Source organism: Rhinichthys klamathensis, unplaced genomic scaffold (assembly GCF_029890125.1).
Source record: "Rhinichthys klamathensis goyatoka isolate OS25496 unplaced genomic scaffold, OSU_Roscu_1.1 h1tg000330l_1, whole genome shotgun sequence".
In the NCBI taxonomy this organism is placed as follows: Eukaryota; Metazoa; Chordata; class Actinopteri; order Cypriniformes; family Leuciscidae; genus Rhinichthys; species Rhinichthys klamathensis.
This window is the reverse complement of record NW_026606845.1, coordinates 2,527,379-2,581,168: the sequence shown is the minus strand read 5'-3', so window position 1 is coordinate 2,581,168 and position 53,790 is coordinate 2,527,379. Positions and strand designations below refer to the sequence as shown.

At 38.4% G+C, this 53,790-nt stretch overlaps 1 protein-coding gene across 1 annotated transcript; it reads right to left on the bottom strand.

The window, feature by feature from the left end:
* Positions 1-5,240: 5,240 nt before the first annotated feature.
* LOC130105878 (complement C3) lies at positions 5,241-48,844 on the bottom strand. The gene is made up of 41 exons (XM_056272077.1): positions 48,681-48,844; positions 48,401-48,596; positions 48,155-48,323; positions 47,707-47,780; positions 47,493-47,581; positions 47,302-47,384; positions 47,129-47,216; positions 46,870-46,972; positions 45,939-46,059; positions 45,691-45,806; positions 45,431-45,577; positions 45,141-45,344; positions 44,463-44,654; positions 44,222-44,374; positions 44,021-44,150; positions 43,861-43,932; positions 42,153-42,350; positions 40,171-40,285; positions 36,710-36,801; positions 36,485-36,624; positions 35,470-35,679; positions 35,284-35,347; positions 34,744-34,830; positions 20,866-21,069; positions 20,697-20,772; positions 20,287-20,446; positions 19,949-20,044; positions 19,002-19,158; positions 18,074-18,237; positions 16,131-16,286; positions 14,195-14,254; positions 14,025-14,115; positions 13,885-13,933; positions 12,728-12,818; positions 12,443-12,532; positions 12,177-12,282; positions 9,542-9,631; positions 9,352-9,432; positions 6,028-6,111; positions 5,734-5,869; positions 5,241-5,588 (listed from the first exon to the last, which is right to left on the bottom strand). Exons 1-41 carry the CDS (start codon positions 48,809-48,811, stop codon positions 5,447-5,449), a joined length of 5,007 nt encoding a protein of 1,668 aa, XP_056128052.1. The 5' UTR covers positions 48,812-48,844; the 3' UTR covers positions 5,241-5,446.
* Between the last annotated feature and the right edge of the window lie 4,946 nt (positions 48,845-53,790).

The window sequence follows — 53,790 nt, the reverse complement described above, 5'->3', positions numbered from 1 at the left end:
CACACACACACACAGTCCAGCATTTCAATCTTGACATCGCAGCCTTCATTATGCGGTCACACCAAACACGAATAGAGCGTCAAATTCGCTTCTAGTTCGACGCTAGTCCAAATCGAATAGGACGCGCGTATAAAGCCAACGTTTGAAGTGAACGCGCGTTCAGAGCTAAGCCGATGGTAGCCTACAGATTATGTGTCCCTAAAGAACCCGCGTAATCTAACGGTAGTTCCGCATTAGGCTACATTAATTAATTTGCACGCGAGTTTTATTTATTTTTATACCGTGTATTCTCCGTGTAAATTCGTGCACCGAACCGTGACGCCCGTACCGTTTCGGTTCGATATGAATACATGTACCGTTCCACCCCTATTCATGAATATTGAATGTAGTTCCAAAATCGCTCATCTAGAAGAAATTTCTATTTTGTTGTTGTGGAAATATAAATATGCAAACACTAGGGGTGGAACGGTACATCGGATCGGTGTGTGTGTGTGTGTGTTGTGTGTGTGTGTGTGTGTGTGTGTGTGTGTGTGAGTGTGTGAGTGTGTGAGTGAGTGAGTGGGTGGGTGGGTGGGTGAGTGAGTGGGATAAATGCCTAATACATTTTTGTTTTGCACCAAAATCGTACCGAACCATGATGTCTGAACCATACCGTGACTTCTGTGTACCGTTCCACCACTAGTAAACACCACAGGACCTACTCCAGTTTTTCAGTATAATTTAAAATAAATATATATTAAGATTACTATTCCATAATTCTATTTATTTCAGTGAAAAACGACTCACCTTGGATGATATGGACGTAAAGTTATTTTCTCATCGTTTCATCAAGAAGTAAAAATATTAGTAAAAATACCTACAAAATAGACAATTATTTATTTCTCATAAGTAATATTAATTGATGATTATGTTATTTATCATTTACAATTTATAATTTACAAATCAATAAATGCATCGCATGTATGTTGAATTTTGTTTAAGAATAAACATCAGTAGGCCAAAGAAATTCATTCTCACAACACACAGCTATGAGGCCTTCAAGTACTACAGAGATTTGGTTGTTTTTTCTGCTTTGATTTACTTTTGAAAAAAAAGAAGACATTTCAGTAATTGTGCAAATAATTAAATTTTACCAACTCTGTGCAGAATAATACAGCACACATGGGCTGAAATGTTTGTAAGATTCGGCCAATCAGCTTGCTAGAAACGGGTCACATGACCTGGCAGGCAGCCAGAAGCACAGTTGTTCCTAAACAAATCTATAACCATCCATGGCATTTATTTATATATTTGACGAAATCATGCCAATAATGTAATCTAGAGATTCTAAACCTTCGTTTTGTATGATTACTTTTAAAAATACTGCACGGATCAATGAAAACTGGGAGAAGTTTTGGAAGCCAATATGATCGAATGGCCGATTCTGCTTTTGACAACAACGTCACTTGCGGATCGTAAAAAAACACATGCGAATGTTACAATCAATCCCAAACTTTACCTAATTCAAGTTAAATGTATAATCTATCAAAAGTATTGGGTTTGAAACAAAAAAAATACTCACCTTCATAGCGGATTTTGATGCCAAACTTGAGAGAAATTTTGCTTTGCTTATAACTTTCTTCTTACTACAGCCATCTTGGAAATTTGAACGTGAGAATCAACGTGATGACGTAATTTACGTCACTATGGGCTTTAGAGGTATTCACAAAGCAAAGATACGACATATTTCCTAAGTCACCAACGCGTCTGGCGCTGATTACCTTCTGGGAACACAGCCGCGGGAACAAAGCGCTCGTGCGTATATAGGTCAGTTTGTCACATACCTAATAATAGGCCCGAATGAGCAGTACATTTTCCTTCATGTTCTCTTTTCAGACTTTCCCCCCAAATCCTCACTCTTTTCATGTTTGTTTTCACACAGATGCTTTAAAATGTAGCCCAATTGTCTCCTCTTTTCACTTCTAATCTCTATAAGCAGTGCTTTCTGAAGCAGGTATACAATATTGTCTGTCAAAAATGTTGAAACTGAAATATCAATCACACAATGTTGCAGTTAATGAAAATTTTTCATATATATATATATATATATATAACTACAGTGTTATTTAACACATCTATAATAGTGTTGTCACGATACTAGAATTTCTAACTTCGATACGATACCTTGAAAAATATCGATATTCGATACCATTTTCGATACCACGGAGAAAAAACTGCCACAATATTAAGGGGGTATTTTTTTAATTTAAAGCTAAATATAACAAGTCTAGAACATGACAATGAGGTATATTTTACATGAACAAAAATGTCCTGAGTTCTTGGAGGATAGAGAGTCAGTAATGTATAATAATAAGATTAAACATTCAATTTTCAGTTAAAGGCATGTCATTATTGAATTCAGAGATGCCATTGTCTAGCTGTTTAGTTTAATTAATATCTGTGTAATCAAATTGATGATAATAGCTAATGAAGGAAAATTGCAGAATTAAATAATATTTTTTGAATAAAGTTAAATAGGCACCAGTTAATTTACATTTGACCACAGTTACAATATTTACTTGTCTAAGATTCCTCAGTCAGATTATGTTAACTTTAAGAATTAAAACGAGACAACACAGACTCTTATCAACAACAATACTAGGCCATCTTGGTTAATGTTTCAGAAAAGTTCAAATGGGAAGAGTTACAGTGTTTCCTTGAGGATTTTTTTTTAGCAGTGGGGGCAGGTCTGTCCAAACAACAAACACCCCTGATGCTGAGCATTTGCTGCTAAATAGTAGCCTACCCCTGGAGCCTGTTCCTTAAGTCTGTTTTCACCTATACAATAATTTAAAAAAATGAGTGATGTGAGGGATTATTGATAGTCAAACAATCTGTTGGGTGCCCGCAGCCCGCTCGCGTGTCCGCGCTATTCTCCGACATGCCCGCTCGCGTCCGCACTATTCTCCGATATGCCCGCTCGCGGTGTGTAGCTCGTGTCCGCGCTATTCTCTGACATGCCCGCTCGCGTCCGCGCTATTCTCCGACATGCCCGCTCGCGGTGTGTAGCGCGTGTCCACGCTATTCTCCGACATGCCCGCTCGCGGTGTGTTTTTTACGCGTGTCCGCGCTATTCTCCGACATGCCCGCTCGTGGTGTTCTTTATCAATCAACCAAAGCCGGTCGCGGGGGCGCGGCCCTCGCCATCTTTCCATTTACTTCTGCTATTTAACCAGAGCGAATGAGACGAGTGCGTCACGTGTGGTGTTTGTCAACGCGCCTTTTGAGAGAAGTGAACGTGACTGCTCGGCTAGTATCGATACTTCGGGAAATTAGTATTGGTACCGTTCAGATATTTCAGTATCGATATTTATCGAAATATCGATATTTTTGACAACACTAATCTATAATATTGCTACGTAAATAATCAGGTTATTCATGGTCTGTTGTAGTAATTTGTTAAAGGGGTCATATAATGCCATTTTTGTACAAGCTAATATGATTCTTTAGGGTCTAAATTAAAACTTTGTAATATACTTTAATTAAAAATTCTCATTAGTATTGTAAGAAAACACTTATTTTACCTGGTCAAAAACAGCTCTGTTTTCAGCACCCCGTTTCAGTGCATATGACTTTAAATGATAATGAGCTTTGCTCACCCCGCCTCTCTGTTCTGTGCGTACACCGTTTGTAACACAATAACACAATAACCATAACGCATTGTTCACAGAGCCATAGAGATTGTTCAGTATAAACGTGGGATTATGAATTATATTGAGAACGTCGTACATAGAAAACATGCCGTAATGTACCCTGAGTGTAAACCTTAGCCGCATTCATTGTGAAGCGTGCAGCTAGCGATTTGCAAAGATATAAATATTAATATAAAGTTTAATAAAACGTTACACTCACTTCAGTTCTTCTGGAGATTCAGCAGGAACACGAATATCTGGTACCGATCCTTTATTCATGGCAGCTTCTTCCTTTATTCGAGCAGCTTCTTAGCAAATCCAGCTTTATACTGATCCTCGTTTATAAAGCAGTCTGGTGTGTGAAATGATTCGCGCAAACATGAAAGCATTGACGTTGCTCGTGGGGAATCTTCCCTTCGAAAACAAACTCAGCCACTGCGTCTTCAGCGGTTCGGATTTAGGAACATTAAAATGACTGTGTTCGTTATTACACCCAAGAACAGAACACCACAATCGCTTAGACGCCATTCTGCTCATAGACAGTGCTCCAGCATATCAACAATGACCGCGCCGGTCCGCGCAGATTGACAGCTCTAACGAGCGAGGGCGGGTCTGTGTTGAAACTCCTGTGCTGACTCCTGTCAATCAACAATCGTGGGAGGGGCCCGTTTGATTGACGTCACAGGCTCGAACGGCTCGATTTGAGGCAGGGGAAAACATATAAGGAGATTAAAACAAAAACACTGGATGGATTTTTATCATTATATGATGGTTGTGTACAGACACTGCCAACACACATTTCAGTACAATCAACTTGTAAAAGTGCATGTACCATTATATGACCCCTTTAATGCTTTTACACTTTTAAATATCTTTTTAATGTCCGATGGTTGAAGGGTGAGTATAATAATGTCATTTTATTGTACCCCGTTTTTGAAAATAGTTATTAGTGTGTTCATATAGGGCGAATCTTTCGCTGACTGTTTACAGTTAATTAATGGTGTTACACTCATAATTCATGCAAATCATCATGGGCCATCAAAGGTGGATACAATACAGCTGTTTGTTTACACTAAAATTCACTTCACTTTTATGTGCTAAAATGCTGACTTGCTGTCCTAGCGTGTATCACATATTTATATAGGGTCCGCTTGCTTGTATGCTTTTCGCCACTTGGCTCGATCCAGGGCATCTTCAGTGGTGATATTTACTGCGCGCATATCCTCCGCCAGACGATCGAGCCACCGCTTTTTCGGCCGGCCACGCGGTCGTCGTCCGGGTGGTGATAGATTATAGGCCGTTTTCACCGTTGTCTCATCGCCACTTCTGATGACATGGCCACACCAGCAGAGTCGGGCTTCACGCATGACTCTAATAGAAAATGCTGAATGCAAAATGCTGACTCTAATAGAAAAATACACTGCCTCAGCCAATCCCTTCTTTCCACAATCAGCACAGGCTTAAGTTCCAATTCAATCCCTCATAAAATTGACTGTGTGAATCTTTAGGAAGTTAACGATGTTATTTCGACATCATCCGATTGGAAGTCTAAAAAAATCAAGAATAAAGTCAGTTGTATGTTTGCAAATTTTATTTGACAAATGGCGATAAATGATTACATTTTAGTTGATAGACATCAGGTTGAACTAATTTAATTAAGCATACTGCATGAACTTAAAAAAAAAGAGGCTGTAAATGCTTGTAAATCTGGGATTATACTAGAATTAAAAGCTTGTTAAGCTGATTAGTAAATTAATTTAAGCTCATAAAAATGCTTATGTGGAGCATCCAAATCGGATGAGCTTGTCGGCGAGCGAGGTCACGCCGATAAACTTTTCTCGATATTCTGCCTTCTGGCCTTCCTTGTTTGTCGGCCAGTATTCAATCCAGGTGTCTTCACCCAAGTGGTACCTCAACCTGAGATGATTGAGAAGAGCGAGAACATTTTTCATTAGGAGTATTTATGCACCAGACATAAGCCATAATAATATTTCTATTCAAAATGCAAATGCATCATCGTCAAACATCTCAAAATTGAAGTATCATCCTCCAAATGTCATACTTTCCGCCAATCTTTGGAAGGGTTTTGGTTTGGCCCATGATCAGGTACGTCTTGCCTTTTTTAAATTTCAGAAAGTCTCTACAGTAAGGATGACCCAAGAACGACCTCATATTCCCTTCCGCATCTGGATCACTGCCTGAAAACAGACACACACACACAAACCTTTGAGGATAAAGCCAGTGCGATGGAGACTGTCTGACCTTCCATGATCAGAAGTCATGAAACTCAGCTGACCTCTTTCATGTCCAGTTTTTCACTGACACAGTAAATCAGAAAGAAACTGGCAAACCGTACCTTCCTTCAGCACTCGTTCAACCGTCATGTTATAGATGTCTGCATGCAGTGAGATGCTCATTTCCAACAACCTGGTTTTATAAACTACAAGACAAAAATGTGTTAAATGATCATCTACAAAACAGCTCAATTGGCAAGAACTGTAGGCCGTACTGGGACTTTATTAAAGGGTCACTCCACCCATTTGCATTAAGCTTTACATTGTTAGAAACCCAGTAATACTATTGAATGGTCCTGAAAAAATCTTTCATTGTCCCCTGAGACGAGAGAAATCCACTATTTACCTTTTTCACTTCCGCCTACAATGACGCAAAAATCGTCAATTTGCGTCATTGTAGGAGGAAGTGTAAGAATGGGGTATTTCTGTAAAGACTACAAGCACTAGTTCCCACCCTTTCCAACCCGCCCATTGGGGGATGGACCTAATGCGCTAACAGACCTATCACAGATCAGTGCCAGTGGCGAAACTTTTTGAAAAAATGGACGCCGAAGGTTCTGAAAACGAAGACGGATAGCTGCTACATTATGGAGGATTGGGATTTTAATATGGCAGAAACAGATGTTCGTGGCTACCTTTATGAGCCTGAGTACAGCGACGAGCAGCTGAGGGCTATGGAGGAACAGGAGGCGGCTGAACCTGCTTCCACCACAGCCGATCTGCCTGCCGCGGACGAGGAGCCCGCAATGCGAGTCAACAGATTGGTGGTGCCTGTGCTCTCACTGTGCGCCAATGGACACAGAAGAAGAGTCAGTCTGCTGCCGCGAATTCCAGCGGTGCGAATTTCTCCTGTATGAAATTATATATTCGGAGGATGACACGGACGTGTGTGTGGTTGATCACCCGAGTTTCGCACCACATATCGATAGCGGCGTCCTGGAGACCTACTTTCGAATCCCTAAGGTCAACTGGAAACGCCAGCCAAAGCCTACAGGGTCCAATGGTCGTCTATCTGTAAAGTAAGTTTATTTTCATTTTGTTAACACACTAACGTTGCAGGTTTATTACACAAATATCTTGCAGTTATGCTAGCTACTGTGGCACGCTAGGTTCAAAGACCATCACTCAATTTGTGCTCAATGTTTTGTCCAGACAATTTCGCCTAACAGCCTACCGGCACTTTCTTGAGTGGGTCCTGCAAGGAGAGAGATTGGGCAGAGGGCGTCGTGTCGTGTTACCAGCTTGTGTTGTGCAGGCTATCCGTCAGAAATATCCAGCTCCAGACGGCCAGTACTGCGGGCACCAAGAAGCGGACGACGCTCAGGAGGAGCTGTAGTTTCTTTTTTTGTATATATACTTTCAATTGTTGTATTTATTGTATATACTAATTCAATAAAAATGTTTAAAATTTACGTTGTTGTACTTCTTTATTAGTATTAGTATTTTTAAATGACCAACTTTTCAAAACTAGAACTACCTAGCTACTGTTGACTTAGATGACAAAGATAACATAATGGTGATCATACCCATAATTTCTATTAATTATAACGTTTTACAAGTAAACATTGCATTTTAATTTAGTTGCAAATCAGTTACCTCCTTACAACTTTATGGGCAGAGTAGTGGGAGTGGCCTGTGGAGCTGAGCATTGCAATGCACTATGGGGATTGTTGTCTACAGGGGCGTCACTAGGCCCTTTTTAGGGGGGCTTCAGGCCCTAAACTTCTGCCAAGCCCCCCTAAAAATGTGAGATTAATGTAGGCTACACAAATTCGTGTTCGCTTCAGTCTTGTTATAATCAGATTCAGCACGTTCTCAATCCACAGCTGCGCCGTGCAGAGAGCACGTCAGAAACAGAGGACAGGGTGTGTGTGTTCATTTGTGTGTTCATCTGAGCCTCATTGGTCTGTCACTGCTCGTCAATGTCAGAGACGACCAATCAAATCAAAGTAGGCGGGCTTTATGTTCACAGACGCTGCTGAGCGCGAATTTTAACAGTGCGACACGACCATTTTTAACAGTCTATGGACTCGACGGTCGGTCAAGTGCGAGATAAGATGTAAGTAGCTAAACTTAACATTTCATATTTTACTTTTTTTAGGTCATAAATGTTAAACGAATGACAAAAAATAATCAGGCAAACTAATATAGTTTTGTCTAATTTCGCCATTTTTAACTGAAAATAGGCCTATACACTCATGTAACTCATGTAATGTAATAATTAGTTTACAAGAAACATTAACAAAGCCGTTTTCATCATGCTAGGCACAAGATTAATAATGAATGTGTACATATTGAGAATATAATACAAATTGTAGCCTTTAGTAAATTAAAAAAATCTCAGCTTTAGGAGGGGAAGAGAAAGGGAGGAAGAGACTGAGAAAAAAAGGAAGAGTGATGGAGATGAGAAGAGAGGAGGTATTGACAAATAATCTGCCCACTGACATGGTTTTAAAGCTATTTCTTATCCTTTTTTTTTGGTCTTCAAACGTCTTGAAATGCACATATCAGAAATAAAAAATTTGAACCCCCTACCAACCTCAAATTTAGGACCTCTGTGATTATAAAGCCCTGTCTACGGCCCTGTATTAGGCATAAGATCAATAATAAATGTGTAGCCTACATATTGTGAATGCATTTAATAAACTTAATTACCTTTAGTAGCTTTCAGTAAATAAACGCGTCTGAGAAAATGATTCATAGGCAAAATCAACCTATCAGTTGACCCTATGTTTACTTTCTTCACTGACAGACAAAAATGAAAAGCCTATATCAGTCAAAGCTCAGCTTTAGGAGGGGAAGAGACAGGACAAGAGAAAAACAAAGAGAAAAAAAGTGATGCTGCTGATGATTAGAGAAAAATTGTCAGCTGCCCACTATCCAAGTTTTTTGGCCTTCAGAACATCTTAAAATGCACATATGTAGATCAGAGAAATCAAAATTTTCTCGGGGAGACCCCGAACCCCCCTATTTGCCCTGCCTCACATTTGGGACCACAGTTATTATAAAACCGTGCCTTTGCATCGTAATGAAAATGGTTAATAGTGATCTTTAGATCCTAAACTAAAGTGTTACCTTTTTTTATAATTTGTTTAAAAATCATATTGGGGGCTTAGCCCCCCTAAAATGAAAATCCTAGTGACGCCCCTGGTTGTCTACAATCCACAAGCACTAAAAAGTCATTTTCGGCATTTTATTGGACAGGAAGGAACAAAATTAAAAATTTCTGCTACTATTCTACTACACATATTACCCACTTTCAATACACATTCATGTCAAAATCGGTGGAGTGACCCTTTAAGGAGAAAACTGTCCTGAGAAGGAACGCTATTGTACAAGACATAATCAAACATTCTCTATTGCTAATTCACAATAAGTTTTCATACCGTATTCCACTTCATGTTCACAGGCCTTTTCTTCACGATTCGCCTCATCGATGTGTTCATTCTTTTGCAAACTGCAGTTCTCTGTCAGGATATTTCATACGTTTACCACATTTACTCTTTCTTTCTCATGGAGACTTCATGAAGTTTTTTGAATGTTCATCTTGCGTTTAATGAATCAAAGTGTACGTACCTTCCGCACACTGGCACAGCTCCTCACGGCAGAGTCTGTTCAGTGCGCCGTCTTTCTTTTGAGGATGGTAGAACTTCACACAACGCTTATCTGTTCAAATATTAAAGTGCAGAAGTTATAATAAAGTGCAGCATATCGAAGCTGTCGGACGGAAACCTTTTATGTCCAAAACCGTTACTTTTCAGGAAATAGAGAAAACACTGTAATTTTTAAATAATTAAACACAGCGTTGTTAAAAGTTGATGTTGTTGTTTTAAATGTGGTCAGACACTTGCATGTGTTATATTCATAACATTTTACCAAAATCAAGCTCAAATGAAGTTACAAGGTTTTTGTCAATAGAACGGCAGGTAATCTGCTAATCTGAGGCAGTAAGCGCATTACATTTTACGTTTTCATCAACTTCAGGTTATATAGTTTAATGTGGTAACTCAGTTTTTTCTGTCATTTGACCAAAATCTCATGTTTGATTGAGTGCTTCGCACATGCTATTTAGGGCACTATTGGCTATGCCTCTACAACAAATGCTATACTAATAATACCTTCACATGCTATTGGAATTATCATACTAGTTTCCTAGTTAAAAGTAAATTGGACATGAACACCCCCTCAAGTCAAAATTTGAATGCGATGGGCTCGTAAACACGACTAAAGAAGTGGGAAGTAGGACATTTCCGATAGCATATTAGACACTCTTCTCCGTTCCTCAAATACATAAGAAAAAATTGCCTTTATAGTGTTTCTTAAGTAAAGAAAATGCTGTACTTATTTAAACAACCAGTTCTTTATTTATCCTTGCATTGCAATCAAGCAGAGACGGTCCAAACTGTGTGCGTATATTTAATTGAATTGCAGCGTTTGAGATTTTACAATAGCACTATATGCTTTATTATGATTTTTAAATGGTCTTAATATATTGCAGTGTTTCCGCTACATTCATTCTGCCGTGGCGGGCCGCCACACCAAAAATCATCCCGCCATCCCACTCTCTTCAAGATCAATGTTCCCATTATTATACTTTATTTGTAGATAAAGGTCTAAAGTTTGGATAACATGACTTTATCTTGCTGGAGTTTATTGCGCTTTCTAAATCATATTCCTTTCTCCCGGGTGTCTGTTAGATTACAGCACTGGAGTAGAGAGCACTATGAATTGTTCTTCATGCTTATTTGTAACTGGAAAAGGCTAGAAAAGGCTCAATAAACTGTTGCATAGATAGAATACACTAAGCAGATAGATATAATCTCTTCGCTTTGTGCTTTGAACTTTTCAATGCGAAGCACTGCACGCTGTGACTTCGCGTTGCTTCAAGTGCATCATTCTGCGCACGGGATGCGCATAATCGCTTTGCCGCTCTTATTGGAGCCTGCCACCACAGCTGGAAAAAATCCTAGAGGAAACACTGTATTGTGCAACCTTAGAAAACAGTCTAATAATATGTGGTTCATGGTTTCTTGTCCGTGAAATGCAACACTTCCGGTATTTTGCAGGTGTCTTGACAAAGAATGCTGCCTATGAATGTCACTTCAGTTCTACTTTCTGAGTATTAATTATCGTAAGCAGCAAAAGACACAAACTCAACTTTGACATGGTGATATTGTGAGACAGTAGGGGTGTAACGATACACGTATTTGTATTGAACCGTTCGACCATTTTTCCTGCCGACCAAAATTTCGTTATTTCAAATGTAGGCGTGTCGCGTGTGGCAAGCGCGCTCATAATGTAAGAGACACTGGCGTGACCACAACATTGCCCAACATCAAATGGCAAATGTAATGTAAGCGGAACGAAACCACTCGTTATTGTGTGGTTGACGGACGGTTTATCAGTCTGGACCAATGCAGCGCGAGCCGATCTTAATCATCAGCACTGTTACTACACAGAGGAATCCAGTAAAGAAAGCATTTGAATTCGCCACTGAAGTAATAACATCGCTGTGAGATCTAGTGAGAAACATTCGCATTTTTCCGTTATTAACGGATCAAACAGCGCTGACGTGGAAACCAGGAAGAAACATTGTGCCTTGAATGAACTATCCAGTGTCCACAGATCAGCAACATTCACCATGGATTTACTGTAGTAACACTACTAACTGTAACCATGTAAGTTTGGCAGGAATATTAGGCTATAATGCTTTCAAGTAACATCACGTCGGTTTTATTTTGACATTATGAATACAATTGCTGCCCTCAAATGTTAATCTGAACTAAAATAAACCTTTGTTTATAACTACTACAATATTACATTTCATTTTGTCCAAGGAGCTGTTTTGTTTTATAAGCTCCTAAGAAAAGTCAAGTATAGCTCCATCATTGCTCAAAGTTAAAAAAATATCATACTTTATGATGTTAGTTTTAATAAAAATATAATAAAAAAAATAAAAATAAAGGAAATTTCTCTGGCATTTCTTTCTTTTTGCTGTATAAGTAACGTACCGAACCGAACCGTGAATTTTGTGAACCGTTACACCCCTATGAGACAGCTTTTCACCTCCATGAGAAATTTGGTCACGTTTTAATGTTGCGAGATCTCGTAGCACATGATCTCGTCACACCCCTAGTTAGATGCTTTTCTTTTCTAGTCCTCTTGACACAGATGTTTGTTGGTATGCTTCATGTGTGCGACTGTAATGTACCTGGAGCGTTGTACTCGTACACAGTGACACCGGCGGGCTGCAGCATTCCCACTTCATTGATCTTGTGAATTCTGAAAGCAATCCTTTCCTTTTCTTTATGAGAAATCTAAAATGACATTTAGTAAAACACTAAAATTAATTATTAGAGCATTCACTGTGCCATACAGCAATTTACCAAATTGCTCACAGCAAAGGAGAAAGAAATCAGTTGCAATCATAAAAAGATAAATTAAACTAATGAATGGGAATAGTGGCATTGATTGTACCTTATCTATGTAGATGATAAGAGATCCTCGCTCTGAAAGCTCCTTGTTCAACTCAAAGCTCTGAATGTACTTATCCTTACCAGAAGATAACTGGTGAAAAAAATCAGGAGGGAAAAAAAAACGGCTGTGATATCAAAGTTTGAGTATAAAATGTCCATTATACGAATTTAATAGCACTTTACCATGGAATAATTCAATATGTTGGACTCGTAAATATTCGGAGTTTACAATTTTACAATCAACTTTCACAATCAACTTTCACAAGCATTGACATGATCTATTTACCTTTGAAAGATCACGTTCATCCACTTTAAACCCTGTCAGCAGGCCAATGTCCAAAATAGACATGGTTGAGCTTCTTAACGGGTCCTTGAAACTGCAAAGGAGGCACACATTTATTTATTTTATTTATTTGGATCCCCATTAGCTTCCACAATGTGGTTGCTAGTCGTCCTGGGGCCCATAAAAGCACTGAAACATATGTACAGTTAAAATGCACAAATATAACATACATAAATATAACATTACCACATGTATACATTTATCCACATATACACATCCACATATACACATTCAAACTCATACAGCATTTGACAATATCAGTACCTATAAACAGTCACAAATTAACTGATGTATTACTATTAATTGTAATCTGTTTTAGAGTCTTCTTAAAATTACATATGTTGGATATATGCCTTGTTTTTAAATCCAATTTATTCCAAGCAGCTGACGATCTAACTACCGGTAATACTGTTCTTGCCATACAACTGGACCTTGCAGATGGAACCACTAACAGACCTGAGCTTATTGTCCGTGACAATACCCACTAAAAACCAATTTATCTACAAAAGATTTTGGATTGTTTTTAAATAGAGCATTGTGCATATAACAGAGAAGACTTATATTAAGTTTGTCCTGAGGCTGACTGATTGTTGACATTGGCACTAACCATCAGTGTCACTTCCTCAAAATGATCACATGTTAATCATCATTTAACATTGCTTCGCCCCATTTGCTAAAAGTATTACAAGGTTAGATAGATGCCACAACATTCTTGATAAATATCTAAATCATCTAGACGTTTTAATTCTGGTCTTTCCATACATTTCAGAAAAAAAGAAGTCAAATTAAATGGGACCTGTAAATCTTGTTTAAAGTTAGAATCTAACACTTTATTTAAGGGTCCAATTCTTATTAACTAGTGGCTCATTAGCATGCATATTACTAGGATATTGGCTGTTTTTTAGTACTTATAATGCCTTATTATGCACAACCATATTCCACATTTCTTAATTCTCCTACCCGATACTTAAACTTAACAACTACCTTACTAACTATTAATAAGCAGTAAAGTAGGAGTTTATTGAGGCAAAAGTTATAGTTAAATGTGAATATGTATTCCCCATATTAAACTGTTACCATTAGAATAGTTGTATACTCACATGTATTCAATGGTGAGTTGATAACTTTCAGTAGCTCCATCATAAGACACTACGTATAGAAAGATAACATCATGATCCAACTTCATTTTACAACACAGGAGTTCAAATTAGTCATGTCACGTTCTCACGATGAATCCTACCGTCAAGCTGTTTTTCCATCTGCACACTTAGATCAAACACTTCACAGTCGCCGTCTTTCTCTTCAGGCAGAGCATAATACACAGAAAAGACCTGTGAGGAAAGTACATGAGCTTTTAACGCAGAACGACACGCTGGAGAAGATTTCATGAGTGCGTTCGTGAACACTCACCGAGAGCATGGCCACCCCAGTTCCTTGAGCGGTGATGTTGAAGCTCTTCGTAATGTCAAACTGTGAAATTCAGTCCATAAAGTAGACAAATAAAGACAACACACTTTTAGGTGAATCAGTTAAAGAGATAGTTCACTTTGAAATAAATTTTTGGTATGTTTTAGCTTACCTCAAGGGCATCAATAATGTAGGTGTCTTTGTTTCCGCAGTATTTTCAATTTTGATATTTTTAGGTCAAACCGTTCTTGTCTGTCAGTCATAGAATGCAGGTCTATGGTCACCACCTCAAAGAGCATGCACAGTTACATTGTACAAAATTACATTGGTGTTCAAGGACAAGCATTAAGCTGGTTCAGGTCATACTTATCTGACCACTACCATTTCGTCTACTTAAATGGAGAAAAATCGATCATAACTTCAGCAAACTATGGAGTGCCGCAGGGATCTGTGTTAGGCCCTTTATTATTCTCAATATATATGCTGCCACTTGGTAATATTCTAAGGAAACATGGAAGTAGTTTCCATTGTTATGCCGATGACACTCAAATATATTTCATCACGGCCAGATGAATACGCTAAATTATCCAAATTGACAGATTGTGTTAAAGATATAAAAGATTGGATGACGCGTAATTTTCTTTTAATAAATCCAGACAAGACAGAAGTAATACTTATCGGTTCTAAAAACCGTCCACAAAACCTTTCACAGCACAACTTTAACATAGTAGGATGCCCTGTTACTTTATCCGCTACAGTAAAAGACCTGGGTGTTACATTAGACTGCAACCTGTCTTTTGAAAAGCATATTTCATGTTACAAAAACAGCCTTTTTCCACCTTAGAAACATTGCTAAGCTACGTAATATGCTATCAGTCTCTGATGCAGAAAAGTTAGTTCATGCATTCATGACCTCGAGACTAGATTACTGTAATGCTTTATTAGCTGGCTGTCCTGCATCTTCAATAAACAAGCTACAGTTAGTCCAAAATGCAGCCGCTAGAGTTCTTACTAGATCAACAAAATATGATCATATAACACCGATTCTATCATCACTTCATTGGTTACCTATAAAGTTCCGTATTAATTACAATGTCTTGCTTTTGACTTATAAAGCTCTGAATGGTTTAGCTCCAGTCTATTTAACGGATCTTCTATCGCCCTATAATCCATCGCGCTCTTTAAGATCACTAAATTCGAGGCTTCTGGTCATTCCTAGGATATCCAGATCCACCAAAGGAGGGAGAGCATTTTCACATTTAGCTCCGAAGCTCTGGAATAGCCTTCCTGATATTGTTCGTTGCTCAGACTCGCTCTCCCAGTTTAAAACTAGACTAAAGACGCATCTCTTCAGCCAGGCATTCATATAAAATTTTTAATCTTACAGTTACTGTAAATTCGGTCTCTACTTCATAAACGCCAGTGGAGAACTGGCCCCGACTGAGCCTGGGTTCTCCCAAGGTTTTTATTTCTCCATTGGGTCATCTGATGGAGTTTTAGGACACCATCGGGTCACTTTATGGAGTTTTTCGGTTCCTTGCCACTGTTGCCTTTGGCTTGCTTAGTTGGGGGGATATTCAAATTAAATGACCCATCATACCACTGATCAGCTCTACCAAACTTGGATGTCTTATCCAGTAATAAACAAACACTGTTAAGTTGATTGATACCGTGAAGCAGCTTTGATACAATCTGTATTGTGAAAAGCGCTATATAAATATATTTGACTTGACTTGACTTGACATCTTGGATGCCCTTGAGGTAAGCTAAAACATACCAAAAATTAATTTCAAAGTGAACTATCCCTTTAACACATAAACATGTGAATCAGACTTTTGTATGCATTTTAATTCTATTTCTCAAAAATACTATTGAAATTTGCTAACTGAGTGCTGTTTTAAGACCACAAACTCTGGTTCATACAGTCATATTTCCAGACCTTGTCTGTGCGTGCAAGACCCATGTTGGAATTTCTTATAGCGATTTTCTTTTTTTCTGATCTCTCCTGCACAGCGAGCTCCAGGTCCAAATTAATGTCTGCCTTCTTAACCTGAATGCGGTACTCAGCCACAGCCTGGAACACCATGATCGTTGCCTAAACAAACGGGTAATTAGACAAGATCATTTTTTCAGTCATTGAATCATTCATTCAAACTTTTTATAAATAATTAATTCAAATTAATTCAACATTTTAAATATACTGCAGCAATTAACATTTTTTTTCAGAACCTCTAGTTAATTACAAGTTATTTTGTTTAGTTGTCTGTTCATAATCGTGGGAGAATCGTGATCTCGGTTCGGTACATTTTCGATACAGCAAAAAAAAAGAAATGACAGAGAAATTTCCTATTTATTAAAAGAAAAAATATTTTTAAATAAGTTTGAGTTTTCCTACATCTTGAAACGTTCAGGTTTATAAATGGGGGTAATCTTTGAAGGATGAACAAATAATGTTTTGGTCATCACATTAAAAATAACATTTAAATATAGGCCTATATTTATTTATATATATATATATATATATATATATATATATATAATATTTAGATAATATTTGAGTTTTGAAGTGCTGGAAAAAGATGTGTGAAATACTTGAAAGCATTTCACTATTCCAGCCAAACTTCTATGGTTACAGTTAGTGTTACTATATTAAATCCATGGTGACTGTTGCTGATCTGTGGACTTAAAGCCTATAAGTAGATCATTCACGGCACAATGTTTCTCCTGGTTTCCACGTCAGCGCTGTTTGATCTGATAGAGATCTACGGTTAATAACGGAGAAATGTGAATGCTTCTCACTAGATCTCGCAGTGATGTTATTACTTCAGTGGCGAATTAAAATGTTTTCTTCACTGGATCTCTTAGCGCTGTGTAGTAACAGTGTCGCTTGATCAAGATTGGCTCGCGCTGCACAGATGTTGCTGGTCCGAACTGATAAACGGTCCGTTAAGCACAATATAATGAGTAGCGCAGTTTCGTTCCGCTTTCATTACGTTTGCCATTTGATGTTGCGCAACGTTGTGGTGGTCGCGCCAGCGCGGATTTTGTCGTCAGGAAAAATGGTCCAAGGAATCGTTCGGTTTGTATGCGTACCGAACCGGAAGCCTCGTACCGAAACGGTTCAATACAAATACATGTACCGTTACATCCCTAACGAGCACATAAGCCATTGTGCAGTGGGGCTTGTATTTATCAACACATTGTCTGCAGCACTTCAGAGGCGATAAGTGGAAGGAGAATTTTTTTTTCATTTATTACACAATATTCAATAACAACAGCTCGTTCTGTGCGTCATACGTCATTATGCCACTTCTACAACATTGCACATGCACAGATCTTTCCAGTTTCGGTTTTTAATCTGGTCAAGTGTTTGCATGTACAACGAATAGATTACAAAAGGTTTAAACCACTCCTTACAATCCGAATTAAATTTCAATCAGATTTGGCCAATTTGTTCCATTTGACTACAAACGGATTATTAGGGTCCATTTAAACACACTGATTTACTAATATCATTTGAAACATGTATTATTTTCTGACACAAAACTTTTTCCCCCAGAATTGGATATTCTGCTGTTCTCTTCCAAGCAAAAGTCTTGCAATTCACACTCAGACATTGAAAACTTCTGGAGGATTTGTCAGTCTGGGTAAAAATGTCCTCACGGGTATGTAGATATAAGCCACTAAAGTGACGTTTTTTTGGTATATCGATAAAATGCAGTTAGTATGCACTATTCCTTTAAGTTAAATAACTCCTAGGGATGAACAAATGTGAACAAATCCAGACACAAGGAACAAAATGAGAAGGACAATGTCAATTGTAATCTATATAAATCAGTTAGTCCACAAGACCTTTCATTCATTTGTTATTTGATGAAATACCTGTGTCGTGCCATAACCTCCGTAAAGGGATTGTTGCTTTCCCAGCCAACGCACTGCCCGTCCGGCTCGCTCAAAATCCTTTGCCATCAACAGGGCAAGGACTGCATAACCTGTGGCCTCGAGAGAGTGATAGTGCTGCCCAGGAACTTGCCAAAATATGGCATCTAAACAAATTGTGATATCGCAGTATCACAGTTGATTTTTGATAAAAATATGCGTCACAATACACATTTTATACAAAAGTGATAAAAAAAAGTTATAACATTTTGAGAACTGTTGGGAAACAATTGACATATACAACTCATTTACTTGAACAATCATGTAAATTGCAATAAAAGTAATATATCAAAATTCATTTAAAATACACATTTTCAAAAAAGACTTGTCTACATCGCAAATGTGACTATCATAAATGCAATTCTTTCTATTTCCTATTTTGGATGTTGAATGAGACCTTACTGGCAACTATATATGATTACCATATGTAAATACATTATGGTTCAGGTATTACTCAAATTTACACAAGAATGGCAAGAAATTTACTGTTTTTAACAGTATTTTATACAACCCAACATTATTTAAGTATAATTTAGTTACTGTTATAGTTTTTATTAATGGTTTGAATAACTTCCATTTACTTTTTAATTTTAGTTAAAGGTTTAGTAATTTTGTTGTTGTTTTTTATACATTTTTATTTCAGTTTTAGTTTAGGTATTTAAGTAAATCAAATTAAAATGAGAAGTGCTTCCTTCACAACTAGCTGAATAAAAAAATATATTTTATTTCAGTTGTTCAATTAACAAATGTTTTTTTTTTATGTTTTTAGTTTTAGTTAACTATAAGAACCCTGGTATAACCAAATTAGAAAGCTTTTGCCATGGAGAAGTTTTTTGTTTTTGTTTTTTTGACAGACTGTAATGTCACTAACCTTTGTTTTCGGTGGAATGACTCATTAGGATGTCTTTATTGAGTTTTCCAGCATGGGCCAAAGCGTAAGAAGTCATAGCGACAGCATAAGTGCTGGTCAGACTGTGAACTCTCAGCGTCAGGTAATTAACGGCTCTGTTTATACTGCCCTGAAGACTCTAGTATGGAGAGAGAGAGACTCAGTGAGACTCAGGGTGCTTTCACACTTGATTCAATTACCTGGTCCAAACCAGAGTTTGATGGACTGTTCACATTACATTATTTGGGTCCGAACCACGGTGTGTTTGCATCAAAGCAGCAGCGTTTTACCCCTGTTGCTTGATAACGAACGACACAGGAGAAGTGTTTGCTCGCGCGTACCCGAGTTCGGAAAACAGTTTTTTTACGTCCTAAATCAGTGTATCCCAACCCTGCTCCTGAAGGACCCCCAACACTGCACGTTTTCTTTGTCTCCCTAATCAAACACACCTGATTCAACTCATCAGCGCATAATCACATATACAGGTGAAACTCGAAAAATTTGAATATCGTGCAAAAGTTCATTTGTTTCAGTAATTCAACTAATATATTATATAGACTCAAACAAAGGCTTGAAATATCTCACTTTGCATGTAATGAGTCTATATAATATATTAGTTTCACCTTTTAAGTTGAATTACTGAAACAAATTAACTTTTGCACGATATTCTAATTTTTTCGAGTTTCACCTGTATCCCCGTGTTATAATGAGCTGATAAGTTGAATCCGGTGTGTTTGGTTAGGGAGATAAAGAAAACGTGTAGTTGTTGGGGGTCCTTCAGGAGCAGGGTTGGTAAACACTGCTCTAAATGAACTAAACTCTTGATGTCCACAGAGCCCGTGTGCACACTAAAAGTGCTAGTGAAAGCACCCTCAGTGAGACTGATGTGACATATTGTAGCACTGTTTGTTTCTAGGAATCACACTTACTTGAACAGATCCAGCACAGATCTTGCGGCCTTCTTGCATGGCGATTAGGACAAATGCAGTTAGAGAGGCATCGGCATCTTTCCCTTGTACGTTACCCTGGAATTAACACACTCAAATAATATGTTGTATAATGATATAATACGAATGTTGGGATCCTTCTGAAGTGCAGAGCAGTAGGTGCTACACAGTCAGAACCAGCCCACAGTTTGGCAGACTTTCTCACATTGTACTTGTTAGTTCTTCTGGACTGGTGTTCAGGATTACATTTATGGGCTATGACTGTTGTACTTGATGTTTGAAGAGGAATTCTTTGGAAAAAAATCACCCATTTAACTTACAACCATCTCGCTGTGATACACAGGTGCGTCCTCTTTAAACGTGCCGTCTGTCAGCTGTTTGTTTATGGCCAGCCACTTGAAGGCGCTGCAGATCACATTCTCCTCTATGACGACTAGATCGCTGGCCATCGCAAACACTTTCGCCACATATGCCGTCAACCTGTAAATGGACACAAGATTAAGTATACTACAAGAAACGCAATCATTATCTCACTATTTTTTCATAATTGATAAGCGTTGCAACATTTACAGTTATTGAACTGAATTGAATCAACACTGAACTGAAGTGATATAAATAATAACACTATTCTCTTCTTAGAGCTGCTTCACAGCTGAAATAGAAGTTGTTTCATCAGTGCTGAAATTTTCAACACTGTTATTTTCAAAGTAATTTAGTAGCATTATTTCACCATGTGCTACTCGGTCTGTGTATCCAGGCAGCATAGGACCCATCAGATTTACGGAAGGTCAACTCCAGCTGATAACCTTCACAAGAACAAAAAATGCATGACATAGTGGCATGTGCTCGGCACTTAAACTCAATTTAACAATTGAGAGCACATTAATGTTGAGGCTGACCTGTGTTGATATGGTTAATGGCTTCATTACGGCGGTCCATGCCAACTGCCTCCCACTGCTTGGTGCTGTCCAGATAATGAGTGGCAATGAGAGGTAGAGTCATAAAGATCATGGTCTGCTCTCCACATCCGCGGGGCTGGACAATGAGCTGACCCATAAAATGTCCACTGATGGCCTGCTCGACTGTGCGCGTTATCTCCTCACCTGCGAACATGGAGGTAAATGGCTGTGATTGGCTTTTGATCGTCATATTGGCATGCATGAACTGATAGATCTAGTGACCTGATTTGTGCAATACGGACAATGCAGACAGAATCCAGTTATAGAATCCACAGTATAATGCAAAATGTCATGGATTGGTCAGGCATGCTTTCCGTATGGCGACGTGGGTATTAATGATCCCATAGCAGCACAATGTAATGACGCAGAGTTCCACTTAACTCTTTAGAACCGGCTGTGTCATCGCCGACACATAACAGCAAGCTGTATTCATTTTGCCGTAACTCTTCAACCGTTTGCCTATCAAAACCATTCAAATTGCCCCTGACAGTAGACAACATGCGCATATCGGCAATATAAACGGCTTATTACTGTAATTTCATGCTTTTCGACAGAAATGAAAGCAGCTTTCTGTCAGAGTGGGAAGGAAGGATTTTTTGCACAGATATGAAGCACGGCAGGTTAGAGTGTTTTGGATTGCATAAAATAATTAAAGAAACGAACAAATACATGGCGAAAGAAGTGGTAGACAGCAGAAGAGGGGATTGGGATGATTTGTAATGAAACCTGGGAGGCGGATGGCCGTTACTCTTTCACGTATCTTAGCATGTGGTGTGTGCATGCGTATGTGTGCGTGCCTTTGAATACATGCATTTGTATGTGTGCGTGTATGAAAAAAAGTGTCTTAAATGAAAACTGTGCAACCCAATGTCACAAAAAAAGAGACTTGTATACAGTATATGTATTATAGTTGATTTTTTTTTTTTACTTTAAAGTTTGTTAGTTTCTTTCGTTCGTGATTTTTCTCATTTTTTTCTAAATAAAAACCAGTAAATTTAATCTCGTTTATTTTTATTTTTGTCTATTTAAATTCTATTTACAAACTCACTGGTCAATAACTGTAATTTGTTGAAAGCTAATCTTTTTTTGAAAAAGATGAAACCTTGCACATGAAGATAGCACATTGTTTTAGAATTTTACAGTCAAAAAATCAAAATGTGAGAAAAACACCTATTTTAGCTTCAGGATCTAAAGCAGTGGTATCAAACTCGCGGCGGCCCCCTACTTGACATTAAAGTTTAATGTTAGTGCGGCCCGTCGTTGCGTGTGCCGCGTTTTTTATTTATTTTATTTTTTATCCCTTATGTTATGGGCTACCATAGATAGTTTCGATCAGCTTACGGTGGGGTTGTTGTCAATAGTTATCATAGACAACCGCAAAGTACAAACACACTGCGCCTGGAAAAAATGAACACGTCGTTTCAATTAAGCGCGCCTTCATTTGAAATAACGAACTTGAGCGCGCAAAATATGTGAGCGCGATATGTGAACAGGCCCAAGGCGAGCTACCACCAATCAGGCCATGAGCTACTGGCAGCTCGCGAACGACGTGTTGGAGACCCCTGCTCTAAAACAATGTGAGAATAATCATTTTGAGCTTGTAATATGTGTCCAACAGGTTGATAAGAAGGTTTGCTTTGATTTGTGCAAAGTCAGTAATTTGCCTGAGACACTGTACATGTGTAGAAAGAATTCAATAAGAAGGGCAGACATGACTGCAAATATTTGTATTTCAAAAGCATTAATTGTTTTTTCTAAGTATAATAAAAGGAAATATGCCTTCCAAAAAAACATTCAATATCATATTGAAAATAAAAAGGACATGAGCAAATATAAGAATCACAAAGATGTGTTATAAGGAAAAGACAAAGAAAGTTTGTAAAATGAACTTCAACTGTCAGAAGGACAGCTCATGAAGAACCAATCATGTACAGAAAGGAATGTTCAAATTCAGAGGAACAGTTCAGAAGAAACGTTAATAATAAAGATTGAGAAGATTGGATCAGTTGTGGTCCTTTTTTGGAATACTTGAATACAATTTTTTTGTGGAATACTTGATGCGGCCCAGCCTGACCCAGACTCTACCTCCAGCGGCCCTCAGTTAAGTTAAGTTTGAGACTCCTGATCTAAAGGGTTAAAAGGGAACGTCTCAAGTTGAGTGAATAGTTCACTTAACCCTCTGGGGTCTAATGTGTTTTTGGGGTCCTTGAGATGTTTTGACATGCCCTGACATTTGTGCTTTTTTTCAGTTGCTTATAAACATATTAATGGCAAAGGTACACTCTATTTAGCACAAACAGGACTATCATAATATGTGAGCAACCTGTATGTACATGTTTGTATTTTTGAGAGAATAATGTTTATGCATGGTTATTGAAAACTAAAAATGAAAGTTTCTGAAATAAGTCCACAAAACACATACTAAATATGACTAATGGATGTTGTCACCTAGATTTTTTGCTTCAAAATGATCTGAAAATCATCCTGCCTAATCATTCACATAAAACAATACATTGATTAAAATTTTGTAAGACACTTTTTGTTTGGAACGACAATATGCGTGGGGCGTGATTCACACCTGAGAAGACAATGACCTGCATAATGACCCGCATAATGAGCTGCATAATGAGCCTTTCATTCAGGTGTGTTACTGAGCCACAAGAAAGAATGTAAGGACAATATATATATATATATATATATATATATATATATATGCATACTACAAAATTGGTTCATAGGTAAACATTTCTAGTAATTGTGTAGTTAATTATCATACTGTATTTTCAGAAAGTTTTGGATATGTATCCTCTCCCCTAATTTGTCACTAATAAAACACAATAAAAATTATTTAAAGAGAAGGCTTATATAGACCTTTAAAGATTTTGTTTACATCTACCTTGTAAATATATTCTTTGCTATTTTATTAAAAAGGTTACAATTACAACAACAATTAAATTTGTAACAAATCTTTCTTTGTAAAAACTAAAGTATACATTTTATCATACGTATTTCAAAGTTAAGGATTCATTAGTTTGAATAAAGCCTACATTGGAACAAACACTGACATCTTTGATTATTTTTGATAAAACATAATATATACCGTAAAACTTCAAATAGTTGCCCGGGCTTTTATTTTCCCAAATCATTGAACTGCACCGGCTTGTATTTTAGACAGGCGTCTATATGAGACAGGCCTTTATAATTTAGTGTTGAGATGTTGTTCATTGAGTGTAGGCCTAGAGTCTCTAATCTCTAAAAATCTCCAAATGCTCCACGTGAAACTTCCGACCTTTTACTAATTGTCAACTGATTTTGATTAATATGCGCGAGGGAGAGAGACCAAGACAGCGCTCGTGTTGTTTGAAGACGCGCTCTCTCTCTCTCTCTCTCTCTCTCTCTCTCTCTCTCTCTCTCTCTCTCTCTCTCTCTCTCTCTCTCTCTCTCTCTCTCTCTCTCTCTCTCTCTCTCTCTCTCTCTCTCTCTCTCTCTCTCTCTCTCTCTCTCTCTCTCTCTCTCTCTCTCTCTCTCTCTCTTCCGGTGCACGCTGGGAGCGTTTGGGGTGGTGAGGGGTTTTACGGAGAGGTACTCTTTTCTATTGGCTTTTTCTTCTAACTTCAAAACTGAGTAAATTTGATATTAATCTAACATTAAATCTAGTAGTACAGTTTTTTTAGTTTGAGGTTAGTTGACGCGTTGTGGGTTTAGTATTCGCGTGGCGAGTACAGGGATGGCATCGCACCAGGATGTGCGAGCTCCGTCGCTGTCGCTTCGTCACGGAATAAGATGCATCACTCAAGTGGGTATAACCGTTGAGGATGTGTTGCTGGATGTAGCTGAGCGAGTGGGATATGAAAACATCATTTCCGCGTCTCGGATGAATAAGGCCGTGGTGGTTTTTTTGAAAGAGGAACTACTGGTTAATCGGTTGGTAGAGAGCGGCATAGTGGTAAGTGGAGCTTTTGTGATTGTTCAACCTTTAGTATCTCCAACTGTAAAGGTAGTAATTTCCAATGTGCCACCATTCATTCCGGATGACGATATACAGCGTGAGCTTTTGAGGTATGGAAAATTTGCGAGTGGAATCAAGATGGTACCGCTTGGATGTAAACATGAGTCTTTGAAGCATGTGTTGTCGTTCAGGCGGCAGGTGTTTATGTTTTTGAATGCCCCGACTTTAAACGTGTCTTTTCGTTGTGTTTATGAAGGAAAATCGTATATGTTGTATGCGAACACTGGGGAAATGCGCTGCTTTGAATGTGGTGCTGTAGGACATGTAAGATTGGCATGCCCGCAAAGAGAAGAAGTGATAAATGAGACAGGTCGAGGTAATGATATGAATGGTAGTGTGGAGAAAATTGTGGAAGAAAGAGTGGAAAATGAGGGTCAAAATGTACATAATAACAAGGATTTAGGCAGTGTTGGGGCTGAGGGGGAGACTAATACTATTGAAGTGTCAAAAGTAGTAGATATTGTTAATGGTGAGAGACAGGTGGTTGAGGAGATGGTGAGGACGGAAACTGAGAGGAGTACAGAGCAAGTGGAGAGGGTGGAAGGTGTTGAGGAAGTGATGTTGGTTGATAGTGATCAAAGGAGAGTGAGTTCAGAGGGTAAGAATTCAGGAGAGATGGTTGAGAATGAAGAAAGTGATGATGATTTGTCAGATGGATCAGATGTGTCAAATCTATCTCAGATGGGAGGTGACCAGTTATACGCTTTGGAGGAAATAGATGCTTTTCTGGATGAGACTTTCGGGAAAGTGGCGGAAGTGAAGGATTACTTTACTGATACCAAGAAATTTGAAAGATCTGTATTATACTGGATGAAAAAAGTTGGAGTGGATAGATTAAGTAGGAGGAAGAGGTTTCGTCTGAAAAAGTTTGTCACGAAAATAAGAGGGGGGAAAACCCAGAAAAGAAGGAAATTTAAATGATGTATAATTCACTAAAGGTGTTTCTATTTCTTCTTTTTTCTCTGTCTTTGTTCTCCCTCCATTGGAACATTATTATGGAGTTTGTAAGAATAGGATCCTTAATCATCAATGGGGGAAGAGATAGGGTCAGAAGAGCAATGATTTCTGAATTTATTAAATTAAATGATGTTAAAGTAACTTTTTTACAAGAAACACACTCTGATAGTAATAATGAATTGGAGTGGTATAGATGGTGGGAAGGAGAGTGTAAATTAAGTCATGGAACAAGTGCTAGTATGGGTGTTGCAATTCTCTTCTCAAAACAGTTGGATTTAAAAATTGTATCAACAATAGAGGTAGAAAAAGGAAGAGTGTTATTAGTTATAGCTGAAATTAAAAGTGTTAAATTTCTTTTTGTTAGTGTGTATGCTCCGAATATAGGATGGCAGCGTGAAATAACATACCAAAAGTTAAATGATGCAATAAAACAGCATGATGATGGCAACACATGTGTTGTAATAGGAGGTGATTGGAATTGTACAACACATTTCGTATTAGATAGGAATGGGGATGAGCCTCACCCGAAATCTAGTAACTTACTACTTGATATCATAAATAATTTAAAGTTGATAGATGTGTGGAGAAGTAGGAACAGTCTGGTGAAGCAATATACATGGATAAGGATATTAGATTCTGTTGTGACAGGAGCGAGATTGGATAGGTTATACATAAGTAAATCAGAAATAAATAGAGTAGCTAACACTAATATATTACCGAATGGATTTTCGGACCATCATATGGTTACTTTAGATTATAATGTTGCAAAAATTTCAAGACCTAAATTTTATTGGCATTTTAATGAAAAATTATTACAGGATACAGATTTTTTTGAGAAATTTTGTAGTTTTTGGGAAATTTGGAAACAGAGGAAAAGTAATTTTGAAAATCTGACTCAATGGTGGGAGGTGGGAAAAGCACAGATTAAAGTATTTTGTCAACAATTTTCTTATAATGCTACTGCTATAATAAAGAAAAACGTGAGAATTTTGGAGATTGAGATTAACGAAATAGAAAAAAAAAATGATTGATGTGAATGATGAAGATGATGATGGTTCAGTGAATGTTTTAAAAAAGAAAAAAATGGAGTTAAAGTCATTGTTGGAACAAAGAGTTAAAGGTGCACTTGTCCGAGCTAGAATTTCATCAATTAAAGAAATGGATGCTCCAACGGCTTATTTTTTTGGACTTGAAAGGAAGGAAGCACAAAAGAAATGCATGCTTCATCTTAAAAGGAAAAATGGAACTATCACTTCGGATCCAATGGAAATGAGAACAATGGGCATTGACTTTTATAAAGAACTGTTTGGTAAAATGGACTGTGATGTTGGATCTATGGACCAATTCTTAAGAGATCTTCCTAAATTAAGACCTGAGGATAAAGATTCATTGGACGTAATGATTTCTTTTGATGAACTTTCAAAGGCGGTCAAACAGCTCTCTACAGGAAAGTCACCAGGAATTGATGGGTTAACAGCGGAGTTTTACAAAGCCTTTTGGGGTGTCTTAGGAGAAGATTTGTATAATGTATTTTGTGAATGTTTTAAAAGAGGTCGTCTACCAAATAGCTGTCAAAGAGCTGTGCTATCACTCTTGCCAAAAAATGGAGATCTGGGCTTGTTGAAAAATTGGCGACCAGTGTCTTTAATGTGTCTAGATTATAAAATTTTGTCTAAATGTCTAGCTAACAGACTAAAAAATGTTTTGCATGTTGTGGTGGAGAGTGAACAAACTTATTGTATTCCTGGGCGGACAATCATGGATAATTTGTTTCTTATGAGAGATCTGATTGATTTATCTATTACAAATAATCTTGATGTGGGTTTTTTATCTATTGACCAAGAGAAAGCTTTTGACCGGGTAGGTCATGAATACCTTTTTAATGTGTTGAAGACCTTTGGATTTGGGGAGAATATTATTTCTTGGATAAAAATGCTTTATGAAGATGCTTCAGTTATGCTTAAGATAGGAGGAGGTCTGAGTTGTCCAATCCCTGTTAAAAGAGGAATTAGGCAGGGATGTCCTTTATCAGGACAACTTTATAGTTTAGCCATAGAACCCTTACTGTGTAAGCTAAGAAATGAGTTACAAGGTATAATGATACCAGGAGATAATTCGGGGCTAAGGTATTTTGTGTCTGCTTATGCAGATGATGTAAATATTTTTATTTCTGGTCAAAATGATATTCGGACACTTTGTAAAAATTTAAACCTTTATGAAAAGTCTTCTTCAGCCAAGGTGAACTGGGCGAAGTGTGAAGGGTTTGCTGTGGGGTCTTGGGTTGATAAGGGGCCACCTCAACTTCCCGAAAGACTGAAATGGGGAAAGGAAGGTTTTAAAGTTTTGGGGGTGTATTTGGGTACTGAAAAGTATAAAGAAAAGAACTGGGAGGGTCTGCTTGGAAAGGTTGTCGCTAAGTTGTCTAAGTGGAACTGGCTATTGCCCGAACTATCATATAGAGGTAGAGTCCTAATCATAAATAACTTGACTGCCTCTATGTTATGGCACAAACTGACTGTGCTGGAGCCACCGGATGACATCATTAAGGAGATTCAGAGGAAGTTGGTGGATTTTTTCTGGTCTGGTCAAAAATGGATTCCCCGGCCTGCACTTTATCTACCAGTGATTGAAGGAGGGCAAAGCCTAATAGATGTACGAAGCCGCATAAATGCGTTTCGATTGCAAGCAGCCCAGAGACTGTTGTACGAGGAGAACGTTGGGTGGATTAATGTTGCTTGTGCTCTTCTGCGGAAAACAGCTGGTTTATTGTATGATAAGCAGCTTTTTTTATTGCAAAGTGATGAAGTGGATTTGAAAGAGTTGACACCTTTTTATAAGTCAATGATAACAGCTTGGAAAAAGACATTTATTGTACACAGAGATATTTTACAACCTGAGGACTGGATAATGGGGGAACCACTGTTCCATAATCCATTAATAAGAACAAGGATTTTGTCCTCTAAATCTGTGGAAAGCTGTTTTGTGAAGGCTGGGTATGTCAAGTTGGGGGATCTGAGAAGCGGTGATGACTGGAAAACAGCGGAGTCTTTGCAGAGTGTTACGGGGTTGAGATCTCTTCGACTTCTGAGACGAATAATGGAGGAGGTGTGGGCAGCTCTACCTGGAGCTTGCAGAGAGGCACTGTCACAGGAAGGGAATGGGCACTACACATTTCCACCCATTAAAGTATCTGCTGCGGTCCAAGAGGAGATGGAGGAAACTGGACATTCGATTTTAACATTTGAGTACCCTAAGTTGGGGAGTTTTCAAGATATTAAGAAGAAAGAACTCTATGTAACGTGTGTAAAGGTTACTCATCAGACTGTGCTAAGAGGAGTGAAGACTTGGAGGTGGTCAGAAGTGTTTGGGACAAACTTTAAGGCAGGTTGGAGGTCTCTATATAAGTCTCCTGTTGAAAAGCGTACTGCTGATTTGCAGTGGAGATTGATGTTCGGGGCTATAGCTACAAACAGACACGTGGCACACCTGAATCCGGCAGTGGGGACAGAGTGTTTATTTTGTGGCTTAGAAGAAACGGTTAATCATTTATTTATTGATTGTTTTAGATTGGAGGGAATGTTTAATTTTTTAACACAAATTTTTATAAAGTTTGGGGAGAATTTTTCTTATCAGAATTTTATAAGTGGTCCAATTTATAACTTTCAAGAAAGGAGGAAAAAGTGTTTACTGAATTTTTTGTTGGGATCAGCTAAGTTGTCCATATGGAAAACCAGAAAAAATAAAAGGTTAGGTACAGGTCCAATCAATGCTGAAATGGTACTAAAAGGGATGATAACAGCAAGAATCAAGATAGAGTATACATATTATAAATTGGTTAGTGACATTGTAATGTTTTCTGAAATTTGGTCAGTGGGGGGAGTACTTTGTGAAGTTGAAGAAAATGAAATGTTGTTTTTAAATGTGTAGAAATAGGTATTTAATTTATGAAATGACATTTTTTGTAAGAAAATTGTATTGAGGTAAAAGGACAAATGGTCTAATAAAGATATTGTTAAGCCTCTCTCTCTCTCTCTCTCTCTCTCTCTCTCTCTCTCTCTCTCTCTCTCTCTCTCTCTCTCTCTCTCTCTCTCTCTCTCTCTCTCTCTCTCTCTCTCTCTCTCTCTCTCTCTCTCTCTCTCTCTCTCTCTCTCTCTCTCTCTCTCTCTCTCTCTCTCTCTCTCTCTCTCTCTCTCTCTCTCTCTCTCTCTCTGCTCGTAACGCGCCCTGTCAAGCGCAGCAGTCATTCTATTCTACATCACTTACCGATCAAAAAAGGCTTTGGCGGCCGCCAAACATCGGCCGATCTGACGGTTTTAGAAGATTAAATACAACCCCAAACTAAAAAACAGACCCGGCCTCTATTTGAGACCGACCTTTATTTACCCAAACCTGCAGCCACACCAGGCGTGTAAAAGAGACAGGCGTCTATTTGGGACTCAGCTATTATTTGAAGTATTACGGTATATATATTTAACAAATGAGCAGAAATTGGCGAACAAAAGCTTATTTGATGTGGCTGTAGTCTATTTTACAGTAAAAACGTTATAATCGATCCAAAACTAGTCAACGAAATGTTGTCTTTCATATTTCGTCTGTAACATAGGCATATTGTTTCGCCCGATCTCATGAAATTGCGTATCTATATCACACATTTTATTTCTTGTCCCATTTATACGCCCAAAATAGTTGCGTGCATATGATACGCACTTTGTCACGAATCACACAAGGGAAGCAGAAAATCCATTTGCGGTATATTTAGTAATAAGGGCAATCCAAAATCATAGTCATCCAGGCAGGGGTCAAATATCCAAAATCAATCAAAACATAAGAACAAAAACAAACAGGAAAACAGACCTCAGAAGTGGTGACATAAAACAACGACTCCGTACACATACTAACACAGACAGGGAATATACAGGTCCTTCTCAAATTAGCATATTGTGATAGTTTATTATTTTTCATAATGGTAATGATAAAAATTCAACTTTCATATATTTTAGATTAATTGCACACCAACTGAAATATTTCAGGTCTTTTATTGTTTTAATACTGATGATTTTGGCATACAGCTCATGAAAACCCCAAATTCCTGTCTCAAAAAATTAGCATATCATGAAAAGGGTCTCTAAACGAGCTATTAACCTAATCATCTGAATCAACTAATTAACTCTAAACACCTGCAGAAGATTCCTGAGGCTTTTAAAAACTCCCAGCCTGTTTCATTACTCAAAACCGCAATCATGGGTAAGACTGTCGACCTGACTGCTCTCCAGAAGGGCATCATTGACATCCTCAAGCAAGAGGGTAAGAAAGAAAGAAATTTCTGAACAAATAGGCTGTTCCCAGAGTGCTGTATCAAGGCACCTCAGTGGGAAGTCTGTGGGAAGGAAAAAGTGTGACAAAAAACGCTGCACAACGAGAAGAGGTGACCGGACCCTGAGGAAGATTGTGGAGAAGGACCGATTCCAGACCTTGGGGGACCTGCGGAAGCAGTGGACTGAGTCTGGAGTAGAAACATCCAGAGCCACCGTGCACAGGCGTGTGCAGGAAATGGGCTACAGGTGCCGCATTCCCCAGGTCAAGCCACTTTTGAACCAGAAACAGCGGCAGAAGCGCCTGACCTGGGCTACAGAGAAGCAGCACTGGACTGTTGCTCAGTTTTGCATGTCATTCGGAAATCAAGGTGCCAGAGTCTGGAGGAAGACTGGGGAGAAGGAAATGCCAAAATGCCTGAAGTCCAGTGTCAAGTACCCACAGTCAGTGATGGTCTGGGGTGCCATGTCAGCTGCTGGTGTTGGTCCACTGTGTTTTATCAAGGGCAGGGTCAATGCAGCTAGCTATCAGGAGATTTTGGAGCACTTCATGCTTCCATCTGCTGAAAAGCTTTATGGAGATGAAGATTTCATTTTTCTGCACGACCTGGCACCTGCTCACAGTGCCAAAACCACTGGTAAATGGTTTACTGACCATGGTATTACTGTGCTCAATTGGCCTGCCAACTCTCCTGACCTGAACCCCATAGATAATCTGTGGGATATTGTGAAGAGAAAGTTGAGAGACGCAAGACCCAACACTCTGGATGAGCTTAAGGCCGCTATCGAAGCATCCTGGGCCTCCATAACACCTCAGCAGTGCCACAGGCTGATTGCCTCCATGCCACGCCACATTGAAGCAGTCATTTCTGCAAAAGGATTCCCGACCAAGTATTGACTATTGAGTGCATAACTGAACATAATTATTTGAATGTTGACTTTTTTTTATTATTTTTATTAAAAACACTTCTTTTATTGGTCGGAAGAAATATGCTAATTTTTTTAGACAGGAATTTTGGGTTTCCATGAGCTGTATGCCAAAATCATCAGTATTAAAGGAGAACTCCGGCGCCAAATAAACCTTTGGTCTAATAAAACATTGGTACCTAGTCAACCGTTCTCTGAGATTTGTTTTCATGATAATCGAATGTAAAGAGTTTTATCTCTAAAAACTGTTTAGCGTATAACACTAGTAATGGGGGCATTTAATAAGTAAAAAGAAATCGCTAGTTTATACCACTAACAAGGCTCAAAATAGCCCCACACTAACACAGTAACATAATGAGAGTCTCTACATGCAAAACGAAGCATTGAGAACTTTGTAAGTGTACAGACCGTTTAATAAGAAGATAAAGATAAAGACAGTCCACTTCGTGTATACAGACAGGAGCCATCTTTGGAAAACAGACTCGACTAATCAAACCACGAACGCCATTCATACAGTTCAGAAGTTCACTGAACTTCATACAGTTCAGCTCACTTTGCACGTCGTTCGTGGTTTGATTAGTCGAGTCTGTTTTCCAAAGATGGCTCCTGTCTGTATACACAAAGTGGACTGTCTTTATCTTTATCTTCTTATTAAACGGTCTGTACACTTACAAAGTTCTCAATGCTTCGTTTTGCATGTAGGGACCCTCATTATGTTACTGTGTTAGTGTGGGGCTATTTTGAGTCTTGTTAGCGGTATAAACTAGCGATTTCTTTTTACTTATTATATGCCCCCATTACTAGCATTATACGCTAAACAGTTTTTAGAGATAAAACTCTTTACATTCGATTATCATGAAAACAAATCTCAGAGACCGGTTGACTAGGTACCAATATTTTATTAGACCAAAGGTTCATTTTGCGCCGGAGTTCTCCTTTAAAACAATAAAAGACCTGAAATATTTCAGTTGGTGTGCAATGAATCTAAAATATATGAAAGTTTAATTTTTATCATTACATTATGGAAAATAATGAACTTTACCACAATATGCTAATTTTTTGAGAAGGACCTGTATACACATATCTAACAAGACTAACACAGAACAGCTGGGAACAATGATTACGGGGAACAGCTGAGTGCAATGAACTGATGAGTGACAGTGACAGACAGAATGCTGGGAAATGAAGTCAAATGTGAAGGACACCGTTATAGACAAGGGAACACAACCAGACACTGACATTTATGGCGTGTAATACACACGTACTCCACATTCCTAATTCTACCCAAGGGGTTTACAGTGCGTATCATTAGCATTTTCTGCCGTATAAATGGTACGAGAAATTAAATTTGTGCTATAGATGCGCACTCTCATAAGATCGTTGTTTTTTTGATATATTAGGACATATAAATGTTAATTTGCAGTTTAATACGTTGCTTATACAAAGACATTTTATTTCAACATATTTCAGTCGATTTTTACTTATTTCAGTATAGCAATATAGTTTGGTAAAAGTTGTTAAATTATTCACACACAGATGCGATTCATATTTAAACAGTCTTTTTGCGGTTTACATACACTATTCCATATCACGATTAGAACAAAGCACTTAATAATAAAAAAATTAATATTCACAATTCTCAGATGGATCCTTTGCTCCTTGAAATTAATTTAAACCAGAACTTCTGATGTAAATTTCCCAGGATTATTCCTCACAGCCTCGCAAGACAACGTAAAGTACTGTAATCTTATTAAATTTGTTGTGTTCTATCGAGTTGATGTGGGCGTTGACACGTTTGCATGGATCGCCTCAGATCATTTGCGTTTGAATAGCATGCGCTCTCCGTGGGCGTGTTCACATTAAAAGATAATAAGCTATAATGAGCTGAAATGAGAACGACTGACATCTCTCTCTTTTCATACATAAACAGAGAATATTTGTTTTTGTTATGAATTAGATCATTTAAAAGTACACACCTAAATGATTATAAAGATATATAGCTCATGCCTGGGTAAATAGTATTCGCTGAGTTTTGTTTAAGTTTAGAGAGGTGCTCCAAAAAAAAAAGTTCACAGTGACGGAGAGCCAGAAAGCACAACCTGTTTATTTTCTTTATTTTACGAAAGCTCAATGTTTTATTTCGATTGTAAGTGGACACATAAAAAAGAAGACATTTAACAGTTTATTTTTTCATATTTCTTAAGTCTGTATGACCAAAAATGACGGAGTATTTTAAGTCTATTTAGCTGCTATGTGAAAAAAATCTAGCAAAACGTGCCGGCGCGTTTGCCGACCCCAGGGGGTTAATGAAAATTTTGTCATCATTTACTTACCCTCAAGTTCTTTCAAACCTGTATGTATTTCTTTCTTCTGCTGAACATAAAAGAAGATATTTTGAAGAATGTCAGTATCCAGACAGTTCATGGACCCCATTGACTTCCATAGTAGAAAAAAGTCAATGGGGTACATCAACTGTTTGGTTACCGACATTGTTCAAAATATTTATGTTCAGCAGATGAAAGAAATCCAGAAAAAAATATTATGGAAAAAATAAAATGGATTTCACAGGACCCTATAAACCTCAGAAGAATGAAATTGCAATGAGATTTTCACCTATCACTGTGATCAATGTGGAAGCAGGTGTGTTGGGAACCTTTCGGCGTGGGATGTCACTCCTCATCGACACGACCTGCACGCCACCTGTTCCGATCAAGAGGGAATAGGGTGTTTGAAGAGGATTTCAACCATCAAATTCATTGCATATCCCAGCTGGCATTCGACTGACATTAAACGTTTAAATGTGGTTGAAATAATGTCAGTTTATGAAAAAACATTAATTCAACGTTAAAACAACGTTGAACACCAAATAGTTGAAGTTGACGCACTACGGATAGAAATATCGAAACATAGAAATATCAAAGAAATTTGAGTTGTACGTCAAATCAACATTATTTTTACAACCATTACTTTTAAACATTTTGTTGAAATATATCAGTAGAAAAATAACGTTATTCAAACATCCAATTTGCAATCTGATTTGCAAAATCTAAACAAAATTCAACGGTTATCCAACACTGGGACCTGACGTTGATTCAACAGTGACTCGACGTTAAAATGCCAGCTGGCCAGCATGCGTTTCTAAAAAACCTGCACCTGGTTGCTTGGAGGGGTTGATCTCCACAACTCGCTCTTCGACTTCAGTTAGCACACCTTCAGACTGAAAGAAAATTGGACGCAAATGCAATTTGGTGGACACATTAAGAAATCTTCAAATAAAGCAATAAAGTGATTCCTGAAGCCACAAGATCCTTCCTCTAAATGTTGACATGGCAGACTCACCACCACTTTCAGATTCTTTCTAATTGCGTCATTGCGATTGGAGCTGTATGCTTCAGCTTCGATCCATTGGTCATGGAGGTCCATGGGGATGATGACGAGAGGAACAGCTACGGAGGACATGGGGCCAACGGCAACTGTAATCTTCTCTTTCTGTTTTTTTCTGGCACTGCTGCAAATACCCTCCGACGTCTTGAATTTGATACGTACCAGCTGGAATTAAGACAAAACGGGATCTTCAGCCGTTCAATTTAACCCTTTAAAGCCTGACATATAAACAATAGTCAGACAAACACCTCTATTTTATTAAGACGCCCAAACTGAGCAAAAATATGCTATTTGTAGCAGATGCTAATATTTATATCGATAAAAGTTCTGATTGTAATGTAAAAGCTTGTGATGTAAATAAACAAGATCTTTTCAACAGTACAGCAGACTACTTACATAAAATGCATAGACATATCAGTCGTCACTCTATATCTGCCAATAATGTCTTCGTAAGATAATATTCAAATGCTTAGGTTTATGATCAAAGCTCTGTAGTTTTAAAACTTAGAGTATAATGCAGTACAACAATTGAGAGATACAACAAAAGCCTGATGGTCATATTTGATACTCACATTTAAAAAAAAAAAAAAAAAGATGTATGGATAATCAAGTAAACCTAAGTTTCCTCAGTCCAGTGTTTATCTTGAACAGTATCAAAGTTATTCTTACTTTTTTTAATACAAAAATTATAATTTGCTTGATAAAAATCAGTGCAATTTCACAGCAAAAAGACACAATAATCACTAGCTGACGGTGGACGTTTGTACAATTATATAAGGCCTTTTACTTGCTAAAAAAAGTCTAAACTATTAATCAGATGACAGAAGGCATGTAGTAGATAACGTGCAACAGGATTTTCAGCTAAGTTTTGATCCTGTTGATCATTTAAAGGCCTTAGAGATTTGCGTATCAAATATTAAACAGCAGGCTCTAAAGAGTGAAAACAATGTGATCAGTAAACTGCACATACTTTAAGCATCTGATTGCTGTAATTGTGAACAATAGCCTTTATTTCCAGTTGTTCATTCCGCACTGCTGAATAAGGCATCCTCAGGTCGATAAAAAAATCCTTCTTAACGGTGATTTCATAAGGACTTGCCACACATATTCCTGCATTGAAAATGAGGGAGTGTCAGAATAACAGAATAGAGTGTGATAAACAGAATAATAAATTAACTAGAGCTGTGCTTTTTACCGAGGGTCTTGGACAGGCTGATGGCTGTGATCTGCCAGGTTGTGATGGAGTCTTTCAGGAATATTCCAGTTCTTAAGGCAGACGTTTCATCGCTAGGTACAAATGAAGACTGTCTCATGGCCAGATCTTTTCAACATCTATAGCCTATCATGAGTATGTTTGTTTCATTCTGTTCTGATGTGGTTCTTCCCTTTGCTTGTTAGTTTCCATGGTTTCAGATTAGTTACACACCTGTTTCTGTTCCAGTTAATTATTTTACCCAGTGTGTTTAAGCCATTAGTTTCCCTTGTTCAGCGTTCGGTCTCGTTTCAGTTTGCATGGTTGTTGATATCTAGCTCATGCATGTTCTCGGTTTTTATTGATTATTAAAGACTGACTTATGCTACTCCATATTCGTGCGATTCATTACAGCCACCAATTTGTTACATTGCCAGTTTCTTCAGGATTTTGCAAACTAATCTCCCACACTATTTACCTTAAAAATGATAGCATATCAATAAAATTAATGTTTGAAGCTTATTTTTAAGACAATACAAATGTGTCCGACATTTCCTGTTCCCTTTCAGTCGGTCACGTTTGACATACCGACGTATTGGGATCACATCAGAGAGCCCCAATCATCTTCGAGTGCAACAGAATGAGCCAATGCACAAGATTTGCATCTTGCACTCCGTCCCGCATAGGAAGTGGATGCAAGCACCTGTTGTCTTTCGCTTCGGAGCATAACAGATCTTTCTGTATGCAGTCTCTGAGAGTACTAACAGTCAACGAGTGTCAAGTGTTCTTCAGGAAGAAGCCTCTCCGGTGTTGGTGTGACAGCTCGTGCCGCGGTGGTCGCGAGCTCACAGCTCTAAAACTGCTGTTTTCACAGTACTGTTTGTTTCCGAGGGCGTCTTCTTGGAGATCGCTGTTTTTTAACAGCAGAGTAAGTGCTTCACTGTGGCAGCTGGAGATGAAAACTCGGCTGCGCTGCCTCCTTCTGGGAGAGTAGCGTTGCCTGAGCCTGATCCAGAATTGACAGCTCCTGGGTAGGGATGTAACGGTACATGTATTCGTATTGAACCGTTTCGGTACGAGGCTTCCGGTTCGGTACGCATACAAACCGAACGATTCCTCGGACCATTTTTCCTGCCGACAAAATCCGCGCTGGCGCGACCACCACAACGTTGCGCAACATCAAATGGCAAACGTAATGAAAGCGGAACGAAACTGCGCTACTCATTATATTGTGCTTAACGGACCGTTTATCAGTTCGGACCAGCAACATCTGTGCAGCGCGAGCCGATCTTGATCAAGCAACACTGTTACTACACAGCGCTAAGAGATCCAGTGAAGAAAACATTTGAATTCGCCACTGAAGTAATAACATCGCTGCGAGATCTAGTGAGAAGCATTCAAATTTCTCCGTTATTAACCGTAGATCTCTATTAGATCAAACAGCGCTGATGTGGAAACCAGGAGAAACATTAAGTCCACAGATCAGCAACATTCACCATGGATTTAATATAGTAACACTAACTGTAACCATGGAAGTTTGGCTGGAATAGTGAAATGCTTTCAAGTACTTCACACATCTTTTTCCAGCACTTCAAAACTCAAATATTATATAAATATTATATATATAAATATAGGCCTATATTTAAATGTTATTTTTAATGTGATGACCAAAACATTATTTGTTCATCCTTCAAAGATTGCCCCCATTTATAAACCTGAAAGTTTCAAGATGTAGGAAATCTCTAACTTATTTAAAAATATTTTTTCTTTTAATAAATAGGAAATTTCTCTGGCATTTATTTCTTTTTGCTGTATCGAGAATATGCCGAACCGTGACACCACTGTATCGTATCGAACCAAACCGTGAACCGTTACACCCCTACTCCTGGGCCGCCAGGAGAGTTGGGCTTGAGTGGAACCACCGTTTCCCGAACCCTTGAGGCTGGACGATTGGTATCTCGGGCGGGCCGTGCTGGTTCTCAGCGCGCCGCCCCAGTGCCTTTCTTTGCGGTGTGCATGAGGAGGTTACCAGGTTGTGGACGTCACCTTTTTCTTCCAGAAACATAGCTGGTACCTCCTCGCCCCCTCACTACCGTTGACGGTGGTTCGGCCAAAGGTTACGTGGATATTCCTCTGGTCTGTCGTGATGCAGCTGTGTCCGTTGACCACTACTTACTGGAGGGGTAATCCGCATCTCCTATCCAAAGCCTGTAAGTTCTTGTCTGTTCTCACGGGCAAGGCTTACAGAGCCTGTGGACAGGCTACTTCCTCCTTGCATGCCACGGCGGTGCTGCAGGTCCATCAGGGCAAAGCACTCATGGACATGCACAAGGGTAGACCTGACCGTGAGCTCATGGCTGAGCTCCGTACGTCAACTGACCTCACCCGGAGGGCGACGAAGGTTGCCGCACGTTCAGTTAGCCAGGCGATGTCCACACTTGTGGTCCAGGAGCGCCATCTCTGGCTGAACCTGGCGGATATGAGGGAGACCGACAAGTTCCTGGACTCCTCCATTTCCCAGGCCGGCCTTACGGTAATGCAGTAGAGGACTTTGTCCAGCAGTTCTCTGCCGCCCAGAAGCAGACGGAGGTGATTCTGGCCCGGATATGTGCCCAAGGTTCCTACCACTCCCTTCCGGGACCAGGTAGTAAACCTGCAAGCACTGCCCTTGAAGGAGGCAGACCCAACCCTAGCTTTTCTCTGTCCGGTCCTATACGTGGACAGAACGCAAAGCCTCATGACCTCAGACCACCTATTTGTCTGTTACGGAGGCCAGCAGAAGGGAAAGGATCTCTCCAAGCAGAGGATGTCATCGTCTTGTCGTACCAAACCCAAGACGCACCATGTCCCTTCAGGTTGCAAGCCCACTCCACTAGGTGTGTCATTTCTTCTTGGGCGCTGGCACAAGGTAAATGGACTGCATTTATATAGCGCTTTCAACAGACCCATGGCCACCTAAAGCGCTTTACATATTGCCTCACATTCATCCATTAATTTACTCATTCATAACAATTTACTCAGTCAGCCATGCAAGGCACCATCCAGCTCGTCAGGAGCAGCTGGGGTTAGGTGTCTTGCTCATGGACACCTCGACACTTGGTTGAATCACCACCAATTGAACCACCAACCTTCTGGTTTGTAGACAACCTACATGAACCACTGAGCCACTGCCGGCCCAACACCCGTATACTCGCTTCCCATAGCCAGTAAAACACAGGAGACCCCGCTCAAAATGTCGGCTTGCTGCGCCATTCCCCTCCTATGGACCGGTGTTGCCTCCCCCTACATAGGCCGGAGCCACCTCAGTAACATTCCATATGTTGTACTGCCCTGATGTACATCTCTGTTCCCTCCAGGGAACGAGGGTTGCATATGTAATCGCGTTTTTTTTTTTGGTAGAACAGCATTACGGTTCTCACAAAATGTCAAGTCAAATTTATTTAACTATATAATCTTTCACTCACCACGACTGTTTTGGAGGGCATGGAGGTAGATTGATCTCCTCCCAGAGCCAGGTTTCAGGGAACTGTGTACGTACCAACACGTCATCTGGTTCATCATCAATATCATCTTCCTCACCTGAGCAAATAAACTAGTGTACACTTCCATTCAAAGTTTTAGGGCCAGTAAGATTTTTTTTTTCTTAAATATGTTTACTCAGCAAGAACACAGTAAATTGATTAAAAATGTAGAATAAAGAAATTCATAATGCTACAAAAGGTTTCTATTTCAAATCAATGTTTTTTTTTTTTTTTTATCCAAAACCTCAAAATAAAGGATCACAGCTTCCACAAAAACATGAAGCAGAAGAGACTATACTTTAAAAGTTTAGGATCAGTAAGATTGTTTAATTTTAGTGTATTTATATCATTACTTCAACTTGAAGCTACATTTAAAAAAAGTTTTGAGATGCAAGTCTAATATTGGAGAAAAATAATAAATATAAATGCAATTTAGGGATGGGACGGTATGAAAATTTCATATCACGATTATAGTGTCCAAAATTATCGTGATTATCAATATTATCACGGTTTTGTTAAAATGAGATGAAAATGTTCAAAAAGAACTGATGCTCACACTGAAAATATTTCAACAAGTTTATATTTGAAAATCAACAAACAACAAATAAAAAAAGCAGCTCTATGCAGTTTTTTAAGCAAGATTCTATTCTGTTCCATTTCCTTCTTTATAATGACCGTCGTCAATAGCAACGCATTATTACACGGCGCGCACATCCATCTATCACAACGGACGCTCGCTCTTGTTTCATTCAAATACAACTTGCCGTCTTGCGTCCCCCATTTTTTATTGTATTGAAAATGAAATCAGAGTTGATTTATTGTTTACAGAGTTTGATAATATTGTTGTGATCATCTTGTCTGGACGATTGTTTTGTACGCTGTACAAAATGGATTTATAAACAGGTAAGATTTAAAACATTAATCTCAATTCAATATGTCCCCGTAATTATGTGGTAAAAATAAAATCGGTGTAACAAGTGTACAATGAAACTATACATTACTATCCCTTAAAATGTCACTCTTAATAATAGTATTGTTTGAAGTTGTTCGTTCGTCTTTGGCTCAAAGCCACTTGCTGCGAACCTTTCTTCGCGTAAGCTGCACGTTTATTTCAAGTGGGTGACATAAAATATTTCAACTCAAAACAATATTTCGTGCCCAATTATTTCCCAGACGTAGTTTTGGTATTGAGGTCCAAGTTAACTTGCCTTGCGTTCGCTATACAACACTGGGTGATGGCCACACAAGACGACTCGGAAGATTTGAAGTGTTTCTATTGCAGCGACTTTTTGTGCAGACAGGGTGACCATCCTCGATCAAGTTTCCCTCAGGACTTTTGTAAAAGCCAAAATATGACCACACCTCAGATTTGGTCCTCTTAAAAGGCTAGAAAAATCTCCCGAGCACAGTCACTGCCTTCCGCCATTCCTTCTCGAAAAAAAAAAAAAAACATTGCGCGCTGCGCCTGCGTCAGACTGTTGCTGGCTGGACAGGGTTTACAGTGAGTTACTAAAATTGCGATAATCAAACACCGTTTTAATGACAATTACATTTTAATAGATAATACTAACCGTCAGTACATTTTATCGTGGTTTATCGTGAAACCGGTTATCGTCCCATCCCTAATACAAATTCAGCTAAAAATCACACTAATGCTAAGTTTATTCTGGTGGGTTGCAATAAAATGAGAATTTGTGATCATAATATTGTCATAATATTGATTTATGATTACAAGCTATAATTAATCCCACATGCACTCAAACTTTACAACTGTTTCTACATATTATAATATGCGTAAATTAAATTTAGGACATAAAGCAAGAAAGAAGCGTGTAAGAGTAACGCAGGTGGATAATTCTCCTGCTGAAATCACTGAATGATTGAGAGCTGTGAGAATGCATTTGCAAATGAGGCAAAAATCTTACTGCGGGACAGATACATCTCCTCCTCGCCGGAGTACGTCCTCCTGTGGTCTTTGATCACTTTGCAGCAGTGCAGGAAGGCCTGGACACATTCCTCTCCATCTAAGATGTACGTGGATCGCCGTTCACACGAGTAGTCGAGTTTATTCTCTTGCATGCCGTCCACGCAGCACTTCTTTAGTTCTCCAGAGTATTTACCAGCTGAGAAAACAATGTTAGTGTAGAAGAGATGGAGAGCAGACAATGAGGGCAAAAGGAGAGAAACTGCATACAATTATCTTCAATAAAACATAGGGCTGCACGATTTGAAGGGGATATCTAATTGCAATTTTTTTTAATAAAAATTGCAACTGATTTAAAGCTGCAGTCCACAGTTTTTCCTCTTTGTCACCATCTCTGTTCAAAATCTGCAATTGCAGTTATTCGCGGAATTATCAACTTTACGTGAGTTGTACCTCGGCATGGCACAGCACGGATGAACACAATGTTTGAGGAGAGTGTGCGGCTGTCAGACACCGCCGGTGTCGATACTGTCGTTCAGAATCACAGATTATTCTTTTTGGAAGTATGACCAACATAATAATTTTCACCGGAAAATGTCATCTGAACAAGCAAGTAACATCCACTTTTGTTCTGGTTCAGACTTTGCAGTAAATCGCGCTGATTAAATCAAAAAATCGCTTATCATATCACGCAAAACCGTGAAAATTATACTTTGTTCTCAAATTGTTCATGTTAACAACGTCAGCATTGCGTGACTAATTGTAATGTCCTTCCGATATTATCCTTGTTTTTGCATGTTTTTTTTTTTTGTTTTTTTGTAAGTTAGTTACTCCGAAGTCCGAACGAAGTGTTTTGCATTTTACAGCGGGTGAATCTCTAGTTGTCACTGGTGATTGTCGTTTGAACCTTTCTGGATCCGCCATCAAATTAATAAGTTTAATTATATCAAGTGCTGTGAGAAAAGGCTGTAAATCTCCACCTCCAACATCCTCACTCGCAATATAGCTTATACTAACCGAGACCTTTCTTTATGTGTACAGATGTGTGTGTACAGATGTGACGTAATGACGCAAAGACATGCTCGAATCTCCCACGGAAATCCACCAGTACCACTGGAGTTAAAAAACATTATTACAAGATTACCGCTTTGAATCGAGCTAAGGCAAGCAGATAGTTTTGAACACTGGCTGGTTATGTATTTTCTCAAATATGTTTTTTGGATAACTTTTAACCCCAAAATAGGTACGGACTGCAGCTTTAAAATGCAAATGTTAAAAAATCTAGGTTTGCTGTGCTTGTTTTTTTTTTAGGGCTGACCAATTTGGCCAAAATGTTGATATAACTAAAAAGTGGCTAAAAAATAACATGGCCATACAATAATAATAATAGTTTTTACAATTGTAATATTTCACTGTAAAATACAAACATCAAGTATTTAATAAAATAATATACAAATTAGTATTACTACTAAATAAAAAAAATAAAAAAAATCTGAATACAAAATATTTCTAGTGTAATATTTCACTGTAAAATACAACCAATGGAGTATTCAGGAACAATTATTTAATAATAACAATATAACAATAATAATATTTTACATTACAACTGTAAAATTGCAATTCTATTATTTATGGCTGTCTTAATTTCTTCATTTTCAAACGTTAAACCACAGAACGTTTATTTTGACTGAAATAAAACTATTCTTTACCCAAAGTTGTGGTGACTTGCAGAAGACTCTCGGCTCTCCGTTTTCTCTTAGATGGGGCAGGGCACTCGTTATCTACAAGAACATGAAATATTTCTTTAGAAATGTAGAGCAAAAGAGAAAACAAAACAGTTCAATTCCAACTAAAGGAATCAATCAATACTTGTTCTGGTGTTGGTTCCTCCTGCAGTGCTGGACTCAAACATCAGACCTGCATCAGTGAAAACCCCCATACTGTCCCTTCCACCTCCTGCCGTACAGCCGGTGTCATGCTTCTCTATGATGTCCCAGATCTAAAACAGGAAAGAGACTAGGTAATTTTAAGTCTGAAACTACTAAGGTTATTGTACATGAGGTTAATTACCTTAGTCTGAGTGAGTCTGTTCTTGTCATTAAGGACATAAACACCCTTATCTACAGCGACCAGCCCAACTTTAGCCCCAGGGTCTCCGGTTATTTTCAGGCTGAGCTGATCTCCTGGGCCAAATTGCGCCTGGTCCTTTACCTCAACTTTGAGCTGCGATTAAAAACAGTAAAGAGATACTTAGAAATTTTGATGGTAATGGGATAACTTTTTCTTGGTCAAGGTTAATCAGTTCACCCACCGTTCCCATGCACGTGTCCTTCACGTCGACCCAGACTGAATCAGACACCACCTCAGACGAGCCCACATGATAATAAGCCACAAAGCGGAAGGACGGCACCATGTCTTTGGTTACAGGTAGAGACAGAGTCACTAGAGCGTGTCCACTCCTCTTAAATCTGTTTGCTTGAACAATCTGACCTTTACTTAAGATCTGTGGGAATGAAGATACATACAGCCAGCGTTTATCATAAACACATTTACGGTAATGTGATCATTTATTTGAAAAATTAGTGGCATTTGCCAGGTACAAAGACAATTTGTGGCCACATTAAATATGGCTAAACTAAATTTACTTTAAAGTTCACTTTTAAGTGCAATTAGTGCCTTTAACTTAATTTATAAATGAATAAAACTGATAAATGGTTTTAACACATCCACAAGAGGAGGTGTTATTCAACTAAATATGTAGGCCTATTCCACAAAAAGTTGTAAATTTTATAAAGTAGTGCCACTGCTAAGTCGCTTAGACTCCAGCATGGATGTAGGTTTTAAAAAAAAAATGGCAATGCATGCACATGTATGAATATAATTTGCATAATAACTCATCCCTAAATGGATGTAAAATATTTAACTAATATCAAACATCTAAGATGTACAAAGTAGTGTATGAGCACCAATTGCATCATGTGATCCTCACCAAATAGGTGAAATCCTGGTTTGTCACTCCGGGGCTGTTTCCCAGATTCAAATTAACTTTAATTTGATCACCGATCTGAAGCTCTGCAGCATCAATGCCAATGTGCAGGTAGTTCTTGGAACCGCCTTTGGGAATGTAGGGCAGAGCCGTCATCTTTCTTATTGCCTGCTGGTCGTCGTTTAATTGTGGATCTTTGGTCTTTGCCTGGAAATAAACAATTATTTTACAGGTTTGCGAAATTTCAAAAGTCAATAAGACTTTGAGATTTTTCACTCAAGCTCAGATCTTACAGTGATCTCCAGTGTAGAAGATCCTCCTGGAGTGTTGACGGTAACCTTCGCAATGCCATTGGCTCTAGTTCTGCCTCTGACCCCTCCAGGATTGACTTCCACTTCCACATTTTGAGCAGGCGTCTGGTCAGGATTTGTTACATAAACCTTAATAAGAAATAAAAAGAAACATTAAACAATAGCTTAATGTATCTTAGATCAGCGGAGAGGAGTATGATCCCGTTCTTAAATTTTTAGTCAATTTTTTCATAGCTTTATACCGAGACATCAAAGGACATCCCAGGTTTGAAGAATTGTGGTGTTCTTTTGAAGTAGATGGTGTACGGTGACGTCACGATCTGAATGCCTCTTCTGTGAGCTTCCACCAGTTCACTGCCTGAAACACACAAAGAGTCATTTTTCCAGCTGAACAAGGCCAAAGTCACCTGTGCTGCTAGGATATAAAGACCTTGTAGCAACTCTCAAACAAAAATCCAAAGGTTGCCGCCTCTTAGTTAAATTTTCTTACCAGTTTCTGTTAAAACACTGGCTGAAATGTAGAGTGACTTCCCAACTAGCTGTTGGAGATCTAGGAAGGTTTCCTTGACCATTCGTCCTGTCAGCTCTGCCTCTCCTTCTCCATCAAATATCTACAGTGTGACAAATAGTGACATCAACTCCCTGTACAGTAGTTTTTTACTATTTCATAATTTCATTTTATAAAATTAGATTTTTATATAAAGATTTTTTTAAACTATTTTACAGTATTGCTGTAAAACAGTGGTCGCAAACCCTATTGCAATGACATTAAAAGGTATACTATTTTATAAAATTAGATTTTAATACATTTAATTCTGTCACAGTCAGTTGCAATCAAGAAGTCTTGTTGAGGCAGGATAATAGCAACAGTCACTTTTATTAACAATAGCACATGATAACGCAGGAATAACGCAACCAACTAAATATCAGCATATGAAGGCTATTTATACACACTAAAGAGAGGGATAAAACATGGAACAGGTGAGATTCATCAATAAACAAATGAGTAAACATAGCAACCAATGAACTGGGACAAGTGAAACATAAACTAACACAGGAAAAACTAGGACGTACAAACTAAACAGGAACCTCACATGACATATACATTCTTAATATTTTAAAAATTATACTGTTTTTTTACAAAATTACTATAAAAGAAAAAAACTTTGTACTATTTTACAGTAGTACTCTAAAAGTACTCACAAACCCTGTTTTGCACTTGCGTTAGGATTGCGATACGAATTGCACATCTCATATTTTTTGTTGCTTAATCTTTACGCTAAAAGAAAACGCATATTCATACTGAAACTGCAGTTATGGTGAACTACAAACAAACTGTACAAGCGATGCCTTTTTGTCTCCAAACGAATATGTTTGCGTTATGTGGGATTATAATATATAAATGTATAAATAGGACTCGCCTGAACCCTTTGCAGTGAGGCAGCGATGCTGATTTTCTTCTCGTTGTCTATCACACCAAACACCACAAAAGCACTTCCTCTAACCTTATTCCCAAACAGGTACCTAACAAAACAAATATGATGTCAAAGTTACATTTGAGTACATCGCTTGTGATAAATCTTCAAACAACCACTTCAAACACAAACTACTACTGAAGAGTACTAAATTGCATGTTTGCACAGTGAAACAGTGAAATAAACAACTAAACTCCTGTCTTACTTAGCTGATATGCCTACTGTGAGAGAGCGCTCATTCACATAGAAGAAGGGTTTGCTTGGATTTAAGGTCACTTCAAAGCTCGGCAACACTGCAAAAATAAAACAAAAGTTCAGCGATTATTACATTTTTCACACAGCTTTAACAATAGAATAATTTGTTCTCGGTAAACGTACCATATTCCATAACTTCAAACTCAGTAGTGAAGTTCTTTTGCGGTGTGTTTGTGTATTTTGCGATCAACTTCCAAACCCCAGCACTTCATAACAACACCAGCAGAAAACACAAGAGTCTTATCAACAGAGACTGCCTGCACTATGATAATTGATAATTCACTGATTAAACTTCACTAAATAGTGCAACAAACCTGGCAATTTCAGGCAAAGCAAAGTGTTCGGCCCTGATGCCTCCCCTTGGTAGGAATTTATCTCTGTCGAGTGTGATGCCTTGAGGATTCTTGTTAAACAGTAAAAAAGCAACACAAATTTAGTGTCAAGTGGAAGCAATTATAAACAATATAGGTGCTTGTTACGGTTCAGTTATTTCATCTATGCTTGTAAATTTAGTATATAACTGAGTACCATGATATCGACTGAGACAGAAACTCCATCAAATGGATGTTGATCAGGAGTTAAGGAGAATACCCTGTAATTAACTGGAAAATAAGTTGTAATCAAATATTACTTCATAAGCTTCATTTTATGCAAAATGTAATGCATATATCTTATGATGCTTCTCCATGGAAAAAAGCCTCCTTTAAAAGACTGTATTTTTACATGACTGGGAAATATATCAAGTTCTCGACATCCTCTCTAAAATTAAAATGCAAGGCTGTGCTAAAGGACCTTAATGTATGTGTGATTCTCTCGTCATAGAAATTATAATAACTTTTAGTAATAATTTATCAAAAGAACTTCCAATATCACAGAATAGATAGCAACAAAACAAGATTTTTAAAACCTTTTAAGATTCCTTAATTTGATAAGCCAATTAAAGCATTGTGACCCATTAACTAAACCCAAGTCTTACCTGTGCTAGCAGGCGTGTAGATGGGCTTGTCTGTCTGTACAAATATATATCCAGTCTGGAATGAGACCATGACCACTTTCTCCAGAGCGTGAGATGGAAACTGAGCTTGTAGATACACATACTGCTTCTCCAGAGGATCATCAGAGAAATAGTTCTGATCATCAGGGATCTAAAGAACAGAAAATCAGTCTGAATTAAATCTGATGATAAACTAATGAGAAGCACTGCACTGTATAGAGCTCTCACCTTTATATCTGTAAGGATCTGGTAATTGTTTTCTCCATTCAGTGTCACTGTTTTGGACAGTATCTCCAGGTTCTTCTTTGGGTGGTTCTTCACTGAGATCCTCACGTTCAGATCTCCTCCAGAGTAATCCTGAGCCTCCACAAACACATTCTCTGAGGAACCCACTCTCAGCAAATTAGGAGCTGACAGAACATATCTGAGGAAGTGAAAATTAAGATTTATATTTGTCTATCACAAGAAACAATCCTTTTTTGGACGTTTCGAAAATTAATGTACTTACAGCGGGTCACATAATGTGAGCAAAGGGAAGCACAGAACGATGGCAGTCAGCGTCACTACATCCACATGCATCATGTTCACCTGCTCCTGTGTTTGTGACTTAAAGCGGAGCATTGTTTCGACTTTTATCATTTATCCATGTCCCTCCTCATTTCAAGATATCATCATTGTCCTCAGAGCTAACTGTTGAGTAACTCGAGTGGAGGAACTAAAGTATGATCAAGCAGAAAAGAGGCTATGAGTACGTGTTTGTGTTGTGCAACTCTTTTCAAAAGAAAGCGTTTAAAGACCCACTCCGATGAAAATAATGTTTTTCTAGGTGTTAACATGTTCTTGTGGCATTTTTCTGATGTTAGAGGACATATCTTGAGAAAAATAAGCTCAAAGTTGTATTTCTGAGTATTTCTACATTCAAATGGCTGTGAATCAGTAGCAGACGCTAAAATGCCGGCTAAAATAGACTGGAGTTGTGACGTAGTAACTCCACTGGGCGTCTCCACACGCGACGTCTTGGAGTGAAATAATGATCGGTGATCGGTGATAACTTTGATTAACTTCGGATAATAATAATTAACGTGTATATAATACTGTTGCCCCACCGGTATTGGGGGTGTAAGCTAGCGGGAGAGACAGAGCTCTCAGCAACGGGCAGGGGGAGGGTCGTCTCCGTGCCAACGGCTCCGCCCACAACGCAGAGGCGAATTGCTAATGAGCTACTGCCGCTCTGCTGAAGCGAAGTCCCAGAAAACGGCACAGGTTTTGTGATTTTGGCTAAAAAGGGCATAATCATAATTTAAAGACCACTGGGAATGTTTAAAAATAGCTCAAAATATGATCGGAGTGGGACTTTAAGGCATCCGTTACATTGTTGGTTGCTTAAAATCTTGTGTTCTCCACCTCGTTCCACAACAAAGGTTGCTTGTGTCTCGTCTTCAAACTAAGGGTGACATGTGTCCTTCAATTGCTTATTTGTACATTCTTCTTTCCTTTCTTTGCTGGAGGACGAAGGAGCAAGGAAGCATCAATTTGGATACTGAGAAGCACCCAACGAAAACTGTCTAAATGCAAGCAGCAGGCCTTATCCTTGCCAGTAAAAAGTGATCAAACGTGCTTCCATTGCAAATAACATGAGTGCTGGAAATGTCTCACTCCAAAAGAAATGCCTGTTAACCCAAACCATTAGGTCGATTAAAGAGGTAATGACATGAAAACCAAACAAATAGTAAAATGTCAATCAATTAATGAATTGTTTGCTCTTGTTATGTCATTGGAGAATGTCTAAAATGCATTCAACATGCAACTACAAGTTATTTACTAGTTTTTCAACTGGCTTTTTGAATATTTTAATTTAAAATAAATGAAAGATGTTGACACACAAACTTTTTGCAGGTTAGAATTTACTGACTTCCTGATTTCTCCACCCATAAGTTATTTTTCAAAAGTGTTGTGCCTTCACATGCAAGCTCATAGTAAACCTGAAATTAGAGGCCACAATTGCTCAATATAAAAAGTATGCAATATAAGTTCATGTTACAAGAGCTCTCCAACATATGAGAGAAAAAGTACATTTTTAGCTTGGTTGCCATGCAAAATGAAATTAGAAACGTCCATCTATCCTCCAATATTTAACTTTTTTTTTCTTTTTTACTATGACATTTGTTTATTTAGATTCAAAAAGGAACAGTGTACATTAATAAACATTCATGAATGTAAATGTACCCCAATTAGCCCAAAAGGCTAGTTTTCATTGGTAGTCCCTTTGCCAGATGTTATCAGGCATACAAACTAGAGAAACGACGAAAAAAAGAGAGAAAAACAAAAGATCTTGGACTTAGAATATTATATGAAGCCTTTTATCTGTAAATGCATCATGAGAACTGGAAGCAAGTTTCTGCTTTACTGTATTTAATGCCTTTATTGATTACTAAATCAATTGAAGCTCATGAAAACATTTAGATGATGAGTTAGGCAGAGATGGGGACTCGAGTTTGAGACTCGGACTCGAGTGCGACTTAAGTCGCACACACAGTGACTTCAGATTTGACTCGAGACTCGTCCTCGAAAGACTTCAGACTCGACTCTGACTCGAGCTGGGGGACTCGTGAACAATGTTTATTTTTAGGAAACGTCTGATGAGCTCGCTGTTATTCCCCTCCCTTTGTTACCTATAACCTGCCTACGTAACACGTACTACGTATCGGCTGAGCGCGACCACACATAAGAGGACAACAAACAAACATGTCACCTGCACCGGTCGCTGCTGTGCCATTCATTGTAAGCTTTGGGTTTAAAAACTTCAAACAAGACGGGCCAAATAAAAGAAGTGCCCAATGCTAAATATGCGGTATCAGGATAAAAGATTCTGGCTCAACCACATCTAATTTCATCAGGCATCTGAAAACACACCCTGAGGTCAGTAAACATGTCTAGCTCAGCATTGACCATCTACCGTTAGCTTGCTTCTTGCTTTAGCTACAATCTAACGTTACGGGAGGTTAACTCCGACTGTCTTCCTTATGAAATATTAATGAGCATTTGTTTATTTGCCAAACTTGTGGTGGTCGATTAACGTAATAATTTACGTGCCGCTGGCTTCCATTACGTTAATTATTAACGTTGTCTGCAAACAGGTTACAGGATTATTGTTGTTTCATTTAGTTATAACGTTACACTGGTTTGAGAGTCTGGGATGTGTTGCTGACCAGGGTTTCCGTTGTCCGGTAATTACCGGACATTGGCCGGGAAAAAAATGAAATGTCCGACAAAATTAAATCTCTCCGGTCAAATTGTCCGATTAAAATTGCGTAATAATCCCGCCCCCCTAACACAATATGAATTTGAGAATAAGCCTAAAATGTATAAAGAAAAAATACACCGACCTTTGGCTATGTTATAAAGGAACAGGCTCTACCGTTTGGAAGTTATTAAACAACATGGCATGCTGCATTTCAAATAAAGCGCACGCCTAGAACGGCTGTAATAGCCTATAGACCTAAACAACGAACGATTGAGTGAGACGTTTCAAATATGGCCAGGTCCATTGATATTATTGATAAAGTTGATAAATTGATAAAGTTGACGATGCAGACTCGCCATCTTCGCAGTAGGCTAGTGAACGCGCCTATAGAGAGAAGTGTGCTCGCGCCGACGCCTCCGTGTCCTGATTAGCCTATATTGTCCACTATATTTGCTTCTTATTTAATAATCCAGGCAAATTTGTTGATGAAACATTGATTAAAATTAATACACAATTTATACAAAACGAAATTTTCAAGCAAAAATAATATTCGAAGATCGTTGGGTTGATTATTATTCGAAAATCGCACCCCTCCACCACATGCACGCACACATGCATTAGACTACACACCGGAGCATGTGAGCAAAGCGGAGCGGTGTGACGCTTATTATAAGTTAAAAAACTTAAATATAGGCTACGTTTCATTTTTATAAATAATATAATGTTATTATTTTTTTATTTCATCTATGTTGATTAGGCTATATGAAAAGGGAACCGTATGAGATGAGTAAGATAGGATCATAAGATGACCAATAGGCCTATATATCGGAAAACATTTGGAATTGGTCAGACATAATTTTGACCACTTATTTAGTTTTGTTTTGTAGAAAGCCTTTCTTTAAAGTTTATTTCGTTTTGTATAAATTGTATCTTCATTTTAATCAATGTTTCATCAACAAATTTGCCTGGATTAAAAAATAAGAATTTATTCATGTGAAGTGTGCATTTCTCTCTCTATGCGCGTTCACTACTGCGAAGATGGCGAGTCTGCATCGTCAACTTTATCAATTTATCAACAATTTAAATGTTTCATGCATAATCATTACTTTCGCCGGTTCTTTGTGGCAAGCTTTATTTCAGGTGTTGCGTGATATCTCTGCGCCCAAGTAGCAGTGCTTCGCCTGTGTAGAGTCTCCGCAACGGCGATAGATTGAAACGCGCGTCCGAGTGAAGATTGCGCAACTCGCGCAGCGCGTCGTCCATGCAACTGATAGCAGCGGACACGAGCGCTCAGCTTGATTTAAAAAACAACTGATTTTAGCGCTAGATCTCTTATTTAATAGCGTACTAAATGAATGATCTGCTAGTTAACTGGAGATGTTAACTAGTTAGCTAGTTATTTATTTGTATTAGGTACATCCGTGCCTCAATGTTTCAAAAAGTGAATGTGTGTGAAACCATAGTAAAAAACAATTGGTGTTAATTGACGCCAATCGGACGTTCATGTTGTTTTCGTCTATTTGAAAGTCAGGCTAATAATAACATGTTGCATTCTATACGGCCTGATTATGTCATTTTTTAAGTTACATAGCCTGCCTCCAGTTCCTCAACTTGACTAATTAAGAGGCGATATTTGACCGGCATATCATCAAAATGTCCGTTAAACGAAACCTCTGCCGGTCACTTTGACCGGCACCATTTTTTTCTAGCGGAAACTCTGTTGCTGACAGTAGTTTATAAGCTATGATTAGTTGCGTAGGCAGTGCGCATTAGGCCTACATGGATCTGCAAGTGATGGCGGGGGCGTGGAAATCACAAGCCACACGCGGCTGAGAGATCGCACAAATTTTTTCACGCCAAAATACAGATATTAACATGAAAGTAAAGCATTCTTGGTGTTTTTGTCATGTTGCAATAGCCTGTTTACACTGATTATATACCAAAATCAAAGCTGATACTTTATGCTAATAGATAAAGGAGTCATAATAACATATTAGATGCTTTGAATTCCTTATATATAGATATGCAGTGTTCTATGCAGCCTGGATGGGTCGCTGTACGTGATGCTGTACACTTATTATAACCACAAGAGACTTCAGACTTGACTTGGACTCTAGCACAGAGACTTGAGACTTGACTTGGACTCTAGCTCAAAGACTTGAGACTTGACTTGGACTCTAGCTCAGAGACTTGAGACTTGACTTGGACTCTAGCTCAGAGACTTGAGACTTGACTTGGACTCTAGCTCAAAGACTTGAGACTTGACTTGGACTCTAGCTCAAAGACTTGAGACTTGACTTGGACTCTAGCTCAAAGACTTGAGACTTGACTTGGACTCTAGCTCAGAGACTTGAGACTTGACTTGGACTCTAGC

Bases quoted from the DNA above. Each gene is read 5' to 3' on its own strand.
- LOC130105878 (XM_056272077.1), bottom strand. From the start codon at position 48,811: ATGATAAAAGTCGAAACAATGCTCCGCTTTAAGTCACAAACACAGGAG. The intron at 35,348-35,469 runs GTGAGTCTGCCA...ATTTTCTTTCAG, and splicing joins GAAAGAATCTGAAAGTGGTG to TCTGAAGGTGTGCTAACTGA. The intron at 12,819-13,884 runs GTGAGTATACAA...CCTCCTTTGCAG, and splicing joins CAACTCACCATTGAATACAT to TTTCAAGGACCCGTTAAGAA.